The sequence below is a fragment of the Uloborus diversus genome, chromosome 9, assembly GCF_026930045.1.
Source record: "Uloborus diversus isolate 005 chromosome 9, Udiv.v.3.1, whole genome shotgun sequence".
NCBI lineage: Eukaryota > Metazoa > Arthropoda > Arachnida > Araneae > Uloboridae > Uloborus > Uloborus diversus.
Window position 1 is genome coordinate 6,552,829 of NC_072739.1, and position 72,089 is coordinate 6,624,917.

The 72,089-nt window shown below is 33.5% G+C and overlaps 1 protein-coding gene across 1 annotated transcript; it reads right to left on the reverse strand.

The window, feature by feature from the left end:
• Window positions 1-4,501: 4,501 nt before the first annotated feature.
• LOC129229480 (crustacean hyperglycemic hormone-like) lies at window positions 4,502-35,652 on the reverse strand. The gene is made up of 3 exons (XM_054863794.1): window positions 35,590-35,652; window positions 7,056-7,255; window positions 4,502-4,986 (listed from the first exon to the last, which is right to left on the reverse strand). Exons 1-3 carry the CDS (start codon window positions 35,590-35,592, stop codon window positions 4,872-4,874), a joined length of 318 nt encoding a protein of 105 aa, XP_054719769.1. The 5' UTR covers window positions 35,593-35,652; the 3' UTR covers window positions 4,502-4,871.
• Window positions 35,653-72,089: the final 36,437 nt, after the last annotated feature.

Below are 72,089 nucleotides of genomic sequence, written 5' to 3' on the forward strand. Positions count from 1 at the left end.
TAGTGTTCTGGTCCGGACCTCTAGCTAGAAGCTCAAAATGAATTCATTAGTTCCAGCAAAAAAAAAAAAAGTTCCCATAAAATTAACTGATATAATGAAAATTAAAGTTTTTCTCTTTTGTTTAAAAGATGTTTTTCCTCATCTAAATCAATTTTATGTACATGTATGTCTATATAAAATTTAAAACAAATTATGACTGCATCTATTTACATTTTCAAGTAGCCGAGTTGCACTTCTTGAATGAAATATTCACTGTCAGGAAAGGATTAAACATTTTAAGGTTGAATTCCTTCCACGTTTAAATCCTTTCTTGCAGCGAATATGCGTAAAAGTCGTTACAAATATTTGAATGACAAATTAGCTCAGCAAGCGAAGGAAAGAATAAATAATACTTGGTAATAAACCATGTTCAAATGGATTCAGTTTACCTAAAATCATTTTATGAATTTTTTCGTTCAGTCCTCAAACGGTATATAAGTGAATGCTTTTTATTGATTAACTTTTTTAAAAAATAACTAAAAAGTAGCGAAGTAGCGACTACTTTTTAAAAGTAGTTTGTAGTTGCTACATTTTGAAAAAAGTAGTTGTAGTTGTAGTAAACTACATTTATACTAAAGTAGTTGTAGTTGTAGTTCGCTACAAAAAAAATGTAGTTTTTCCGACCACTGAAACAACCACATTGCGAAAAACCTTTTAGAGGTTTTTAAGTAATATCTTCGTTAATTAATGTCATCCAAAGACGCAACTTAGCTAAGAACACTGTCGATCAACTCTCCTTTCGAACATTTTTTTTTTTTTTCAAAATCGGTCCATCCGTTCAGCGCTAGAATGCCACAGAAAGATATACATACACACAGATACGTCAAACTTAAAGCCTTCTTCCTTTGTGTGTCGGGGGTAAAAACAAAAACAGTAAATTTACCACTATTTTCCTCAAACGTCGGTACTTCTTTTGTTACAAAGGATCTATAAGTACTATAAAAATTATCTAGCAGAAAAATAAAATGTGTGTATGTTTAAATTTGTCTTTCATAAATTGTGAAATAATAGTTATTATCTTTTAGGTGGATCATTTACACAACCAATTGATTTTTTAATAAAACCAATAACATGAATTGAAATTTAATATACAACGTATGCAATTTGTATTAGAAGCTTTTAGTTTGAAGAAGCATACAAAAAATTCTATGAGACTACTAAAAGATATGTTAATCTTTTGTGTTTGATAACAGCTTTTTTTATTGTTAAAAAAACACATTAATGATTTTATAGAGATTTTATTCTCTCAACTAACCTTAAAAATAGCAATCAATTTTTTCAAGTTTATCCTACCTCAATTTCATTCCAATATCTGTTATCTTTCTATTTTTCTGCTTTAAAAAAACCTCACCTGTTGCATAATCGATTTATCCTTTTCGATTTTCGACCTCCCTGTTGTCGAAAAACATTCTGAGTCATTTTTATTCTTTTTTTTTTTTTTTTTTTTTTTTGTCAAAAATGCCTAGAAGAATGCAGACGACTGAGACTCTTGGGTCAAACAGGGATAGTTTTTAAGGAGTGGGTATTCTTTCATAGAATTTTTTTTCGAGCTGACTAAATTTTCATTTTCCTTTCTTATCTGTATATGTTGCGTAATATTTTAATGTGTCATATGCATACAGTTTAATTAAATTTACTATTTAAGAACTATTTGTGTCGATATTAAATCTTGAACGATTTAAAGTTTTAAATGGAAGATGTATCAGAGTACTTCATGTGAAAACCATTTACTTTCTCAATGGATTTAAAACAAATCTTAAATTTTTATTCATGGTAGAGCTATTATGAGATGTAAACAAACCGCCTTCACGGGCGACCATGTTGAATGAGCGCGCAGGCCTTGTGTTAAGATGGCTGTGACTCAATGCAGTTATGGCTGTAACTTAGGCATTTCAGGTCTAAATAATCACATGACGAAAATACAATAGGAGTTTTTTTTTTTTTTTTTTTTCAATTTAACTACTTTTTAAAATCTTATCACTAGAACTACGTACGTCATTTTTTTAAAATAAAAATAAACATCAACAAACTTTAACGAGCAAACGATAAACTAAGAATCAAATTATTTCACTCAAGATGTAGACAAATCTCAATTGAAAAAAAAAATAATGAAACTAATGTTGCTGACTAAATTACGAATGGTTTGCTTTGTTGTCTATTTTTCGACTTCATATGGTCAAAATATTTACTCCTTTACAAAACTTGTTTAAAAAAAATAAAACATAAATGTCGACAAAATGACACGTAAACAGGGGTGCCCCCCCCCCAAGTTCAAGGGCGCAAATTCCTCCACCCCTCCTCCCAATTTTTTTCAACCCTCTTTCGATTTTTACTTTTTAACTCTCTCTTTTTTAATTTTATTTAAAGACATTTTTTGTTTATTTATTTGTTTTTAATATTTATTATTAATCTTATTGTTTCGTTAGAAAAGTTCTGTCTTTTATTGACATACATACACACACACACTAACTAAATAATTAAATGAAATAAAATATAAACAAAGTAAAATAAAGTAAATAATTTAAATTGAAAATAAATCAATAAATAAATGTAAATAAAAAAATTAAAAAATCCCCCCCCCCCCATTTTGATGGCTCAACTTGCGCCATAATCCCCCCCTTTTGTGGGCACTCCAGCGCGTAAACATGGCACAGTCCTTTTTTCCTTCTGTACCTATTTTAAGGAATGAACTCGTTTTTTCAAATGACAAACACTTGCCATTTGTTTGAGGTCGGAGGACTACAGTGTCCGCCGCTTATAAGAATCACGTTTTTTCTAAACAGTTTTGATTCCATAAAGCGGTTGATTCAATAAAGCGGTTAATTCAATAAAGCTGTATTTTGTTCTGTTATAGGCAATTTGATTCAATAAAGCGGCTGATTCAATCAACCACTGATTCAATTAACCGGCGTCCACTGTATACCATTTGCAAACTAGTACTATTTAAAAAGCGTGAGCCAGCGCTATCACTTCACTTCTTTTACTTCATCTTCTTTACTCGGAGTGAAAGAGCTGAAAAAAATCGATGCTAGCGGTCGGCCGGCAACAAGGTTCAAGACAATTCTAGTCTTGCTTAGTGTTCATATCCCTAGGCAGGAATCAAATATTCATAAAGTAGGATTATTTATCCTATTCGTCATTCAACTATGCGGAAATCAAATCTTCATGAAAGTAGGATTATATTCTCCATTCAAGTAAATGGTATATTATAGTCGTTGCAAAAGCTGCAGAAAAAAGTATTATTTCTTTTTTTTTTGTGTGTTATTTTACTAGTTTTTTACCCAACCAAGACGCAGCATTATAAAAATTTGTATCAAAAGTGGTTTCTATTACAGGATGTTTCTAAATGAATGTCAGGGTTTTAAAGCTTTGTAGTTTTTATTGCGTAAAACTTAATTAAAGCGTAATCATAATTAATACATGACATGAAAGAGCAACTAAAACAATTACACGTACATGCTTACAAAAGTTCAATGTGAGCTCTTTTAGTCACACATTACACAATGGTTCGATATCCCAGTTCTTCCCAAACGTTGTTTAGTGCTTGTAGTGATTTGTTGGAGTTATTTGTTCTGCTTCTTAGGTCGGGTTGGTCAGCTGGTAGTGAACGTACATGCTCAAGATTCTTTATGAACTCCTACAGGTAGAAATCACATGAGATCACATGGAATCTTCGCAAAGCTCGGCGAGCGTGGCAGTCGTGCGAAGCAAACGCCCCGCTCACCGGATCTCACTCCATGTGATTTTTGCTTGTGGGGGTTCATAAATGGTTGTGCGTATGGGCCTTTACTCAAAGCTGACCTATTTGACCGAAGTGGCAGGATTGAGGCAACTGTTACAACGATTGCAGCACAAACACTAAATAACGTCTGGGAAAAACTGGGCTATCGATCTGATGCGTGCCGTGGGACGAAACGTGCTCACATTCAGCAGGGGTGTCCACCTAGGAGGGGTCATGGCGCAGACTGTGCCTTAGAAATTTTTAGGAGGAGGGTGGTTTTTTTTAAGGGGTATTTTAATTTTTTATTTTTTTTTGAGGGGGGGAGTCTTGCTGCACGATATTTAGGGGTGTGCCCTTGCTTTTAGGGGGGGGGGGGCACCCCTGCATTCAGTACTTGTAAGTTTGTACGTTTAACTGTTTGACCGTACATATAACTGCTGCTCTTTCAGTAGACCGATAACCTGATCATGACATTCAGAGACAGCAATTTCGTCTTTGTTATGAACTCCTCAATCTGGAATGATCAATGACAGAGCTGAACGCAGATGTTCTCTCATTGAAGCTGAGATTGCCAACAAATTGATCGAAAATGCTAAACTGTTTTAATATTTGAATTGATGAATCATTAAGAAGCCCTGTAAAATGATTTTTTGCGGATATGGCGAGATTTAATGAGATTACTTGGAATCTGTGTCACATGAGCTTTGTTTGTGAAGGAGCTCGAAAAGGTACGATGGAAACTTTCGCCATAATAAATTTATTCATTTGACAATAAAATCACAAATGTAAAGAAAATATGTTGTAAATTGTATATTTCTTCTCCGACTTAAAAGTCAAAAACAATAAATTTGAGGTTCAATAAATAACACAGATAAATGAATTCTCTGGCCAATGAACGTCACGGGACGAATGACGTCATAACATTTTGTGACGCTCCGCCGCCGCATCAACGCCGTCGTCATCGTGAAAATAAATAATCTCAACAAATAATGTAAAATAAAAACGAATGGATGAAAAAACAATGCGTCAATAATTTAAAGCGAGTTTAAGCTCTCCAATGTACATATTCCTGGCAAAAATATTCAAATGGTGTCATATTTTTTTTTCTTTTTCATTTCCTCCGCCCGTAGAGTTGCCGGACTGAGTTGTCGAGTTCTTCTTGTTCGCCTTGAAGCAACAGAGCATCAACGCACTTGGAGAAGACTTTATTTTTGAAGCAATTTGATCTGAAAAAAGAAGAAAATGAGATTTAGTATTTAATGACTAACTGGAATTTCCATAATCAACTAATTATAGGGATTCCTGTTACAGATAATGGTAGGTCTTTAAGGAGAAAGGCAAAAAGGGGTGAATAATGTTAAGCTACTAAATGCAAATTGAAGCTGTTCTAGAGCAATCAGAACTATTTCCTCCGCAAATCATTTTTTTCTTTTGTAATTTCGAGACACGGTTGCATTACTTTCTAAAATTGTTTTGCAATGGGGTCGTTTCCAAAATTTTAAAAGTATTTTTTTTTCTGAAAGAGCATGCTTAAAAACATAGGATCTGACCATTTTTTGATAAATTTGTTTACGTTTAATATTTTTAAAAAATTACTTAAATCGGAGCGCTATCATTGTTTACGGCTTCTGCCGATGACATCACAAATGATGAAATGCCATTCAGTGTTGCCATTCACAGTGCAAAATATTTAATTCGCATCTTTACTCACGTGTATTGGCAACGATATGGTTAATAACAAGCGTAGAGCGCAATTTTAGTTCGCTGCTTGATTATCATAACGTGGAAACGTAGTAGAAAGATGCGGCAAAGTGCATCATTTGTGACGTCATCAAGACCACGCCTTGTTTGAAAAATCGGACATTTTAAAAAATTAATTTAAAAAAAACTGTTGAGAAAATGAAAGTATTTTCTGGGTTCATGATATTTTTTTGCTCATTCTATCCATTTAAATAAGTACTTTTGACTGAATGAAACCACCCCATTATGATTATATAGTTAAAAAGCATGTTTAAATCTCTTGTGGAGATTTTTTTTTCGTCAAATTTCTGAAAAAAAATAAAGGTTTGTTTTGTTGCAGAAAAGTAATGCATGTGGTTTCCTAAATTCAAGACACTTTTGATATTGAGCAATTTTTTTTGCCGTATTTGACCACACGTAGGTCCATGGACCTGTGTGTGGTCAAATATGGGGTAACCCATCCACTGATCACCAGTTTTCCTTGCAATTCCAGTTTTCCGAGCAAATGATCACAACGTGGAATAGCAAATTACGAAATCATCATAACGTGGAACCGTTATAAGCCATGGGCGAGCCATTTAACATAGCCAATTGGCGAGAAATTCATCCTCCATTATTTGTTAATATGCAGGCGAACCAATGACCTTTTAATTTTCTACTACGGGCAAAGCCGTGCGGGTGCCACTAGTTCTAAATATTAAAGTTTACGAAATGAAATGGCACCTTAGTGCACTATTGCATCTAAAGTTTGTAAAGATGGGAAGAAAAAGAAAGTTTCTGGCAAAAAAAAAAAGTTTAAGATATTCGATACGCTTGAACAACTAAAAAGTACGCCGACGGTAGCACGACAATAAGTATAAGTGATGTACGTTCCATATAGTTTTATTTTATGTCTTTCCCTGCCATTGATCATTTATTTTGTGCATCTGAACAGTTTTTTACGTTGGATGAAGCAGCTTTTTTTATTTTTTAAGTACAGTGAAAGTACAGTTCTTAATTGTAAGAAACTTTAATGTATAGTTCAGGAATACTTTAAAGCAGTTTCAGAGGAGTTTATAAGTGTCTAAAAGAATTTGGTATGTTTCAAAAAAATTTATATACATTTCCTTTTCTACAACGCGAAATTCCGACTTACGCGAGGAGTCTCGGAACGCATCCCTCGCGTAAGTCGGGACTCGACTGTACTTCTTTAAAATAAATAAATAAAATGAAAATAAATAAATTATAAATAAAATGAAATAAATAAATAAATAAAAAGATAGAAAGAAAAATCACAATACAACTTTTGCTGTGTAAATACAGAGCAAAAGTTGTGTGCCTTTACACTTTAGAGAACCCCTTTGCATAGCACAGAAGTGAATGGAAGCCTGAAAATAGCCCAGTCTTTTATGATTCAGATCAGGAGCCGAGCAGCCTCTACATAGATGCTGATTCATTATGTTAACTTGGAGGACGTTTTAACTACGGCAGATTTAACGTGCACCAGTCACCATTAGCGCACACGGGGGTTATCTAACAAGCCGATATGAGTAAGAAGTGGAATATTGGTTCTCACCGGCACATGACGCTGACGTCTGGCTCTCTGTACAACTCGTAGCACTCTTCGCAGACTGCGTCTAGGCGGGCGAACTTGGAGCGATCGAACATTCCCATGCAGCCCAGCTGGACGAAGCTCCTCTTTTGCAGGACGTGCGCACACTCGCTAACGGTGACCGCCACGGCGAACAGGCACAGGAGGACTCGAAGAAGCGCCATCTATCGGAGAAAATACAAGCATCATTACTGTATTCGTTCGAGTGAAATTTAAAAAAGTAACATGTCTCGCGAAAAATTGCTGACCTATGCAGACACTTCGCTCCTTAATAAGAAAGCATTCATAGCTGAAAGAACAAAACACATCACCGTGTGAATAAAAGTCGTTTATCGGTTGGACCCCCCCGACCACACCCGACTTGCAGCACTGAAGAATCTCACAAAGAAGCTGAGTATATCTTTGCACTGTCCTATTCCTATTCAGAGTCACAACTGACTACAACTGTATTTATGTCGAGGACTGCATACTAAGTGCCTTGCCTCCATTATTTTATATACCGATAGATGGCAGCACCATCCAGAGTTTCTGCTACGGTCGCATTTTTCGCATAATGCGAAAGCACTATCTGAATTGCGAAAATAAAGCAATGCATTTTCGCTTTTTTGCTCAAATAAAAAATAAATAAATTTAAAAAAAAAAGAAGAAATGTATGATCCTAGATAGGAAGCATGCATGGCGATAATCAACTTAATCTTTTTTAAATCTTAGCTAAGATGTTTAAACTACAATTAAGTTCAATAACTATTAGTCTTATCCAGCATTATGTCCCCCAATAACTGCTTTATTAGGAGGATGGGACTGCAACGTTCTAAACACCAATCGTGTTTTCTTTTTTTATTTTATGTTTTAAAAAAATAACTGTTGTACTTATTTCTTCAAAGATGTCACAGATGAAATATGAATTGTATTTTCAACTGGAGATGAAACGCACTGAGGCATATATAAATATATGAGAATGTGTAACATTTTACCATTTTGCTAACATTTTCCCCTCAATTTTAGCTTTTATGCTAAAAAACTTTTGAACCCAACTTAAACCCTGGCACCATCACCGGATCGAGCAGTTAATGAGAATTTAGAACTAGTCCAGGAGCTAATAGCTACATGGTGCTAGCACCCCCAGAGGTATCGTTTCACTTGGAGGACATTGAGACCACGAGCATTTTTAACGTCGCCCAGTGTCTTTACACTGGTAGCTAAAAAAATTTTTTCCCAACAGTGGGAAGTCTGCTCTCATGCAACTCCCAGATTGTTGCTCGGAAATAACCGGTTACGTTTAGAAATTTTCTTACAGAGATGAAATTGACCATGGAAATTTGAGTTCTCTGTCCATAAAGCGCATTTTACCGTCTTTTAAAATCAATTAGAATTTTCGGTTAGTTATTCCAGATTACGAGTCAACAACGATACAAAAGATTTTTGCAATTTAAAAGATACGCCAGTAAACCTACTGAGAAAGTCAGGAGTAGTCTGTAACATACTTTTAAATATTTTTAAACAAATCATTCAGATTATGTAAAGTGGCAATGTCTCAAACCGAGAGTTTTGGATTTCATTTTTGATTTAACGCTGAAATGTTATAATACTCAATCAAAGTAAAAGGAAAATTCTAATTAAAAGTAACTATACATGTGATGCACAAAAGTAGTAGGGGCTGATATTCATTACTCCGTTGTACGAAGAAAAATTAACGACTAATTTCACACTAAAATTTCAGCCAAAATTTCTCTTTTAGTCACCTTTGAACAATTTTTGGCGATTTTTATGTGTCTATTTTTGTTTATTATTCTTCGTATTTTATTATTTGTTTATTATTAATTTTGTTTATACAGTCGACCCTCGTTTTACGCGGAGGTTACGTTCCACGGAAATGCCGCGTAAATTGAGACCTAATAATAGTGTTAAAATAGGGGTTTGGTTTCGTAGATAACAAAATACTTCATTCTAGTGATGACTAATTGTATAATAAGTTTAATGTGTACCTATATCGACTTTTATGCACAACATGCATAAAGAAAACGTAAATTAATTTCGTGTCCTGTTTATAAAGAGGAACTGGGCTATGATAGTCTTTTAGCAGTCATTAAGAATTTTTCTCTGTAGTTCTTTGCAGAGCATTAACGCATCCATGATCACTTGCATCATTTTTATGATAGAATCTTTCTTCACTAACAAATCAGAATGATCATTTGTATTGTCTGGGAATGGCTCAAAATTTTCATGGTGAACGTTTTTGGTTGTGTGTCACCGATGTCGGTATCCTCGTTGGTTTTGTCCTCCTTTGTCATTCTTAAAAACTCTTCTTCCAGCGAGCTCCGAACTGTGTAAGTTTAATAATTTTACTTCTGGATAGAGCTCTGGAACCAATCGCATAAAATGTCTCCAGTGTCCCAAGCTCGATTATTAGTGCACCAAATTGTAGTTGATTACGCGTAATCTGCAATCTTTGGGAGTTTGGATTTTGAAAGAGGGGAAAATTTTATCTGTTTGTATTGCCGCATCCGCGTAAAGCTGAAACTCATCCGCGTAAAATAAAATAAAGGTGTCAAATCTTAAACCGCGTATAATCGAAACCGCGTAAAATAAACCCGCGTAAAACTAGGGTCTACTGTATTTAATTTAAATGTGAATTTCTCAACAAAAAAAAAAACGATATATTCAATTAATTTTTATTTGATTTCCTTTTCATATTCCACTACCAAAGTTGTATACTTTCCCGTATTTTGTTTTTGAAGTATATTTCTATGCCCTCCACATAATATTTGATTAGAACCATATGCATTTGCATTAAAATTTGTTATGCATCATACTGTGAAAAACATTTTTTTTCGATGCAGTAATACTTGAAATAAAATAAGTCTTTACACATTAAAAATACCACTAGTTTTTAAGTAGTAAGTAATCACGTTTGAATGCTTTATAATGTAAATTAAATAATCATTGAAGAAGGAAAAAGGGGGAAAAAAAGGAAGAAGATGAGAAAAAAAAAAGATTTAAATTTTAAAAAATCAGATTGTTTTAGTTTAAAAAACAGTCTTTTCTTTTTTCTTAATAATTCTCAAAAAAAAAAAAAAAAAAAAATTGGGTTTATTGCTTCAACAATGATGAAGCATTGAAGGAGGCATTTACGATAATGATGATGGATCTTCTATATGACGCGTCAAATTTTTAAAATTATTTTGGAATATTATTGAGCTCTTGTGACGAACCCTTTGCATTTATTGTTGATATGCTCAGAGGGCTGAAAATGATAATAATAAGGCAATTAAAAAATGAAAAAGAGCAAAGTCATTTGCAATTTTTCCAAACAAATTCAGAACTCCCTCACTCTTTTCCAAAACTTAAAAATGTATCTACATAAAAAGTTAATACAAAAAAATAGTTTAAATTTTGATACCTTGAATTCTCAAATTATGTTTTTCACAATCCCAAATTGCGACAGGACCCTACTCGTTGGTTTTATGTTTCTACTAATGGGTTTTACCGCAACCATTATTTAAGTTCAAGACGTCAAAATTCAAGTGAATGTCAGAGGCTGGATGATGGATGTTAAGTGCAGGATACTGTTTTCGCTTTAAAATTATTGTGTAAAGTCGAGAAGATCGTTTATAAATTTTTTGATTCCAAGGCACATGAATGCCTACATTTTAACATAGAAAAATAAAAACCAAAAGCCGCGATTGTTATTCAACTGTCAAGTGAAAACAATAAGCAATTCATGATTGCTCAATTAAAAAAAAAAAGAAAAGAAACACTTTTATAGCAATTTTAAACAGACAGGTTCCTGAAAACATGAATTGTTTACTTTCATATTGTCACATGGTTATACTTCATTTATGAAATGTGATTTCAATATTTTTCATCCCTGCCTCCCCACACCAATCCTTCTTTTTTTTTTTTTTTTTTGTCTCCCTAGAATATTCTATTTATTACAAGAAATATGGCATAGCCTACTTTGAAAAGCACTCGACAGATAATTGCACGTGTAACAACCTAGTAATAGACTGAGAAAATATCGTCTGATAGTTGAAAGCAGTTTTATTAAAAAACAAATAAATAAATTGGCAATTCACAGACTATAGGAGAGGCTGCAGTCTTAGGCTGCTGAAAGATGTAAAACAAACAAATCCAGTAACTTATAATTTGCTCTTAAGCTTAGTGGATGAGAGTAATTTTTTTTCACGTTTATTAAATTTTTCATTTGAAATTTTCCGAAAGCACGATAGCATCTAAAATTGTCTGATGCCTAGTTTTATCTTAAAGGAGAACTGAAATGTTTTACCTCATACACGAACCACCCCAAGGGGGCGTATCCAAGCTCCTTCACTGCGAGTAAAATGACTCTATTGTTACATTTTTTATTTATCGTTCGTTAGGGGGGTGGGGAGAGGTTTTGCAGTTTCAAAAAAGTGATTTTTTTTCCCGCTTCGTCTTGTTGTTAAACATTTCAAAAATATATTCGCCACATTTCAAGTCGTTTCGAGCAAAGTTCTCAAAATTATCAAGCATTTAGTCTCCGCTTCTTCAAACTGTAGCTCCGACAGCTGCCGAAGAATGCAACTGTTCTGACAGCTGCGAACTCTCAGAATGTCAATGCTGCTTGCTTGGGGTTAGCTAAATATGATACAGTAAAACCTGTAAAGTTGAATAACCTTGTAAGTTGACCACCTGTCTAAGTTGACCGTTTTTTTCAGGCACGGAATTAGCCCTTATCATATAAATCTTCTGTAAGTTGATCACCTGTTTGAGTTGACCACTAAAATAGTGCACCGCAGGTGGTCAACTTACACAGGTTTCACTGTATAAATAAAAAATGAAAAAAGAAAGAGCTGAGGAAATCGAAGCTGCTACAGGCACCCTCTTCTATGGAGCTGAAATTGATGCCTTCCAGCTTCTTTAACTTTAAACTTGTTTTTCTCAAAACCACTTTTTCGAAGTCGGTGTTTACTCCCATTTTAAAACCAACTGACCGATCCATTTCAAATTTTGTACGCATATTCTGCATATAAAAAACCCTAGGTTGAGTTTTTTTTAAATGGTTTTTTTACTAACAAAATATCGTAATTTTTCGTAAAAAATAGCACTTTTAATTTCAAATAACCGCCAAAAATTTACAAGTCAAACAAAAAAAGATCTGAGAACGTAGGAGGGAGGATTAATTAATACTTTGACTGAATTCAAACAGAATCTGATTTCAGATAAATGTCAGCTGAGATACAGTAAACACCACAAAATATCTTTTTCCAAAGCTGCTCCGGGAAAAGCTCTGTCACCGGCTTGTCTGTGGATATTTTTTGATCAAAAATTTATAAAATATTCTTAAAACTATACATAATAATGCACAAAAAGTTTTAATAAATTTAATTAAACCGTTTTCTTAAAAAAAAAATCGTAAAAAAAGTGATCTTTTTGACGCTGAAAACCAACCCCCCCCCCCCTAAAATTAGCTTATGCTTAATTTTTCTGTCATTTTGTAGCTACGTATTGGCAGCAAAGCAATTCACCTTTTTATTTTCACGAAAAATAAATGAGGTTCTAAAAATTCGATGTTTGCAATTGTAAGTAAAACATTTTATTCGTATTTAATAATTAAAGAATCATTTTCATATCAAAATAATACCTTACGTATCCCTTATTACTGTGAAAAGTAGCTCAACACTCGTTTTGAAACGGCATCAAATGTAAAATGGGTAATGCCTCGAGGGAAAAAAAAACAAAAACAAAAACAAAAAAAAAAAAAAAAACAATGGCCGGGATTTCGCCCCACGAGCTTGATGCCCGCCAAACGGAAAATTTGTGGTTGACAAAAATTCAATCTCGACATATCTAGCGTAAAAAGGCACCCTGTTGGAGATTTCATATTAGGTTTTACCGGAAAACCGGCGTTGAAATGTGTAGTATAAGTGAGGTTTAAAAAATCATTTGGCAAGACGCGTTCCGTGACGCGAAGGAGCAATAAATATGCGCAAACTGAAACTCGGACTGAAAAGCTGCAATCGCAACGTTAAATAAACTCGACTCTTGTCATAAATTTTGAATTTCTGAACGGAATTTTATTAAACGAGAAGCAGTTAAGGGAAAGATTTGTGGGCGGGTTGCCAGTTGTATTGAGAGTGAATGCAAAAGAAATAAAATATGACTATTCCATGCTGACTTGGGATTGTATCGGAATTAGTTTTCCAAATGTGAGGAGGAAAAACTAAAACAATTCGCAGCTCCAGAGCTCGAATAAATAAATAAATAAATAAATCTTATATAATTTAAAACTGAGCGTATGTACCTATGTAACTATGTATTTTCAAGCTACTTCTCCCAAACGCCAATGAACTGACCATCGAACGAGGTATCAATGGATTCGTAATCTTCCCGTCTTCATTTTTGGCTATTTAACATAATCCTCCGATAATAATTAGCGGATATACCAATAAAAACTATTCACAACTCCAGAGTTCGAATACGCTACCTTGCGGTGATTAACAATACTAAAGATAAAGGTAAAACATTCCATTCAACGTGTTTTCTTTGGGATAAATTACAGGCTTCAGACAGTTTGTGGCGTAATGTAATTTCAGAAGAACAGAAAAAAGAAAGCTTCCCACAAACACGATGAAAAAGTACTGTCATTCACTAAGCGTCAAAGCAAGTTATAAGTTACGGCATTTGTTTGTTTTACCTTTTTCATCAGCCATTAGACAGTGGCTGTAGCGCCCCTATAGTTTATTGGAGTTGGGAATACATAGAATGTGTCAAGTTTTCCAAGTTTCAAATAAAATTAAATTGAACGATAGTTAAAATTATTGACTTAACGAATCACGTTGACGAAAACGGAAAAACTTCAATGAAAAAAAATATTTTTTTTGAAAAAATTGAATTGAGATTCTGCACTCCAGTTGTTTAATTTTACGGGAAAAAATAGTAATCGGAAAAAATGTGCTTTTAATTTTTTATGAAACGTTTTTTGATAATTTTATTAACACAAAAATTTCTACATTGGCATTTTTTTAAAAAAATGTCAGAAATAAGCTGTCCAGCTCGTCAAACTAAGAAAAGTTGAACGAACAATTCTCCAAACAAACGCTTTCAAAACGTAAATTTCTTTAGAAACATTCGTTCTGAAACCATTTTTTTTTTTTAATACTCGAGGATCGCACCTCATTTTAAGATCAATTGCGTGGATCAGAACATATTGTCGGCACCATGTAAACTAACGAATGTGAAAATTCGTGAGTCGTGTCTTTCAAACTCAGTAGTTTGCCGTACTACTCAAAAAGAGCTACTTACTGGTTATAATTACTTCAAACGATAGTTTTACGCTTAAAGTTACCTATAAAATTTAAAACATTGAAAATTACTAAACGATTTAGGTGGAAAAAAAATATTGTTTTGGTCCATTTGAAAAGTTCCAATTTTCACATTCGTTAGTTCAGCATGATGCCGACGATGTATAAAATTTAAATATATTTATTTTTTCTGGATAACATGAGAGAACACGGGAAAGGAATGAAAATGTCTGTTATCGTCACCACACGCTTATTTTATTGATAAGAAGTTTCTACAGTTGCTTTTGGAAATCAAGTTGCAACTCTTTGACTCCAAAAAACAACAATGATTCTTAAAACTGAATGAAAATGTTTCGTTTTTTTTGCGAATTTCTAGAACCTACGATTCGATTTGTAACATTGAGCTTAGCGGTGGGCCACATCGGTAAGCTTCGTGGGTCGCATATGGTCCTCGAGCTGCAAGTTGGACAGTTCTGTATTAAAACATTTCAAAAAGCAGGGGTGTACAATGTACATTAGGGTGGTTCGAAAAAAGTTTTTTTTTTTCAGCTAGAATCCAGGACACCTTCTATTTTTTTCAGACTTACTAATATAGTAATATGATCTAAAAGTTTTAGCTTCTTACTCAAAATTTAAGAGGGTGCCCAATGTCCCCTTAATTTAACATTAGCCGTACCATAGAACATGCTACAAGTTTAGAAACATTTAATTTCCCCAGCTGTTTTTTTTTTGTAAATAATTATTTTATTGCAATGTATATGCATATTACTAGTGTATATTGTAATGTGTAGCATTGTTTTTCCAGTTCAAAGTATTTTTAACCCCCCTCCCCATACTTATGAGGTTTCGGGGAGGGGGTTGAGCACCCTCTTTCAGTTGAAATAGGAAGCTAAAATTCTTTCAGTATATTACTATCCACAAGTCTAAAACTATTGAGTGGTGTCCTGTTATCTAGGAGAACCTTTTTTTTTACATGTATTTTTGAACCACCCTAGTGTACATCCCCCTAACAGCAATGCTCCCCCCCACACACATACCAAATACCACGAAGACACACCAAGAACGAGAGAACCTCTAAAGTAAAGAAAAAAAAGAAATGAAAATTTCAATGGCACCCCCCTCAAAATTTCAATGGCGCAATCTCCACCTCCCTAGTTCGGCACCCCTGTAAGAAGTAAATTGTTTTGGAAACACTGGCTCTACTATTTTGCCCTTGTTCCACCACGTGGAGAAAGGAAAACAGCGCTTTCGAAAACCAACCTCTTCAACCACCTGTGCACGTGACGGCGTCTAAAAATAGCCTCTGGAATTTCCTTTTCTAATTTTAGCAGAACGTGGACGTTAAAAAGTTCTTCACGCGGCAGTCATTCATAACGTTCACTTTTTCTGCGGCACGAGGTCACGTTCGGGGGTACTCGACTGCAGCCGATATCTGAGCCTGGAGATCACTTGCTCTGATGACTGTGGTTGGTTATGAATGTAGCGATAAGATTTAATATTCAGAGCTAGTCGTTTAGCGAGAACTATATTAGCGATTAAGGGAATGACTCGATTTATGATGTCGGCGATGGTATCTCGATCACAAAAAGCGTGGGAAGTACATTTTCTCTAATTTTACTCATAGCCAGGGATGCTTTTCATTGTAATGCTAAGTGTTTTTAAAAATAGTTGGTTTATTTGTCATTAAGATGCAATTGAACTTTCAGAACTATTGTTTGAAATGCATCGTTGACTAGTTTATCGGAAACAAATGCTATTCAGAGGCATGGCAATAGTTTTTTTTTTCTAAGGCGAGGTAAAAATCCTTAGCAGTTTTTAAAGGAGTGAAATTCATCTTTGAGATACTGAAGATGGGCTTCTAAAATCCAAGAGAGTTCCCCCTCCTTGCGGCCATATTTTTGTAGGGAACCTCGCAGAAGCATATTCTTCTGAATCATAAAACTGTTATGTTTAAAAAACAGGTGGGCACAAAAATTTGCTGAGGGATCTTGCTACTGATTTTCAACACATTTGGTCAGCAACTGAAGACTACGAAAGTTACAGCAAACCTTACGGTCAAACGTTGCTGCTGAATTCAAAATAATTAAACTGTATACATGGTGTTCCCGTTTAACCTGCAAGACCTTTTATTTTACAACCGTTGGTCCTAGATGCATACTTCTAATTGAAAAAATGATCAAAATAAGATGCACAGTTATCTAGTTGAAAGTTTCAAGCGGAAAAAAAAATGAGTCGAAAAATACAAAATTTAACTTTTTATATTGGCCCTAGGTCACCTAACTCATATTTAAGGAAACAATCTCCATTGGAAAATATTACTAACACGAAAAACTTGACATTTGTGTGACCAAAACTGAAGGAGATACTCGAGTTCAAAGTTTTAGGGGGACCATGCAAAAGAAGAGATTGGAACTTATCGAACTTTCAGAAGAGTGACAGGTTGTCGAAGTAAAAAAACATAGTAATTATATTTTTCATTGCTATTCAAAAATAAATGCAAATGGCATGCTATGATTCGCAAAAACAAACTACAAAAGCTCGCACAATTTAAAAAAAAACATACTCTATGCACATATATAATAAAACCATTGTTAACCACTATATTTCCCCTCAAAAGGTGTTATTGATGGCGAATGTAAAGGGGTGTGAATCACAATACGCTGCGTTTCATATCTCGGGAAATATGGATCGCACTAGCGTCAAACGTTTTGTGTTGGAATTATTTTTCAATGGAGATTATTTTCTTAAACATAAGTTAGGGGACCTGGAGGAGGGGGGGTGCGTATAAAAAGTTTAATTTTGAATTTTTCTCTTATTTTTTTTTTGTTTCCAACTTTCAATATCTTAAGTTTGCATCTGATTTTGAACATTTTGCATTGATAAGTATGCGTCTAGGGCTACTTGTTACGAAAATAGAGGTCCCTGTAGTTTAAATGGGAAGGACCTGTATATATATATATATATATATATATATATATATATATATATATATATATATATATATATATACATATATATAAAATAAATTATGCTCAAAAATACTTAATATTTAATCCAAATTAGATTTCAAATGTAGTACCAAGAATGCTTACAGTAAGATAACTGCTTTTCCAGACACGCATACATTTAAAAGCAGGAATACATTAGTAGACATTCTTACCTGATTCACTGGAGAAAAGGAATTAGGATTTACAGCTGCTCAAACGAGACACTAGTCAGTGTGCACATAAGACTCCTGAAATACTTCAACCGTTGAACATTTAGATTGAATTTGATGTTGACATATGGATAAAAATAATCACGTTTGTCTTTTACGAAATATTTCCGTAACTGGAAAAATTACGAATGAGTTTCGAAGACGTTAAAAGATTCTTCCTATTTGTGAGAAATCCTTCCGATTCATCCCGAGTGAACTTCGATAAAACGAATGTGGTAAAAAGGAGAAGGAAATAAAAGGCAATAATGTTTAACGTTATGGTATTTTCAGCATCATTCAATGTGAAAGTGAGAAAATTCAAATTTCATTTCCGGTAAATGAGGAAACAGTTTCATTTTCCGTACAGCCTTGATTTTGTGTGTGTGTGTGTGTGTGTGTAACTAACGCATTGAACCTTTTACGGCGGATATTTTGTAAGGAGTCAAAAATGTAAGAGATGGTTGGATTTTATCACATTGACAATAACATATCTCGTCGTAACAGTTCACTCAAAGTACCACGGAGTTCGAGATTTAAAATATTTACACTCGAATCTTCTGGTTTTTTCAATTTCACAATTAAAAAAAAAAAGATGTAACTTGTTCAATATTTGGCCTGCATTTTTATTTTTTCGAACTGAAACCATACACTTCTGAACAGAAATTAGAACTACTGGCATCTGATTTAATATTTTTTCCAACATATCAAATTAAATTTTATCATTTAGCTGACTTTTATAGGTTTGTTGATTTTCAAATTATTCTGCTGATGCAGTTTATTTCTTCATTATTTTTTATTGTTTATTTCTATCATCATTGTTTTTTTTTTTTTTTTTTTTTTGTTTTTTTAAATTTTCATATTTCCAGACAAGATTATTTATTTTTACTATCAACATTTTGACTCCAAAGAGATGTTTGGCCCTAAATGCTTATATTTCTCGTCAGAAAGTCAAAGCATGCAAAAAGGAAAAAAAAAACCTATAAATAAAAAAAAACACACGAAGTGGACCAAACCAATATTGTGGACGGAAAAATGAAACTCTTCAGCGCAGTCAATTTCCGATTTCCGAAGCTCATAAAAGGATGCGTAAAATTAAAAAGAAAATAAATGTAAGAAAACAACCTTTCTAGTGGAATTTTAAAGCTAAAATAAATTGATACAAAAGAGGTTTACAATGGGGTTGTTTCCTTCAGTCAAAAGTAGTACTTTTAGTCACTGAAATTGATAGAATTAAAAAAAAAAAAAAAAAAAAAAACATGGACCCAGAAAATTCTTTCATTTTCCCAACAGTTGTTTTTCAATTATTTTTTTAAGCGGTCCGATTTTTCAAACAAGGCGTGGTCTTGATGACATCAGAAATGATGCTCTTTGGCGCATCTTTGTACCGCGTTTCCACGTTACGATAATCAAGACGCGAATTAAAATTGCACTCTACGCTTGCTATCAACCATATCGTTGCCAATACACGTGAGTAAAGATGCGAATTAAATATTTTGCTATGTGAATGGCAACACAGACTGACATATAATCATTTGTGATGTCATCGGCAAGAAATGTAAACAATGAATGCGCACCGATTTAAGTAATTTTTTAAAAATGTTTAACTTAAACAAATTATTCAAAAAAAAATTAGATCGTTGTTTTTAAGCATGTTCTTTCAGAAAGAAAAAATACTTTTAAAATTTTGGAAACGACCCCATTATTTACAGTAGCTTTTAACTACGTGGATTAACCTAACGTGTTGCGTGCCCCCTCATATCAGGTAGATTCGTCTTAAACTATTCAAACCATTACGAAGTCATACACCATCATTAATTTTGAACTAATCTTTCAGTATCACTCAAAAGTGGCAGAAAGCAGAAACATTCATTGAAACTTTTCATGTGTAAATTCGCAACTCCAGCGCTCGAATACGCTACCTTGCGGTGATAAACAATACTAAAGAAAAAGGTACAACATTCCATGTGTTTTCTTAGGGGTAAATTACAAGCTTCAGACAGTTTGTGATGTAGTGTAATTTTATAGGAATAGAAAAGAAAGCTTCCCACAAACATGATGAAAAATTACTGTCATTCTCTAAGCGTCAAAGCAAGTCATAAGTTACGGCATGCGTTTGTTTTACCCTTTTCATCCCCCATTAAACAGTGGCTGCAGCGCCCCCTATAGTTTATTGGAGTTGCGAATACCAGCTAAAGCATAGACTAATAATAAGAGTAGACAGAGCTTTCCCGGATTTGCTGATGAAAAAATTGGTTCATGGATACATCATGTGACTGGTGGAAGGCTTGGCGAAAACTTTGGCAGCATGGTTGCTAGATGGCAGGATTATCTATAGTTTGGCACTCGACATGTATTTTAAGACGTAATAAGTTTTTATTATTTTTTTTCCAGGTGCAGAGATGATTGAACTGTTTTTCTTTTAGTTATGCATTATTTGGACATTAGTAATTAGTTTTTGATCACAGTTTTTAGTAACTTTTATTTCATTCGGAACTGCTACGTCAGCGTTGGCGTAAACGTAATGGCGTAAACGTTTTGCGTTAACGCAAAAATGTACTACTCGGTATCTTAAATTGAAATTGTAGGTAAAAATCTTACCGTTTGCCGATTCTTTTTGTGCGCTTGCATCTTTAATTGCTTAGAGAGTTATTGAAATTGAATAAAGAAAATGCATAATACTGTCTAAACGAAAAACTCGCTATATTAACAAAATATTTACAACTTAGAATAACAAATTTACAAATCGGACTTCATAAAAGATCATTCTTCCGTGTTCCAACAACTCTATTTATTTTATTTCTCGCGGGCGTTGATCGTCTGCTACGGTCAACGCCCGCTGTTGCTAGGATATCCACCAGTCACATGGTTTGGTTTATGAGCAGCAAAAGGGTTGCCATAGCTCGGTCTACTCTTATTATTAGTCTATGAGCTAAAGCGAAAATAAAAATGTTGAGCATTTAGCGAGAATTGAATTTCAGCGGCTTAAGTTAAGCCTTGCTTTGAAATGAATAAACGCCACGCAGACGATTTTTTATTATAGTCTGTTTCGTTCTTTTTAAATTTTATCAAGAACGCAATGAACTACAAAATAAACATGATGTGTTGAAAGATGTCTGTTATATATTTATTTATTTCATTAATAGGAAAATCTTCACTTGGAGTTGAACGTTTCCAGATTTAACAGTCCATTAGCGCAACGGTCGCACAAAAGGTATTGTAATATGTTACTATTATTATTAGTAGTAGTGGTAAAATAATCTTCCAAAATCTAACGTTTGTTGTCAAAGCATAACAGAAGATGCAGAATTTCGTTTAGCAAATATCCTTTTCAAAATACGCGTTCTTAACACGCATTGATCTTAATTACAAGTTGCAGAAGTTCCTTGCGAACTTTCCGGAAAATAAATGTCATCTTTTGACAGTGGTGGTCGAGTACAATTCGCTCGCTGGCTAAATTTTATTTATGAGAAAGATAGTCCATAGGCTAGAAATTTTCCAATCTGTTATGTTTCATAAGACGATGTAACAGAAGACATGAAAAAGTAAAAAAGTGAAAACGATTAAAGTTATGTAAAAAAGAACAAAATTAAAAAATGAGCCAATTTACCGAAGCTGCAAAAGAAGAAATACGTGTAAAATAATTTAAGAAAGGAAACACTGTTATTATCTAAAGTGGCGTATCATTCTCACAAGTTTGAAATTAATTCTCAGGGTACTTGTTTTGAACTGAAACATTGCTGTTTTTCGTTATGCGTGACTCTTTTTTCATTTTTTGTAATTATTCCTGCTTTTTACTTGTATTTTATTTGCTTATGGATTAGTTATCCATTACATCGTTCTATCTTTTCTTTACTAATAACAAAGCCGAACGTCTATGTCTCTGGATGTCTGTTACGCGCATAGTGCCTAGACCGTTCGGTCGATTTTCATGAAATTTGGCACAAAATTAGTTCGTAGCATAGGGGGGAGCACCTCGAAGCGATTTCTCGAAAATTCGATTTTGTTCTTTTTATATTCCAATTTTAAGAACATTTTACCGAGAAAATTACCATAACGTGGACGAACAAATTACCATAACGTGGACTAGCAAACTACCATAACATGGACGAGCAAACCTACCAGATGCGACCATGGGCGAGCAAATGAACATAGCAAATTGGCGAGAAATTCATCATCCATTATTTGTAAATATACAGGCGAACTAAATAAAATTTCAATTTTCTACTACGGGCAAAGCCGTGCGGGTACCACTAGTTTTACATAAGTACTGCATTTTGCATTAGTGGTTTCATAGCTTCCTTTTCATACATTGAACTCTTTTTGTCGCTTTTTTTTTGTATTGGAAATTTATTGGAAGCAGACCACAAGAGTCAGAACTTCGTCTTCACAAAGTTTTTCCGCTTTTAATAAAAAAAAAATACCTGTTGGTAAATGATTATATTAAGCACAAATTGCATTAGTTTTATTTATAACTAGTGGTACCCGCACGACTTTGCTCGCAATAGAAAAATTAAAAGGTCTTTTGGTTCGCCTGTAAATTTACAAATAATGTATGGTGAATTTTCTCGCTATTTGGCTTGTACCTATGTTATGATAATTTCGTATCTCGCCGATTGGCTTGTACCCATGTTACGGTTCCACGTTATGACAATTTCGCAATTTACTCGTCCATCTTATGATAATTTTGTTCTTAAAATTGGAATAGAAAAAGAACAAAATCGAATTTTCGAAAAATCGCTTCGAGATGCACACCCCCATGCTACAAACTAACTTTGTGCCAAATTTCATGAAAATCGACCGAACGGTCTAGGTGCTATGCGCGTCACAGAGATCCTGACAGACAGAGATCCGGACAGAGAAACTTTCAGCTTTATTATTAGTAAAGATAGTTTTTTGCCGAGATCATCCCATTTCATCCCATAACACAATAACGTACGGTATTGTGCTATGGGATGAAAAGTAGGATGGCGTGTTTCGTTTATTTAAAAAAAAAAATTAGTAAAAATAAGGCAGTATAGATTTATTATTAATAATGTTTTTTCACAAATAATTGACGTCATCAGTTTGACTATCTAAATAAACGTTATTGAGAAACAGGAATACTTTATTTGCGTGCAGGAAAAATAAGCGATGAAACCGATCTTATCAAGTGCAAGGTTATTTTATGCACGTGTTTCGTCGTTACAAAAAAAAACTCCTTTTTCACATTGAAGGATCTAGTTCCTCGTAACCCCGAAAAAAACGAGCTGATGTGTGCCTCACATGACTTCCTTTTACTCCATTTTAATGTCATTTTCCCATTATTGGCAGTTTTAATGTGATTCAATAGTTTAATCTCTAAATATTAAAAACGATGGCCAAATTAAAACCAGATAAAAAAAAATCGCCAAATTTTCCGCCAAGTTGGCGACAAAACTTGGCGACCAAAAGACTGGCGATATATCGCCAAGTGTCCGCCAAATTGTAACACCACTTAAGTTTGCATTGATATTAACAATGATTTCCCCCCAAAAAGGTGCAAAAGACCCCCTTAGGAACATCCGAAAGCAACCAAAAGGGGAGGTGCACAACTAGACCCCACTACGAGTCTATGTACCAAATTTCAACTTTCTAGGACATACCATTTTTGAGTTATGCGAGATACATACGCACATACGCACATACATACAGACGTCACGAGAAAAGTCGTTGTAATTACCTCGGTGATGGTCAAAATGGATATTTCGCGTGTCTATACATTCTTAGGCACTTTTCCGCATGTGGTCGAATCGAAAAAAAAACTCAACATTCATTTGGGGGTGAGCAAAATGGAAATTAAGGGCGATTTTTGAGTGAAAATTTTTTCGCGAATACAATACTTCCTTTTTTGTAAAAGGAAGTAAAAATACATGAGATAGTTTTGAACATTTGTGTTTTGTAACGTTGACTTCACCATGACATTCATTTTAGTTACATTTATTGGGTAAATTTGCACCGCTACATATTATTTTTCCCTCTTTGACTTTATAAGAACAGTACACTGAGAAAAATATTTCCTAAGTTTTCAAAAATGAGTAAAGTTGTGCTTCCAAATTTTCTTGAAACCATGTGTTTCAAATGTGAGTCCCCATGTTTTCAAACAGTGTGCTGTTTCTATGACCAAAAGAAACTAATATGAAAAACTGTTATGGAAAATAGTGTGTTGAATTATTTCTTACTCAAAATTGAGTACATGGTTAATACTAAATTTTAATATAATTACATGCTCAAAAATCAGCCCAATTACCTCAAAAATGAGTCCTTACTGAGTAAGTGCAAGGTTTCAAAAATGAGTATCTGATTGCCTCAAATTAGAAAAACACATCGTCTGAGCCATATCGACTCGGCGATATGCTCAAATTTGAGTACTTTTCCTTTGTTTTCGAAATTGTTTTTAGAGTGTAGATGGCCCTTGGCTGCACTCTGCGGGCAAGGTCATAAAATCCGTTTTCTACTCTTTATTTTACAAAATGAGTTGGCAACATTTTATCTTCCAATCATTTTGAAGTGACCGCTAAGAAGCTACTCTCGAATGCCGACGCGAAGTTTTAGAAATCTCTCGACGCACACTGAAATATTCTATGCAACATAATAAAAGATGGAAATCTTGTGATGCAAATGAATAAAAAATTAAACTCTCTAAACCATTAGGCATTTTAATTCTCTGCTTCAAAGTTTCATTACTTTTATAAAAATAGCATTTGCATCCCATTTCAGACATAACTTAAACTGTCTGAAATGGATGATTTGGAATCTGATCCATAATTCCTTTTAAGGTATCCGATTGCGTTCGAAGATATTTTTTATTTATTTATTTATTTATTTATTTTTTTGAAAAATAGCTTGGATATTTTTTTAATGATATTTTTAATTAAAAATGTTTCAAAACTTGTAAAAACAACATTTCAAATATTATTTTTTTTTTATTTTTAAACTGGACAAATTTGAAGAAAAATAGCGAAAAAACGTGTCTTACGCTAACAGCTATGGACAAAATTTGGTTCTAAGCACACATAAATCCTTGTAATAATACACTTGTATGACACTTATGTGTGTTTCTTGCTCTAAAAGATTTTTTTTTTTTTTTTCAAAATAGTTCTGAAATAATTTGAACCCAGTTCCTATAATGTTTTTTTTCTTCTTTTGAAAACAAATGCTTTTGTTTAAACTTACTTGAATAACTTTTAGAGATATCATTGTTACAGTAGACAGCTTTCTTCAAAAATATCATTCTTCAAAAAACGCATTTAAATGCAACTTCCGATCTGGAGTTTTAGTGTACCGCTCTGTAGTAATACAGCTATAACTCCAGTTGTAATTCACGTAGAGTAAAAACTAAGACAGTTTTGGAAAGCTAATAAATCAGAAAAAAAGACGAAATCATGAAAAAAATTCGAATATTTCATCGAAAGCGTCGATTTTAACGCAGTTAGATACCTTAAAACTCCGTAACTATTTTAATTTTGAGTAACTATACAAAAAGGCCGTAACCAAACTTTTGTTTCGAGCAGGGCCGTCCGTGTCTCCGGCAATTCACCCTCTCCAGCGTTTCGCCATCCAAATGATTGACAGGTGAAATCAGGTGAGGCATCATCACACTTCAGTGATATCCCTACAAAGTAGATAGGGAAAAGTCGTAGGGATTATTTATCCCTATCACTGAGCTTAAAGAGAGAAAATATTCCTAAAAGTTTTAAGATCCCTAGCCCCTTATCACCTCGTGGGTGTGCATTTGCACATGGATTGAAGAGAGGTACGCATTAGAAAAATGGCGGTCAATTTTGTACGATCTCAACGCGGAGGGAAACTAGCTTTGTTCTAAGAATATATGTATCGCATCGCTTACAGAAAAAACGGAAAATTATACTGGAAAACCTGCGGTGGCCATACAGTCCGATTTTTGATGCCATATTCCACATTTTTGGAAGTTATTAAATTAGTAATATTAAGAGACAGTAATATAGCCCAATTTTCCGGAAAAAACAACAACAAATCAGTTTTAGGGACCACGCCCCCTAACTTCTAAACTTATTTTGATCCCCCACTTTTTTGGTGCAAAAGCCGCCCTGCTTACATCTTCGGACATTTTCAGAAGCCAGATTTTTGTCACTTAGACGGAGACTGAAGGCTAGCACCCAGAAAAAATTTTAATACTACAACGAAGGACACACATCCGTTGGATAACCAATTCCATAGTTTGTAAGGTACACCGATCACGCAACATTTTTAAGGTTTTGGGGAATTCGCTTACGTAACGTACATAAAAAATGACAAAACGTACAACTTCAAATTTAGCATTTTTATTAAATGCTAATGTATTATATTGAAACCAAGTCTTAAGGTAAAAATTTTATAATAGCTGAAATTTCGACTAAATAGAACATACAAACGAAAACTGACTGCTAGAATATACAGCTCAAAAAAAAAAAAAAAAACTTTATCAACTTTCTTTACTAAGAACAAAACGCATTTTATCAGGGGAAAAAATCTGAGCTTTTCTATAGCAACAAAATTTGTCTGAGCAACGACCAAACAAAAGAAAAAATAAAACAAATGGAATTATTGCATTTATTTCATTGTATATTGTTTAGACTACCTATTTTATTTATTGTTTGCCAAATTTAGCTTATATTTAGTCCTAATATTATTTTCTTACAATGCATTTTGGAAACAAAACATTTTTTGTCTTTTTATTTTTGGAACACCAATGAGAAAATAAAATATTTAAAAGTTAGTGTTATAGGTGGCTTTAGAATTATTATCATACATTTTTTAACAGTATTATACAAAAATGAAATTCTATCTTTTGAAATTCGTGTTATATTGAAACCGTGTAGTATTAAATTAAAATTTTGTTTCGTGTAATATCGAAACCGTGTTGTAGAAGCAGCATGTGATATGAGGGATGCCTGTATACAGATACGCTAGTCTTCGCTCAATGAGATTAGGGGCCATTCATTCATTATGTAAGGGTCCCGAGGGGGAAGGGGTGTTGGAAAAATCTCTACATACCCTTACTTGGGGGGAGGGGAGGGGTCAAACCCATTCTTACGTAATATTTTTCCAAGTCGATATTTTATATTAGAAATCGCGCGGTCAAGTGGTTTGGCAGGGATCATATTTCATTTGCTTCTACAATGTTAAAAACGTATTAGGATGAGATATTTTTTACTTGTTTTCAAATAACTAATAGTGTAAAATATAATAAAAGAATCGCACTGTGTATGGAATGCCTTATTTTTAATTAGTATCGCATCATATTCAAAAAAGAATTTGTCGAAAAAACATTCAGTCACGATTTCTATTAGTAAATATTTCTTTGCACAAAAATATTTTTAAAAATATTAATAATAGTGAATTTAATAACGTTTCCAGTGATGTACGATTCGTTATTTTATTATTTTGAATAACGAAGTGGAATCTGACGTAAGATGAGGGGGGGGGGTTGAAAATCTTACTTTTTTTTTTTTGAAAAACCTTTCTTTGATTCTGACGCCCTATTATGAAAATTCAATAGAATCAAAGATGAGAACTAAATAGAAGAGCACAGAATACTTAAGACGAATCCGATTAACTTTTTACATGCTTTTTCTTAAGACTATGGATCGAGCAAATGTCAGGTATGGAAGTTTCTATATTTTACGCGACAACATGATCTTCATTCCCTATTTCCACATTCGAGTGCCAAACAGAAGCGCGGCACAATGAAATTTCTCCAAAACCAAAAATATAGCATGAAAACAACAAAACATATTTTTAATCCTGAATTTTAACGGCGAACTTTTCCAGTACTTAGCATTGATATTCAAAATGTTAACTCACGGATCACGTGGTTTCCCTTAACCTCAAACCCAAATCGTGAATAGACCCCTTTTTCCCTAAAATTGTCCCTGCCGTTAAGAACAATCCCTACGATTCAGTTATGGTTCATTGATTTGCAATGTTTCCCCCTCTCCTGCAGAGCAGACACGTCTTCTTTGTGAGCGCCGTGGATGGCGAATATGCGGAGAGGGCGAATTTGGGGTAGAATCGGGCCGTCCGAAGAGGGGGGTGAGCGGGCGATCGCCCCGGCTTTCAATATATAAAGGGGCTCCATAAACTAAGCTTTTACTAATTTCCAATTCTTTTTAGCATTATTCTTTTTTAAAAAATAGTTCTTAAAATCTAACACATTGGATTTCAGATTACACGCTTAATTTATTATAATTGATATAAAAATGTTCAATACTTTTCTAAAAAAACACCCACCATTCTGTGTGTGGGAACGGTGCGTCAGAACATATTTGCACCGGGCGCCGTCCTCTCTCGGGATGGTTTTGAGAAAGGTTTTACCAAACACATTTCTCGCGACATCTGTTTGATAAATAAAATTTGATTTCATTTGTATGTTGTATTGATTTTTGTTACAAAATGTCAACATTTTAATGAATGGGTGCTGCATTAAGAACATTAACAGGAGTAAATGTAAAAAATAACGTATCTATTAAATGAAGAGAAAAAAATCTGATATGTACACTTCATAATTTCACCACTATTAAACATGGGATATCTTTTTTTAACAACTCAAAAGAATAGACGCGTATTCTCTCATACGTGCATTCAAAGAAAAAAAGTTAATTCTTACTTTTGAGTGATAAGTTATGCTGTATAAAAAGCTCGGCACTTTCATATTTAAAGAATGTTAATGTTTTTATTTGCGTCAGGTATTCAAAATTTGAAGGAAAACCCAAAATTGTTTTGTAAGAAAGGATATTCGCAAAAACTTCAATAAAAATTAACACTGAGGATAAAATAATGAATTTTTACAATTCTCCAATAACAGTAATTTCATTTTTCAAGTGAAATTGAAAAATGATTAAAATGCAAAATAGTAAGCGCAATTTTCCCCTCAGAAAAATTTAAGCAGTTTTTGGAATAGTTTCGTAAATGTTCGAAAGAGGTTTGAAGCCTAAAAACCCATTCCTTAAATACAGCCCCTGCTATGCAAACTTCAGGAAATTTCGTTCTTTGAGTTTTACGCCAACAGATGCGATTATTCTATTTAAATTTAGGCAGGGCAGTTGAAAATATTGGAAAATTGTTGATCAAAGTTAACCCGAATAACTACTTTTTTCAACCCATGGATTCTGTAATGAAATTGATCGGCACAGGCACATTTGGGAGTTGACAACATTCTTTCTATATTTTTCATTTATCACGCTCTTGATCGATCTATTAATATACATGCGCTATGAAATTAATAACGTTATGTAATTATGTGTTTCCGTGCTTAAAACACGCATGGCGACCGAAGATGCATTCATCAATCACAGAGCGAATTCCTACTGAACAGGAAAATAGGACGGGCAATTACTCAAGCATTAATAAAGTTTCAAAGCTCTCAGTGTTATTATTAATTACTAAGAAGCGTCGAAATACGCACTCATTCCCTTTGTGATAAATAATGCCATATTCGAACAGAGCAAGGAACTTGGGAACGATGGGAATTTTTAAGAGGATATGTCAAGTGGTTTGTCGGATGTGCAAATCCAAATTGTTTTGATTGATAGGAGAGTGCGACTAGAGAGAAGCAGCGAGTGCGATCCTCAGTGACTCAGCAAGGGGGGGGGGGGGTTAAAGCACCCCCAGAGACATTGGTTTACATAAATGCGTATTCTAATACATTAGTTTAACCATATGAAAGGACTGTTTTGATCAAGAAACCCCACTCCGGACGGTATTTCTGATTCAAAAAAAAAAAAGCCTCCAGAAGGTATTTTTGATCAAAACACCCTCTTCAGAAGGATTTTTTGATCAAAAAAACCCCTCCAGAAGGCTTTTTTTTTTTTGGCTGCGCAAGTGGCGTTCCTCAACTGTGTTTTCTCTCGAAAAGTAAGAAGGTGGGAGGGATTGTTTTTTAACCACGGCGAACGAAGGAAGAGACGAGGTGGCTTCATTCTCAGCTGTAATTTAGTTATTTTTTATTTGTTTCAGCTAACTGACAGAGTGGCTTCAACGATTGGCTGAAAGAAAATAAAAAAATAATTGATTGCCTCCAACGAAGTCATTGTGCCTCCAGGGGTTGACGAAACACATTTTTCTTATGAGGAAAAACGAAATAACGAAACGAAATTTTCGTTGTTGAGATGAGTTCAAGAGCTCGGGGCAAGAATGTGATATGCCACATAATTTGAAATTTCAGTATACCAATTTCCAATTTATAAAAAATTCCCGTAGAATTTTTCAAAGGTGTTATACATTCTATATTTTGCAATACTAAAATCAGATATGTTTTCTCCTTATGAAATAATCCATTGTCATGTTTATTTCAATTTTAGTTATGAGAAACAAAAGTTTTTATTGAAAAGTCACTCATTGTGGCTTGTCACACTTTTGCCCCGAGTACTTCAGTTCTTTGATGTCAAGCAAAACACATTAATTTTCATCAAAATATAGTCATAAAAGGAATACTATAATAAAGATTTTTTTTTGTCTGTTATGTTATTCAATACACCCCCCTCGCTCTCTCCCTTTACCTTTCCATCTCTCATGGTCACAAAGTCAAGCAATTGAGCTCTGTACCTCAGAGCCAGACTAGATAAGTTCAAAAATGGCGATTTTCTGTTTATTAGTGCATTGTATGTAAAATCCTATTCCGCGTCGAGCCATGTGAACGTAATGGGGTTGTTTCCTTCAGTCAAAAGTAGTACTTTCAGTCACTGAAATTGATAGAATAAGCAAAAAAAAAAAAAAAAAAAGGACCCAGAAAGTACTTTTATTTTCCCAACAGTTTTTTTTTAATTATTTTTTTTAAATGTCCAATTTTTCAGACAAGGCGTGGTCAAGATGACGTCACAAATGATGCTATTTGGCGCATCTTTTTTCCGCGTTCCCACGTTATGATAATCAAGAAGCGAATTAAAATTGCGCTCTACGCTTGCTGTCGTTGTCAATACACGTGAGTAAAAATGCGAATTAAATATTTTGCTCTGTGAATGGCAACGTTGAATGGCATTTCATCATTTGTGATGTCATCGGCAGAAGCGTAAACAATGAAAGCGCACCGATTTAAGTAATTTTTTTAAAAATATTAAACTTAAACAAATTATTTAAAAAAATGATCAGAGCCTATGTTTTGAAGCATGCTCTTTCAGAAAAAAAATACTTTTAAAAATTTGGAAACGACCCCAATCTAAAAAAAAATCCTTTTTTACCAGTGTTAAAAGAGCGCGCTTCCCATCCTTTGCTTGCGCCAGACCAACGTTTTCCCCCCTCACCAGTAAAGTAGTGTGTTCTGGTTTTGAGGGACAGAATTTTCTGTGTCGTTAAGTGTTTAGAAAATATTTACCAAACATGCGGAAGTTATGACTAGGATAAACTGCATAAGTGGCACTAAATCAGCATCTTTCAGCTTTTTTTTTTTTGACCCATCGGCAGGTAAAAATTTGTGAGCAACTTTGCAGACCGGTAAAAATTTCTTTTCGTCTCTTTTTTTTCCCCCCATTAAAAAAATGAGGAGAAAACCTAAAGGGTATATCAAAGAACTATTAAGTTATTCGTAAAATTTTCTTTATTTCGATTTCATGTTTTCCTTGCAACACTATTTAAAAGTCAGAACAAGTAATTATAGTTATAATCACGGGCCGAAAAGAATTGTTAAGTCATGCATAAAGAAAAAATTATAAGCACTACGTAAATTATTTCTCAAAGTTTTCGAACATTTTCAGCATAACAGATTTCACCGCATGTATTTATTAACCTGCAACTAAGTTACTTGAACTGCTGAAACATAGTGAATAACAACAATAATAATAATAATGGGTAATTTACATTTAAGATTGCTTAATATAAAGGAATAAGTACCCCATACATAAATATTTGGAATACAAAACATTGAAACTTCGATATAAAATAATAGGAATAATTTCGCAAAATTAATTTAAAAGCTCAATATATGTTATTTAAATATTTATGCGAATCAATTGCAGAAATTCGTAATATTTTCATACTAGGTAACAATATAAAAAAACACAAGAATAAATAGTTGTTAAAGAATTTATTTATTTCTTACGAAATATTATAAGGAATAGAGGTAAAAATTGCAGTAACATGCGAGATAGATTAGAAGATATTTGTGGCAATTTGAAATGTGTACTACTAACAATTTGGTACATATTCAAAGTAAAAGTATATTTTAAGTACTCTAATCACGACTAATTTAGAGTAAAATCTTTACTAATAATAAAGCGGAAAGTCTGTCTGGATGTCTGTAGGATGTCTGTGACGCGCAAAGCGTCTAAACCGTTCGGCCGATTTTCATGAAATTTGGCACAAAGTTAGTTTGTAGCATGGGGGTGTGCACCTCGAAGTGATTTTTCAAAAATTTGATTTTGTTCTTTTTCTATTTCAATTTTAAGAACATTTTCCGGAGCAAAATTATCATAAGATGGACGAGTAAATTACGAAATTATCATGACGTGGAATGGGAGAGCGAATGAACATAGCCAATTGGCGAGAAATTCGTCATCCATTATTTGTAAATATACAGGCGAACCTCTTAATTTTCAACTACGGGCAAAGCCGTGCGGGTACCACTAGTATAATATAAACTCATATACATACTAGCGGGAATACTTTAGTAACCCTCAAATATTCAAGTTAACAAACAGTGTGCTGGAAAATCTTTTAAAACTTTTCTTCTATAAAAGTCTACTCCTTTATTAGGCAACAAACTATATAGAATTTTTTTTTCTAATAATGCTGTGAAAGTCTGTCCACTAACGAATGATGTATCTTTTCTCAAAATTATGCTTTCATAAGAAAATCTGTTATTGTTATCATTAATACATATACATATTTTGATTGTATTTTCCGTGCAATTATAAAACATCGATATTAAGAAATGCATCGACTCGGGGGAAAAAACGATGTTTTACCAAAATTTCGACATCCCCTGTAAGAATGACTGTAAATCTGAGTTTTGCGAAGTTCAATGTTCAAACATAATTCATTTGTCTTAAAAATCCTCAAGAACATTTAAGAAAGATCAAATTGTCAAGTTTCAGACTCATTTCTTTTATAATTTCACAACTAAGTATACAGAAAATGAGAAGCGTAATAGTATTCGGTTTAAATTTCAATGAAAAGGTAAAATAAATCCCGATTCTTTGTCGACTAAAGTTCTGTTTACATAGTAATACCACAAAATCCTTAAAGTATGAATTTTTATGAAGCTATAAATCTGTCAATAACAAGAATAATAAAATAAAAACTGTAAGCAATAATTTACTGTAATAGTTCTATTAGAACTAAAATGCGAGATAATAGAGATAAAATGTGCTTAATGTATACAAATAATAATATCGCCATCTACAATGAACTATAAAACAACGACAAGATTTTGAGAAAAAATTCACTCCATTTCGGTCATTGTCTATTTTGCAAAAAGTCTGTTTCCGCGACGATGGAGATTTGCTAATGAAGTGTTGCCACAGTCTTGAATTTTACGTTCAAATTTCTCAAAACAACATATTGAGCTGCGAACATACAGCGATGAAAAGAAATAAAATGAATCAGATTACCTAAAATATGCCTGTAAGTTATTAAATTTCAAACACGCTCGATTCCAATTTTTAAAAAGCGCTTCAAATACCTATGTGATGGAGAAACTGCAGAAATTACGTCTGCATCGAGGTTCATCCCTTTTATTTGAGTGGATTGGTGTTTCCAATTTGATTTCGCGTTTTCGTGAAGCAGTATCTTGAGTTCTTTTGCTCTATTTCATATTTTTACACATTCTAAGGAATAATTCGTTTTTTAGCCGGAATTCAACCTAGCTGAATTTTTATTTTGCTCTGATTCTAATTTTCATATCAAAAAAGATATTCCAGTAAACTCTATTTGAGATTTTTGAAAATTTAAATAATTTCCTATTCGAGATTTCTTTTATGTCTGAGTCTTAAACATATGCAAAATGTAGATAACTTTACAATCGAAACTCTTGTTTAATCCTTACATTTTTTAAAGGGAAACATGGCTCATTGAAATAAATATTTGACCAAAAAGACAATTCGTTTCTTAATTGGTCAGTTGGATAGATATGTTTGGTTTTTTTCTCATATGATACTTGAAAACAGATTGTCTTGAAATTTAGTCTTTCAAAACAAACCTGACATGGCTAGAAAGACTTGAACATGAACATGCTCATAATAATTTTCAAAGATTGGTAGTTATATGATATTTCGCAACAGATCATCCTGCAGGCAGTTAACTAATTATTAATAATTTCCTTTTTGAAAGTACCATGTAAAGAAACATTTAATAACTTAATTAAGGAAAGCAAATTTGTATTAATTAACGATCATTATTTCACTATAGCTTAATGTAGAGCTTTACACAATAGGTCCTAAGTATTAGTAAATTAATTACCGAGTTTAACAAAAACGAACGAAATGATGCATCTTTTTCTTCAAAACTATTTTTCCCCCCAATTTTCCCCTGTATTTATAACACAGGTGGTTTCAAAATTCTTTTCCAATTTCAAATTGTTATTTTAAAACTTTTTCTCGCGGTACATATTTTGAAAATTCTTTCACGCTAATATACAATATAATTGCGTATTAGTGTGAAAAATATTGTAGTTGATATCTTGAACATTTAAAATTGATAAACGTAACATATTCAAACTTTTAAATACAGGTGCACCTCGAACTTAAATATTTGATAGGGCAGAAATTCTCAATTTGCCGAATGGAACTCCAAATTTTGTCGAATGACAAAATACACATAAGTATACCTCTTAAAAAAGGACTTTCGGGTGTTTTAAAACTGAAATTTTGTCCCAAATTTTCCGAATCGTGAGGCAAAATTTGCCAAATGAGGAAACTTTTGGCAGATCACAGTGACCTCGCATCGAAGCGCCCCTGTCTAAATGTCTAAACTCCCCAAAATGCTCTCTCATATATAAGCATCATTCTTCATGTTTTTTTTTTTTTTTTCAAGTACAAGATGTGACAACCAAAAATAATAATAATAACACGGGGAAAGAGGCAAGCATGAAATAGTTTTAAAAGGGAGAAACGGGGAAAAGGAGTTTAGCTAGGAATGACAGCTAGGCAAATTGCATTAAAATGCAAATAATTTTTCTCCTCAGTTAATCGAGTTCTTAAAGAGAAACTTGAACTCATTCGTACTGGAGGTTTTTATTACATGTTTCGGTGATACATGGAGATCTTTTAATAGTGTGGAATTAAATGAGGTTTATTATTAACTTCTCTTTTTCCGAAATATGCATTTTTTTCTTAGATTACATTTTGCTCACTGTAGGAGAAGTTCTGTGCAAGCTCGAAACTTCGCATTTTCATTGTTGACGGATATTTTGTTGTTCAAGTAATTCTTTATCACAATTGACGCAAACAGGGGTGCCCCAATGGGAGGTCACTCCTATTCGTAAATTTTCTTCGACTGCTTGGAAAGTTTGGTGACACACTTACAATATGGCATTTTTCAAACACCTAAATGCCCCTTTTCACTATATGTACTTATGTGTGCATACCTATATTTTATCATTCGGCAAACTTAAAATTTCTGCCTTCCCAAAAATTTTAAGTTGAGAAAACCTCTGAAAGCAATTTTTTTTTTTTTTTTTTAAAGATTAGCTAAAGAGCGGTTTTGAAGATAGTTGGTCATATGGAATTTTTTTGTTAGGTTTGGTTAAATTGTAAATTTTAGTCATCAAAAATGAGTTACTCCCTTTATAATGGGTGAATTGTTGATGCATGATGTTGAATTCGTAGTAACGAGTTTCTCTCGCAAAGAGCGGTTCTCGTTGCAATGCAACCCCAAAATATCGATGAAGATTTAGAAATTTCCAGAAAGGAGTCCTCGATAACAGAATTTGAAACCTAACCTGTTTCAAGAACTGCGAAATGCCGTCCGCTTATTTTACGCGTCAAATTTTTCATCCGGCGCAAAGTGAAAAGAAGGAAGTGACAAGAAAAGGGGAAACAAAACAGAGACTCACCATTGACTGTTGAGTTCTTTGGTGGAAAGTGGACAACTCGGGTTTTGCTTTTGCGAATGACAATGCTCGCTCGTCTCTTTATACATTTCACGGCCCCCGGCCTTACGCGCGCCTATTGGGATGCGGGCTTCCGATTGGCTCTGGGAAGACGAGCCCCTCGTGACGTAGAATCGCGTGTTCCGAGAGAGTTGCGTCACCACCTCCCCTTTCAAACAAAAAAAATCGCGTTATTTTTCTCCGTTTCTGGGGGATACGAGCTGGGGGGAAACCCTTCTCGTCATTCTTAACTACTTGCAGGTCGTGACTTCATCTGTTGCCATCTTTGATGAAATGAACTATAGTAGTAGTGTGTTGAACGAGCAAGAACTGAGCAATATTTCAGAAGGATGAAGCGTTAAAACGGGAAATCTCCATCAATAAGTTTCGGAGAAACATTTCTCCTTTGTACCTTTTTTTCACAAATTTCTTGAAGCTATGCATTCACCATGAACTCCACTGAAGCCTTCTCCTGCTTTCCAGAAATTGTTTTTAATCACGTTCGAAAGTAATTTCGTGTTTTGCGGTGTCAATTAATTTCAACCTACCATTATTCCAGGGCCGATCCTAGCAGGTGTGCAGAGTGTGCACCGCACAAGGGCGGCCAAAGCAAGGGGCGGCCGCAGGCCGCATCATATAGTTCTTTTAATGAAGCAAAATTCCTCATGAATTTCTCACAAGGTAACACAAAGTCACAAGATAAGTCAAATAAATAAGCTGAATTTTAAATGTTCAATTATCAAAGTAAGTGCCGATTTCCCGACAGCATAGCATAGCTTAAGAAAAATAGATTGTTAGGGAACATTGTTGGTTCATTGTCCATTAATATCTACCCTTGACACACAATGCTTCATTTGGTTGCAAAATTTGTGACAGAACCGGTAACATGGCATGGATACAGGGGAGGGGAGATGAGGGAAATGGCCCCCTCCTGAAGCATGAAAGGGTGCCTTCTAAAAGGAGCACTCAAAGCCCAGGGCGGCCACTAATGCAGAGCCTGATTACCGCAGGGGCATGAGGGGGAGAGACCCCTCCTTTCAGATTTCAGGGGGGCCCAAAATCCCCTTAATTTATCATAATTAAAAATAAATAATGATTTCACTCAGAATCTAGAGTACAATGATATCATTGATATTTGTGGATTTGTGTAAATGCTAAGAGAAGCAAAAAATCTCTTATTTGTTGATAAAATTTCCCTTAAAAACTTGATCTCTTTGCAAATTCCAAAACCACTCCAAGTTTAGTCTGTATTTACTATTTAAAGTTATATCATAGATAACTTTGATATTTACGGCTTAATGCAACGGTCAAAGTTTAACCACTATCGTATACAATATCTCTTCTACTTTTTAAATGTATAATACTGTATTGTGATATGAAGTACCTCCAAATTTAGCATGGCATCGAAATATTTTATAGCTTCACTATATAGAATAAGCAGAAATAGGGGGGGGGGACAAAATGAACTTCATGCCTAGTGTCTTCAAAAATCTTAGTCGGGCCCTAGGGGGCCCTGAAATAGAACTGTGCCCCGTGTCCAACATCAGAATGATCGGGCTCTGCACTAGTGTTTACCCCCCAAGCTTTTATAGACCTAAACAATGAAGACATATTTTATATATTATATTTAAAAAAAGCTATGCTGATTAGATACTCTCGCAAGCATTTCAAACAACAAATTATGATTTCAAATATCGCGGATGCGTGGAGAGACAGTGGAAAATTGCGACCCCCCCTGAGAATCAAACATATATGAATGACGAACTAAAATTTTGTAATTTTCCCCTTTTGCAGCATTTTTTTCGAATTAAAATCACGAATGAACTGCCCGGTTTCAGATCAGGGCTCTTGCCTCGAGTATTAAATTTAAACGTAGCTCCAAAACGAAGATCCAAAAGGATGCCATGACCTCCTTGACGAGACTAAAGAAGGCTTAAAATTGCGTTTTTAGGACTTTAATTTCGGAAAATTTTGCTGTTTTAACCACCTATCTTAAGGACTCAATTAAATCTCTGATTCATCCCTTCCACCTTAACTTAATCAAACATAGCCTGAAAATGTTGGCTTTAAAATCCAAAATGTGCTTTTAGAGGACAGCCCTTCTTAATCTCATCAAAATTTGCTTAATGACATTTTTCTTATTTCGTTTTCGAAATTTTTGCGATGGAGGGACCCGTAATCCATTCCCAAACATTACTACCAAAGATTGTCTCAATTAGCATCTTTAGAGAAGCCCCTAATCCCACCCCCTCAGTTTGAAATTGACTTCAGTTTCAAAAAACAGTTCGTGAGGACACACTGAACCCCCCCCCCCCCCCCCGCCCGCTGTTTGTCCCATCGTTATCAAACAATGCGTAAAATACGATTTTCTCTCTGAACTCTGAAAACTCTGGATGAGAACTGCCTGGCTTATGAAACTTTTTACGGCGCTAGGGCATATACCCATCAATTGTCGAAGTGAGATGGACAAAAGTCTATAGTTGTGCTTTTTCAGATTATCGAAAAATATCCGAAAGATCCGCCGAAGCTTCCCAGTTTTGTTAACGTTACCACAAATAGCATAAAATTGCGCTTTTAGAAACATCTACTTGGGAGCCCCAAAATCCTTCCTTCCCAAAAATAACCTAAAATGGATTTTTGTTCCGAAAAATATTTCGGTTTGGAATATTTTCACGTTTTCCCTATCGTTTTCAAATATAGACAAAAATGGGCTTTTAAAACAATAGTGGCGAGAAATTACCGGAGAAAAGCTGCCAGATCCCCTAACGTCACCAAAGACAGCCTAAATTTGCGTTTTAAACTTCAATTTCGAAAACTGTCGATAGGAGATGATTGAATCTCCCTCCCTCTAGCAACGTCAACAAAGATAACCTAAAACTGCTTGTTTAAAACTTCAGTTTCGGAAAATTTTTGGGAAGAGCGTCAATCTTTCTTAAGCTACGGTCACAAAAAATAGCTTCAAATTGATTTCAATTTTGAAAGAATTTTAGGAAACTCCAACATTACTTTTCATATCGAGTCTCGAAAAAGTTCGTAAAATTGAGATTTTTGATGTCAATTTCGAAAATTTCTCCATGCACCTTGAATATACCCGACTCTTTTCTCCTTGCAACCAAACACAACCAAAGAGTACTAAAGCTATTTTTCGTACGCCAATTTCGATAATTTTCTGGGAGCAATTCCCCCCTCCCCTGATTCCCCCTCCTCCGTGTTTTCTCTGATGTCATCGAAGACAGACTATAAAAGGCGTTTTTACGACTAGTAAATTTTGGTATCTATTACTTTCTTCAAAGATATAAATTGTACCTAAGGAGTTTCTTACTATAAAACTTTTCTCCCTTTTTATAAGTTCATCACTCTTGTTTTTTTTTTTTTTTTGTTTTTTTCCTTTTTTAATTCGAACTTGATATAGAAATTTGAAGAAATATTTATATGGACGTCAAAGGTTAGTCAAAATATGCAAATTACTCTTGAAGGGCGGCACATTAGATCTTTGCACACGGGCGGCCGACACCCTAGGATCGGCCCTGCATTATTCCTTCCTGAGAATGGAAAAATAAATATGAATTGCATTGCATTGCCTATCTTTTATAAAATTCCTAGTTAGTGCGGTTTTAACTGATGGGCATCAAATATTTGTTATCATTCCTTGCAATGTGCTGTGTAAGCTTTTATCAACTCACTGTGTTTAACCACAAAAAGTGACTTTCCAAGAACTTTTTTTCAAGGTGTAAAAATACTCCTTCACTTTTTTTGGATGAGGGAAATTCATTTTGTAGACATAAAATATTCGAAAAAAATATTGCAATATAATATATTGCAATATAAAATATTGCAATAGATTCCACAAACTTATTCTTTAAGGATGAAATGGAATTTGGCCGAGAAAAAAGATGCGTACTACAGTAGTACCTCGATTAACCGCACATCGATTAACAGAGGTTTCTGTTAACCGAGCAGATAAGGAAATTTTTTTTAATTAATGTAAATTTAATAAAATGATGAATTTTCAATTTGAAACTGAAAACATTTTCTAGAAATTTGTGTTTTTTTTTTTTTTTTTTTTTTTTTTTTTTTTTAATTCATCTTCAGTATAAAACTTGGTTTGTTAAAAAAAAAAAAAAAAAAATCGACTTTTTAAAACTTACTACAAGACTACAAGTTATTTCCCATTTTTGTTTTTTAATTAAAACAATACTTTTTATATGTTCATCTCTTAAAAATATTTTATTGTATTTTTAATTAATAGATTTTAAAACTAACGATCTTAACAAGTTTTTACACTATGTTTCTATAAACCAAGATTTCCGACATCCGAGGCACTAGCGGTCCCAGTTAGGGTGCGACTGTCGAGGTTCTACTGTATTTTGATTTTTGACAATCAGAATGACTAGCACATTTTATTTAAAAAAAAAATAAAACATTCAAGTTTATCGTTTCTAAATTTTAAATATTTTCTCCATTTCTCCCTCACCTCTCCCCATTTTCCAAGATGCTACTTTTTTTAAAAAATAAAAATATGCTTGGGTAAATTTTTAAGGAGTATTTCAGATTTTCAATGTTTGAAGTGCACTTGTACCGGCGTTAAACATATCTCTCACCAAGACTAATGCTAAAATTTGTCACTTTCAAAATACAAAAACAAATAAATTAATATAAATATGTATATCGCTCATTTGGAAGAAGAGTGACACAATACGAAAAAATGAAATTTTACAGGAGAAGCGTCTGAAGTTGAACTCTTCAGGCTATTTGCTTTAAGAAAAGTAAGTTTACTGTGCTCTCCCGTGGTTAATATTAAAACAAAAAATCTGTTATTGTTTTCCAAAGAAGATAACGTCATTTGAAAACCTTTAAGCAAAAAAAAAAAAAAAAAATTAAAATTAATTTGAATTTTGACATCTTGAATTCAAATTATGTTTTTCGCAATCACGAGTGTGTGTATGTAGGCGTGTGTGTTTGTGTGTGGGGGTATGTGTGTTTGTGTGTAGGGGTATGTGTATGTGTGTAGGCATATGTGTTTGTGTCGGTGTGCAGGCATGAATGTGTGGGCAGTTGTGTGTATGTTTTTGTTTGTGTGTATGTTTGTGTGTGTGTATGCGTGTGTGTGTGTGTGTAGTTGTGTATGTATGCGCGTGTGTGTAGGATATGGACGCAACCTGGAGACGGCTTTCGCTATAGGAGCAGCATCGTGAGGAGCCGGTCGACGGTGATGGTGCGGAGGGTGGCGGTGGGAAAATAAAATGATAGGACGCCAAAAACAGTCAAATGAAAGCAATAAGCAATCGTGATTGCTCAATAAAAAAAAATCGTATTGTGCCACTTTTTTTCCAAACGAGCGTTATATGGATGCCTCACTTGCCAAATCGATTAACTCCATAAAACAAAAAGTCGAGAAAAGTGATGAAGAAGATAGTGTTATCCAATAGGAGTGAATGGGCCCTCGTGTTACATTTTCTGCCATCGCAGGATCAGAAATGTACTGAACCAAAAGTTTAATGTAAATTCACATTCTAAGCATTGATTAAGCACTATTAAAGCAGAAATGAGCATTTTTTTAAAAAGTGGAGTTAATCGATTTGGCAACTGAGGCATCCATATGTTTTTAATTTTATCTATTGAAAACACACGCTGTAAAAGAAGTGCGATTAGAGTTAAAAATTGAAAAAATGTTCCAGAATTATTCTAATTACATTCTGATGTCGATTTTTTTTTCAATTGAATATGAACGTGCATAGGAAGAAGGAGATGAAGACAAAGAAGTGAAGGAAAATAACTCTCACAAAAGTGCCGTCAAAAGAAACTTAAACAAGTGTTTAATGTAATTGAGGAACATATCACGCTAGAAATTCACCAGACTTACAAACCGATGTTTCCGAAACTTTAAAACTATTTTTTTCTGAAAAGCATGCTTAAAAACATAAGATTAAACCAATTTTTAAATAATTTGATTAAGTTTAGTATTTGTTAACAATTTTATTTTTGGTGAGCAGATTCAATTTATTTTTTTACGCTTCTGCACATGACATCACAAGTAATAAACTGCCATTTGCTGATGCCATTAACGCGGAGCGCAATATTTAATTCGCTTCTTTAGTCACATGTACTGTCAAAGATATGGTTGATAGCTAGCGTAGAGCGCAATATTTAAATCGCTTCTCAACTATCATCGTCTGGAAACACTCTAGACAGCAAGCGTAAGCATTCAGCATGCCAGTGGAGTAGCACGCCAAAGTACATCACTTGTGACGTCATAAAGACCAAGCCTTGTTTTGAAGAAATAATTAAAACTTAAACGTTGCGAAAATGAAAGTTTTTTCTCGCTCCACGGTATTTTATTTATTTATTTATTTATTGCTTATTCAGTTAAGATGAATTTCAGTGACTAAAAGAAGTACTTTTGACTGAAGGAAACAACCCCGGTGCAGTCAATCTAAAATAAAAATGTGAGATCAGAAATAATAAACTTACCTTTTTAAGGGACAAAAACTAATGATTAAACAGGTCTTTATGAATTTCCTATTTTTTGTGAAGAACCAATTCATTTTATCAATCACCATCCACATAAAATTAATTGAATAACTGAAGGAATTACTCGGTTATAAAGTGTTAGAGCAGGGTTTACTCACGGGGAAAGTGAAAAGTCCACGAAACTACTTGAATAACTGAATGAAATAAATTACCTAGTCATACATTGTGCGTGAGCAGACCCTTCACATGGAGAAAAGAGGATATGACCTCAAACTAACCGAATGAATTATTTGGTTAGCTCAATGCTCATAAATAAACATGAAGAAGGATAAACCCTTATCCAATACTTAACAATCATGAGCACCCTTCAAAGCTGTTGCAAGCTGACAACATTAATACAAAGTAATCTTGGTGTCCGATATCCTTCGAAGTTTTTTTACAAGTGGTGTGGTGTGAACAGTCGTCACCTTTGTGATCCATGAATTTATATTGCTTAGCATTTTAAGCTACTTTGATCCCTAAGCAAATTTTCACGATCCTTTAAAAGGGAAGAAAGCAAATAATGATTTAGAGTAGCTCATTATCCGTAACAGACTACAGTAGAGATTTGATTATCCGAAATTCATCAACGTACAATTAACAAGTGACAAAAAGAAAACTGTACAGGCAAAGTTAACAAATCGATTAGGATCTACCCATTGACTATACTAAAGTTGGCCGAAATATATAATTTCTGCATTAAAAAGATATGCATGGTTTCTACCATTTTTCATACAGTCAGAAGCATCAATAAAGTTGTTTGTCCAATTATTTGGACTTTTGTCTATTGCACCAGGGCCGGATGACGCGAGTAATTACACGTGGAGTCTTTAGTGTACAAAAGTTACATGAATTCTTATTTCTCTCTCGAAAGTCACTCACGAAAGCTCTCCACAAGTTCACGAGATGATGGCGAATCACGAAGTATTTCATGAGAAGTTCATGCAATGCCCTTTAAGTTACTTTTACTTTACAGTTGATCTAGTGCCCACTTCCTTCGCCCATCAGATTGCCTTCAATTAGTTGTCATTTTTTTTTCGCTTTCAACTCGTCTATTTCAATACGAAGCGATCGTCTTCTTCTTTTGTGAGCGAAACTTTCATCCTTTCCCTGAATTCAAGTTTTTAGTGACGTGCGCTTATATATATACGTAAAAGTGGCATTTTCCCCACAACGCAGCGGTTTCTTACCGATCGAAGTCGAAATAATAATGAGAAAGGAACCAAAATGTAACTAGTATGTTGTGGCCATCACGCGAAACTTTCTTCTATATTTTTCTTCTTTTTTTTTCTGATCCCTTCCCATGCTTGACGAGGAAGCAATATTCCCAACAAAAACAAAATTACACATGCAAAAACTTGACGACTATCCCAATGTCTGAATTATTACAAAAGCAAAGCAAAGAGCGAAAATTGAAAGTTATTTTAAAAGCCTTGCTTGAATTAATTCGCAACTCCAACGAACTATAGGGGGCACTGCAGTCACTGTCTAATGGCGGAATTAAAAACTTAAACAAACGCATGTGGTAACGAAGAAAATGCTAAAAGTGTTGTGATTTTTGTTCGTATGTATGATATTTTTCGCTTTATTCTTTTTAAATTAATTTTCAAAATCTTGTGGATATTCTGACCCATATAGAAAGAGATTAGAAACCAAAAAGTATTACGAAAGTAAACAATTAATGCAGAACACACAGTAAGTTGTTCTGAAGCAGCCATTTTCACGATGTTGAATTCGGAATTCATAAATTTTTGGTTCGCTTCGAACGGCATTTTCATTTTGTACCGTTTTTTCTATACATTAGTACATATTAAGTTCAGTTTCGTGACATTTCCGGCATTTGTTGACACTTTTGTCACATAGTGCACATACGTGGCAGACTGTCAAGAGTAACGTTTAACACTAGATAATTTATTTCTATGACTATATGATTGGATATCTAAAGAAATCATGCATTTAATTCATTCGTCATGGAAATGATTTACCTGATATGCGAAATCTTGTCAAGATACATTATTCTTTCACACAATTTTAAAACCATAACCTTATAAACAGATTTTTGGCGAACTTTTATTTTTTATTGTTCAATTTCTTAACGTTCTTTCTGGATTTTTCAATCTGTTCTGCGATAAATATTTTCAAGAAAATTTATTTGCATATTTCAGTAGGATACTGTAGTAACAAAGGTTATTTAAATCATTTATGTGGAATTAGGTTAAGGAAAAATGTCCAGTCAATGTTGTTAAGTTCGTTTTTTCTTCTTCATCGAATTGAAAAACTGATATTTATTCAAATTCACTCAGAACAAAATAAATAAAATGTGTACTCACAGTTTATATATGGTGGTAGTTTTCTTTTCAGTTGATTGACCATTATTTCTTTTTACTTATCGAATTCTGTAATCTTACTATCATTTGATTCCACTCATGATAAAAATTAAAAATGGTTTAACTAAAAACGCGAAATCTCGCCAAGGCTACTTTGCTCGCACAATTCCAAAACTATAACCCTAAACAAATTTGGCGAAACCTTTCAGCTGAGAATAAAAGGAATAAAGTAAATTCTTTCTCGGTTAAACATTTTTCATTTTGTTCTACGATAATAAATTCAAGAAAATATTTTGCATACTGTCCATTCCAACTAAATGCTGCTGTAAAATATGATTAGTTAAATTAGTTTAAGATTAAAAAAAACTCATACTCTTACAAATTCATACAAAACAATAAAAATTTTTACCTGGTATAACGTTATCCAATTTTGTTAATCCAGAGTTTTCTTGTTTACGCTTCCACCATTTAATACTTTCTTGAAAGAAATAAGGAAAACTAACATTATTTTGAGAAGCTCGAGAATACTACTAAGGGACGAATTAATTTCTGTTGTTGAAGGCGTTCTTAGACATGTTGAATGCGTTACTCAGAACAAACTGACCGCGTTTACGTCAACAGATACATGTGGAGCGCAACGTGGCAATGTTTTAGTTGCATACGCAGTTTTATAAATCACCGCAAGGTAGCGTATTCGAGCGCTGGAGTTCCGAATTATAAATATTTTATTTGTTAACAAACATAAGATGGCAACAGTTAAAAATTTTAAATCATAGAGATAATATTTCCGATCATTTCCATACAATTAAAATCACGAGAAATACGCAGACGACAATCTATTACGATTTATCTTTCTTAGTGTTAGCATTAATAAAGCTATTTTTATTCGCAAAAAAAAAAAAAAAAAAAAAAAAAAATCAACACCTCTTCGAGCGGTTGGAGTCAAAATTGAACCAAAACCTGTTTACATATGGATTCACATATATTCCAAATTTCAACCAGAACCTAGCATTATTTCTTGAGATAGGACACTCACAATGGAAAAAAAGAACTTGCGATTTCGCTACCCCCTTTTTAGCTGTTGACACCAAAATAAAATCAGCCCTTATACCCACTAAGGGCTACTTGCCGATAAATTTTTCTTTCATTCTGTTCATTATTTCTTGAGATACAGCAGTCACAATTGACGACGAAAAACGTTCTATAGCTCAACGCCCGTTGGAGTTATTGACACCAAAATTGAATCAGCACCTGTTCCTGTTAATGGCAACATATGGACCAAATTTTGTTTGATTCCGCCAGTTATTTCCTGAGGAATAGCAAGCACGCGTAACTCAAAAAACGTCCCATTGCTCCACCCCCCTTGGAGGAATTCGCGCCAAAAACAAATGGGCACAAGTTCACATAGGGGCACATATGTGTACCGAATTTCGTTCGATTTCATGCGGTAGTTTTTGCTGTAGAGTGGCCACAAAAACTGGTGACACATACACACACACACAGACATACACATAGACAGACAGACATTTTCCAAAAATAGTCGAAATGGACTCAGCACACCTCAAAACGTTCGAATCCGTCAAAAATCGAAATTCGAAAATTTGCACGAATCCAATAATTTCTTCTATGTATTAGATATAGAAGAAAGTAAAAACATAAATAACCAAGAGATACTAATGTCAAGAGCGTTATGCAGTAAGCCCTTACTGCATACAAACAATGCACTGGTTGCAGATTCTCATATTTCATTAGGTAACCAATTTCATTACGTAATTCATTGAGCAACGTAATGTGACATTTCTCAACAGAACGAACCCTCAACACTAAGTTAGTCTCAAATCGAACTCCTTCCCGGCAACTAAGACTAATACAGTAATAGTATAAATAATAAAATAAATATAACCATTGCTATAATTTTTGTTTCGAAATGAAAACACAACTTTGAAGCATAAACAAAATTGAAGAAATTTCAAAATACGATATAGAACATGATCTTGTAAAGCTTTTTTGGACAAATGGTGCACCTTTTATGAGACTTATCTTAATGACGGTTTAGGAAACTAAATTATTTTCTTCCTACAACATTTTTCTTTGCCTGTTTTATGAACTACTTTTACAACCCCGAGAACGCAGTTTTAGGCTGTCTTTGTTGGCATCAGAGAAAAGACGAAGATACTTCTCGTACTTCTCGAAGTATTTCGATTTTGAAGTCAAAAACGCAATTATAGTCAATCTTTTGTGGGGTTAGATGAAGACGGTTGAAGATGAAATGAATGCTTCAACTGCCAAATCGATTAACTCCACTTTTTAAAAAAATCCTCATTTCTGCTTTAATAGTGCTTGAGATTAAAAACAAGAAGTTCCGTCTAGAACTAAACGAGCCTACTTGCCCATATACCAATACATCGGCTTTATAGTATCTGATCAATAATCTCAAAATTAACTAAAATCGCAAAATATTTCAAACATAATTTTTAAATATTTTAAGCTGATTTCTAAGCCTCGCTCATCTAAAGAATTAGATGCGCAAAAAATAAGTAAACGAACAAAGTAGCAGCACCTTTTAAACAAAGCAGCTAATTCATTTTTTTCCATTAAAAAATATTAAACCTCTTTTAAAAAGAAAAAAAAAGAATTAAAATTAAAAGTTCATTAAAATAAATACATCATATAAAAAAATCGTTTGTTTTTCCCCTGTTGCCAAAAAATAATTATGAAAATGAATAAATATACTTTCAAAAATAAATAAAAACAATAAAATGTCTAAACGGAAAATCTTAGGCTCAACTTAATTCAAGCCCCGAGCTAAAGAGCAAAATATATATTACTAGAGACCACGAATATGAAAGCGACTTTTCAAACGTACAAAACTGCAGTTTTGCAATGCTCAGGAGCCCCTTAACCCTTACGGCTCTGCAAGTTGGTACAAGTTATTTTGAAACCCGGCGAAAGGGTGTTTTTTGTTCCAAAGGGAACTAAATGCGTTTTTAATCTGCTGTAATGTGTTTTTAATCTGTGATGCGTTTTTAATAATCGTAATAAGTTTTTAATCTGTTTCTTTTTAATTGACGATTTAAATCTTTGCGAAGCAATCTTCGAGGGTTGGTGAGCGTCAGCGAGCAAGGGACAGAGCCCCCTAGTTAACGGAAAAAAATTCTTGTTTAATCATCTTTTAGCTTAGCGCCTTTTTTTTTTTTTTTTTTTTTTTTGGCGTCATTTCCGGATACTCAAAAAATTATAACACTCCAATCGTTCCATCGAGTTCCAACAGGCGATATCCCATTCCACGAATTCTTCATCTTCCTATTCCATAACCGATTCTCACAACCCTCCCCTTTTGAGGAAAATAACTCGTGAACCCCTCAGGGTGGGGGGCAGCTTCCTTTTTCTTTCGGCAGGGTCACAGGTAATGATTGTTCTTCCGTTCCTCTTCCTCCTCCTCTTCCCTCTGAAAAGAGAGGGTATTGGGCTCGGTTCTTGGAAATCCATGAGTCATGATTCAAGTCTGAACTTGATTGCCGGTTAGAATCGAGGCCAGTGTCCTTTTCAGTTTCTGAGCGAAATGTAAAGGCGATTTCTTAGAATTTTGGAAACATAGATTTTTTTTAATTATTATTTCATCCTTCTCTTTTGAAGGTAAAGGGCAGTTTTTTTCTCCTGATTCAAGCGAATTGCCACGAATACCTGGAAGATGAAAGCAAATTGCCCCGAATACGTGGAAGATGAAAAGTTTTCCGCAAATGAGGCTGCGAGAAGCAAAAGGGACACTTGAAACATTTGAAATTTGCAGACATTTAAAAGCGTAGAGTAAAACGCGTTTAAATTTCAGATCCTAGGTAGGCTTTCATTGAACTTTTTCCTAAAGCAGTACATACCAAGAGTACTTGTAGGGAAATGTGGGGCAAAGTGAAATAGCGGTGCAAAAAGTGAAATGGTGAAATATTTTTTCTGCTTTTAGTTTTCTCTGATTAAAATTACCCCTGAAAACCAAAGAATATGATGCAGGGGTCTCCAACCTTTTTCACTCACGGGCCACATCGTAAATTTTTGGAGACAAGGCGGGCCGGTTCAACAATATTTTAACCCAAATGGTCCATTTAGCGCTAGGCCCTCCCCCCCGTCCTCCACCCATACATCGCGAATCTATCTATCTATCTATCTATCTATCTATCTATCTATCTATCTATCTATCTATCTATCTATCTATCTATCTATCTATCTATCTATCTATCTATCTATCTATCTATCTATCTATCTATCTATCTATCTATCTATCTATCTATCTATCTATCTATCTATCTATCTATCTATCTATCTATCTATCTATCTATCTATCTATCTATCTATCTATCTATCTATCTATCTATCTATCTATCTATCTATCTATCTATCTATCTATCTATCTATCTATCTATCTATCTATCTATCTATCTATCTATCTATCTATCTATCTATCTATCTATCTATCTATCTATCTATCTATCTATCTATCTATCTATCTATCTATCTATCGAAAAATGTCAAAAAAAGGGAGGGGGGGGGGGGGGGAGCGGGAGAAAATCGACTGTTCAATAGATATTTTGGTTAAAAAATTTTCATTCAAGTCATTTCGTCAAATGATTTTTTAAATTTTTGAGCTCAAGAAGCGAGAAATTGTAAGGATGACCTGCAAAGTTAACCATTTTTCGGATTTTTTTTAACTTACTTTATTTCTCTTTAACTCATAGGTACAAATTACAAATTAAATGAATAAAAAAATATATTGCCACTGAAATTCTCGGTCAAATAAAAAATTGATAGTAAATGGATACTTGCAATCAGGGCTTTCTGATATATCGATAGTAATATTATTTTTGTGGAAGCATTCTTTGCAGAAATACAAAAAAAAAATGTCTGGGAGAAAAAACGTAAACTGCTGACCCGTGAAAGTTTGGATATTTTGTAAAATTTTTATTGTGGGGGCCCCTTTGTTGTGGAGGCCCCGGGGCAGTAGCCCCGCCTGCCCTCCCCTAAATCCGGCCCTGAATCTACACATCTACACCAGGGTTGACATATAAAAATTTAGAAAAAAAAGAGCCAAACCGCTTCGTTATATTAGCAAAAAAAAAAAGTCAACGTAAGCGAAAACCGTCCTCTCTTCTAGATAGAATTTTTAAGGAGTTGGAAATCCACTTTCCCACATTTCTAAGCTAAATAAAAAGTCACGCGTGCACGAAGGAACAAAATAATGAAAATGAAAAACGAAGAGATAAACTTGCAATGGTTGATGTTCTGCTTTAAACGCTATTTGTGGGAGACTTTCGGTTTCTGTTATCAAGTTTTTTCACAAAATTCAAAATCTAGCATTAGAGTGCGGCAATAAACATTTAAATCTGGTGTCGGCTTAGCACATGTTCTCGCTGGAGCCAGGAAATGCCCAATGCCAGGGGACTAGCCGGGAGAATGTAGCGCAAAGAAAAGAGATTTGTTCTCGGAAAGAGCAAAAAGTGATATGGGTGCTGCACTCGCAGTTAACGATAAAAAAAATGATTAAAAAACGATAAAAATTAACGGTAAAAAGATTTTAAAATAATAATTTGTAATTAAAACTAACGCCTCAATTATATTTTCAACGAGATTGTCTCTGTTCCGAAAAATAGAAAAAAAGTTTGTAAGCTTCCCGCGGGCCGTAGGTTGGAGAGCCCTGAGTGCAAGCAATTTTTAAAAATAGATACGCGTATTGTAATATTTCGTTGTAAGTCAAAAATATTTTTGGTGTTTTTAAAGGATAAAGTTCTTGTGATTAACATTTGAAACATTAATCGAGACTCACTAATGTTCAGTGCAATATTTATTTGCTTAATATTAAACTTATTTGTATTGTAAATGATTTGTACAATTAGGCATATCCGTGCGGGGCAAAGTGAAACAGTTCATTTCATTGATTTATTCAGTCTCTCGTCAAATCACTTGCATATAATTAGCTCATTTACATTCCTTCATTTAATGTTTTCCTTATTTATTCTTTCACTCACTTATTTAATTATTAATTCACTAATTTATTCACTCATTTATTTATTTACCCATTTATTTGATAAAAAATATCTTTATTGATCGAATATAAAACATTTCATTAGAAAAAATATTTTATTTTTCATTTTGCCCCACGAAAAAAAAAAGGTAAAAAATTTCCACTTTTTTTTTTTTTTTTTTTTTTTTTTTTTTTTTTTTTTTTTTTTGAGGTACTAACTTAGGGTACACCGGGGCGCGTTGACGCAAATTTTTTTCAATGAATTTTATTTTTTTTTTATGTTTTAAGTTAGAAAATTTTAGACATTACGGTTTTATGAAGCAGTTAATGAAGTCTATGTTTTTAACAGTTAAAAAAAAAATATTTTCGAGTCCAAGTCTGTTGCGTAAACGAACATTTATTTTGACACCCAGCGTGGTTCTGTTAGTGTTTTCTAATATAATGTCTTACCATCGTTAAATTAAAGCAAATTTATTACAGACTGAATAGTGTATAAAGTAAAAGCTGAACGGGCATGAAGACAGCACTACATGATAGTAAGCTGTAAGATACGAATTTGTTACTCAATTAAAAATTAAATAATGACTTTCAAAGCTAAATAGCCTAAAAATATTAAAAAGTTTTGAGACAGTTCGCAGCGAAAAAAAGTGTCAGGTCACGTTTAGAAGTAAGACACGGTAAGAATGTGCGTAAAGGTGCTCTGACGTCAACGCGTAAACTTGCCCGTCACCAATTTTGGGTTTATTTTTAACGTGCAAAGAATTTGATAATATTTCGGTTCATACAAATACAGTTATCAAAAAAGGATTAAATTCTGCTAATTTTTATATACTTGTTCTTTCTTAACTAAGTATTATTTATTCACAATTAGCTTCAAAACGTTCAACTCAAAATTTACTCGACTTGGTAAAAAACAGATTATTCTTTCTGCATGCTAGACCGAAGCTCGACAGATGCTCAAAAAATTGTGAGGATATTTGCTAGGGAGCAGTTATTAATATGTTATGACTGTTGGCTCTATATATTTACTGTTGGCTCTATAATTATAATTCGTTTTGAAAAAACGGCACTGCGTATACGTGCCCCGGCCTGCCCTACTGCTAAAAATAAAAAATATGTTTCAATGCAAATTTTACACTAAAATATATTGTTTTTACTTTATGCACCGTAATTTTCAGAACAAATTTTCAATTTGTTCATTTTGAAAAAAGTAAGCTATCTTAACTATTTCACTTTGCCCTATATTCCCCCACTATCTCCTGTCCCACTGCAGAAGATAGGATCTCCTACCATTTGCACTGATTATCTCCATTTATTTTTATTTCAGCACTTACATCCCTTTGCCTCTCACTTATTCTTCTTATTTTTATTCTTCGAGTAAACTCATAACATACTCTTATGTTGAGAAGTAAATTAGTCTAACCAATATCGTCTGTGCGAAATATTTTTAGCTTTTTATAAACTCTACGTTAATAATCAAATTCATTATCGCATGCGTGAATGATTTTCAGTTCTTTATAAACTCTTATGGTTAGAATCAAATCTGTCCAATAATTATCGTCTGCGAGAAAATTTCTTAGCCAGTGGCGCATGGAAAAGGGTGATGCACGGGATTTCAGCTCTTTATAAAGTGTTATGCTGATTGCTGCGCAATAAATTTCTTTGATAATTATGGTCTGTGCAAGAAAGTTCAGAACTGCATTGAAGACTACATCTCGTGACTTCTAAAAGGTATAAATATAGAGCTTATCTAGGACTGTAAGAATTCGTCTTCAAATTATTATATCTTTATATGGAACTCTGCCTGATGATAATGGTTCTTGACGGAATTATTTTTAAAATTAAATGTTTTTACGTTTTGTTGCGTTTGTTTCTGCAAAACTTTTAGTAAAATAAAATGTTAAGAAAGAACTTGATTCAATACTTACGAATGATCAATCGCAGTCTAAAGGGCGAATCAGCAAATAATAAAATAAATAAACAAACATTTAAAAAAATAGTGACAAAACTTGTGGGATAATTTTTCATTTCGCCAACAAATACGAGGGTCAGTAAGAAAGTTAGTTGCACTGCTCAAGAAAACAAAATCAGGATTGAAATTTTACAATAACTTTATAGTTATCTTAAAGTTCCATTCAAAATCTACCTTTTAACATAACCATCTTCGTTATTTAAGAGTGGTACAAGTTTTCTATGCCTTCTGCAAAGAAATCCCGTCCAATGTCCAATAACCATTGTTGGGTTGCAGCTTTCACTTCGTCATCCGAATGGTGTCGTCACTTTCAAAGTTCTTGTTTCATGGGACCAAAAACATCAAAATCAGGAGGTGAAAAGTTTAAGCGGCTAGGGAAGGTGATCCCACACTTCCCACATGAACTTGGTCTCCCCTCGCGCTCAACGTTGTCAATATCTGTACGTCCATTCTCAAACATATTGCAACATTTCACGATAGTTTGACATGACATTGCATTTTCACCATCTTCATGCTACTGTCCATAAATTTCTCTTTCTCAATGTAGTTGCACCTTTTTTCCCAGAAAAAGAAAAACACTGCACGCGTTTCCAATTTGGACGCTACTTGCAGCTGTCGAGACATGTTTGCGACTGATTATCAGAAAAACTAAACTTGACTTGTGGAAGCCGCTACCTCACACGATAAAGGTACATGTCTGAAGTGTTGCCGCAGAGTTTCATCAAAATTGTCTTAGACGGAACGAAATAGTGCAACTAACTTTCTGACTGACCTACGTAAGTAAGCTGCACTAAGGGATGCTGCACTAAATGATGCCACACTTCTTTTCAAAATGTTGACCCCTCTTTTCCCTTTTGTCACAATGTGTCACACTTCACTTTATCCCCTGCCCTCCCCTTGTAATCAGGCTGATTTTCATAAGCTTATTCTCATTAATACTATATAATTACTGTCTCCAACCCCTTGGTAGCAAACTGTCACCCTTTCACGAACCCCCTTCTCCTCAAAGGGTGACATCAGAACAGTCCCTAAGAAGCATTTAGAACAATAATACCACAAAAAGTTCGAAAAAATTTTTAACGCATATTTTCAAAACTGTAAAAGGTCATTCCACCGTTAAGTGCGGGACAACCGGACTCTAAAATTTCACCAGAATGTTTGTGAGAGATTCTCAAAATAGAGACTGTTTTAGAAAATAAAATCATGAAATATTATTGTTGTAAAATTTAGTACCACTAGTATTAAATATGTTAAGAAAATTACTATCCATTCTAATGACACAGTGAATTGATGTATTCATCTAATGTTTAACTTTTGTACCCAAAATGCTGAAATGCCTCTATATTTGAACACAAATCTAAAATGGCTAACTGTTTCCAAGGAAAAACTTGTGTTTTTAGACTGCTTGTTAAAAAGAAAGATGGATTATTAACCAGCTGTTCAAGCATCTTAATTGCTTATAAAATGAAATATGGAGGAGAACCCTTAGTTCTTTTGTTAAACATTATTTATATATTTTTTAAATACATTTTTTGGATTAAAAAAAAAAAACACTTCAATTTTATTTAGGCACAGAATGACACATTTTGGGCAAAAATACATGATTGTAGTATTTCAAAAATGTAGACATAATACAAACACACAGCTGCAAGGAACATCCGTGCTAATGAAAAGAGTAATTTTTCAGTTCAAATAAAAAATAACAAATCAAACATGTCTGAAGTTTGAAAGATTTACCAAGTTATTTTGAACGTTTAAAGGCGAAAATTCTTCCCTATTTTGAGAATTACCCCTAAATATAGGGCTAAAAATTTTAGTTAAACAGAAGTATAAGCACATATTTTAATCTTTACATTTAATGCAAAGTTACTCTTGACACAGTTATTTTCTATCAAAAAAAAAAATTGCTATTTATAATTAAATTACTTGCTTCGTCAAGTGCGGGACAAAGTCAACCTTGTAATTTACTGGATGAATTAGTTATTACTTTTGCTTTATTAAAGTAGCAATGACGAAGCAATTTGTAGTTTCATAACGCTAAGGTGCCAATGAAAAGGTAGTATATCTTATCTATTGAGAAATAATACTTTAAAACCGGTGAAAGAAATTACGTATGTTTGCCATTCCACCATAATAAAGCCAATTTGTCCCGCCCGTGACATTTCTTATATTTTATTACTAGTGGTACCCGCACGGCTTTGCCCGTAATAGAAAAATTAAAAGGTCTTTTGGTTCGCCTGTATATTTACAAATAATGTATGGTGAATTTTCTCGCCAACTGGCTTGTACCCATGTTACGGTTCCATGTTATGATAATTTCTTATCTCGCCAATTGGTTTGTGCCCATGTTACGGTTCCACGTTATGCTAATTTCGTAATTTACTCGTCCATCTTATGATAGTTTTGTTCTTAGAATTGGAATAGAAAAAGAACCACATCGAATTTTCGAAAAATCGCATCGAGGTGCACACCCCCATGCTACAATCTAACTTTGCCAAATTTCATGAAAAGCGGCCGAACGGTCTAGGTCCTCACAGAGATCCAGACATCCTACAGGTTATCCAGACATCCTCCGGACATCCAGACAGAGAGACCTTCAGCTTTATTATTAGTAAAGATAAAGAAAAGTAACTTTGGAATGTGGGGCAAAGTGAAATAGTAAAGATAACTTTCTTCTTTCAAAATGAACAAGTTGGAAATGTGTTCTGAAAATTACGGTTCATAAAGAAACAACAATATAATATATTTAATAATGAAACTTACATTGAAACATTATTTTTTGTTTTGGCAGTAAATTTGTACCTCTAATTAAATTGGAAATTTTCGACTTAATTTTTTCATGGGGCATAGTGAAAAATATAATATTTTTCTATTGAAATATTTTCTATTCAAATATTAAAGATAATTTTAATCAAATCAAAAAGTAAATAAAATAATGAACAAATAAATGAAAAGCAAATGAAACAACAAACGAATAAATACATAAATAAGTTAATAAACTAGGAAAAATAAATCAGTTAGTAAAATAGTAAATTAATAAGAAAATAAATAAATGAGTGAATAAATAAGGAAATTTTTAAATGAAGGAATGTAAATGAAGCAATTAATAAACGAATACGTAAGTGGTTTGATAAAAGATTGAATATATAAACGAAATAAACTGTTCCACTTTGCCTCGCATGCACTTAACTGCATTGTTCGAACTTAAAAAAAAAAAAGCTAATATTAAATAAATAATTACTACACTGAACATTAGTAGGTCTTAAATAATGCTTAAAATATTAGTAACAAGAACTTTATCATTTTTTAATGAAAAAAAATAATTTTTAACTTTCAAGAAAATATTACAAAAAAAGTATCAATTTTTAAAATTTGCTTGTATTATCATATTCTTCGATTTTCAGAGGTAATTTTTTCTTCACTGGAACTCTTCTGGACTACATGCGTTACTACTTAGTTAAAACATTACTAGATAAGTGGCCCAAAAATCAGAGTAAATATTTTACCATTTCACTTTGCCCCGCTATTCAACTATGCTCCACATTCCTCTAATTTGGAAATCTAAGGAACAATTTGTTTGCATAAGAAATTACACATACGTTTGTGATTTCTTAACAATATTTTATTCCTTTTCCCCTTTTATGTTATTACTTCTAATGAAAGATATTCGTTGTCACTTGCGGGACAAAATGACTATTTCTATTGGAATGGCCCTAAAGAGTTACACAAAGTCTGAAATTTGCTTATAAAGATAAGGGAATGAAATAAATTAAAGCGCATCTACGTGAGCAGCTGCGCAAACCTAGAAGAAAAGTTGGGAAAAAGGAATTGTAAACTCTAGAAAAAGTATAGGAAATGCTCATTTATTTTTGATGTATTTTAATAGCATGAACATGAAAATTCTTAAAATTTTCCTCACATTTGTAAGGATTTCCTCTTTTAAACGTTTTTTATTTTATTTTATTCCTTGTACACACAGGAAAAATTGATGCGTTATTTACATTTAACTGGGGACCAAATTTGATTTTGTGGATAGTTTGTGTTAAAATAAGTAAACATGCATTGAGAAACCTGACCCGTTTTTATTTTTTATTTACTTTGTTATAAACCAAGAAGATTAATGTGGGGCAAAGGGAAATAGTTAAGATAACTTACCTTTTTCAAAATGAAAAAACTGGAAGTTTGTTTTGAAAATTGCAGTACAAAAAGCAAGAACAATGTGTTTTATAATGAAACTTGCAGTGAAATATTTTCATCTTTCCGGAAATAAATTTCGTACTTAAAAAAAAAAATGAGTGGAAGATTTTAATTTTTTTAATTATGGAAGCGGAGTAAAAAATAAAATATTTTTCTTATTATATTCTTTCTATTTGATTATAAAAAGTATTTTTCATCTAATGAATGAATAAATAAACAAATAAAGAAATAAATCAATAAATTATGAACAACAAACAAATAAATCAATTAATATATGAGAGGGGAAAAGAGTGAATAAAATAGTGAATGAATAAGAAAATAAATGAATGAAGGAATAAATATGTAGGTGAATCAATAAATGAAGGAATGGCAAATGAATTAGTAGTATTAAACTTTCACAATCAAAGTATAACTGATATTAACTAAATATAAATACTGCACTGGACATTGGTGGAACTTAATTAATGCTTAAAATTTTAATTCCAAAGAAATATCATTTTATGATAGCAAACATTAGTCTTGATAAGCCAGAAAGTATTACAGAATGTGTATCAAACTTTGAAAATCGACTTAAATAATTATTTTCTTTGATCTTTACAGTTCTGTATTTTTTAACAGGAATCAACTATATGTTTAAGAAATTAGTTAAAATATTGTTTGATAGGTGGATCTGCTAACTGAAAATATTTTTTTATTTCACGTTGTCTCATATTCCCCTACTTCTGCATAGAAAAAGTGATTTCTTTCTTTTTCTTTTCTTTCTTTCTTTTTTTTTTTTTTTTTTTCCAAGCAGCTCAATTATTTTCGTCAAAAAATGATTACTTCATACATCTTGTTTTCAAACACGATGATCAAATTCCCTAAGTAAAATTTAATTTCCTGACAGTTTACAAAAGTTTCTAAAGATTACCCTTTTTGTTAAAAAAATCTGATTTTAAGACAACTTTTACAGCTTGTTGTGACCGTCCTCAGATCGGTAATGTGTGATTATCTGCTTGGCAAAAACTTCAGAAAACAAACGTGACGTCATTAAGTAAAATCTGTAAAGGTGCAAATCTTCTTGTGCACTTTTCCCGTAACTTTGTTCAATGAGCTATTTGTTAAAAAATTTAGCACGGCAAGAAATAATTTTATGTATAAAATGTGTTGTTAGATTTTTTAGAAAGTTCGGTTATATCTTGTAATGATCTGAATTTCATCGTTGCTTCACCCGACGTGTGTCACGTGACTTGCGCTGAAACAATTTGGAGAATACGAATCAGGGGAAAATGAGGTAAATCTATGACCTAAGATTCAAAGTTACTTCGGAAGCTCAGCTATGTGATCTAGAGATTTTCAAATTCAATTAAACATTCATTTTTTAGCTGCGCATCAAATCTTAACAAAGTTTAAACAAGTTACGTGTAGAGCTAAACAAGCCTACTTTTCCGAATACCATTACTGGTTTTCTAGCATCTGATCAATATTCTCTTAATTTTAGCTGAGATTGAAAATTATGTCATGTACACCTTTTCAGAATTCATTGCTGGTTTCTAAAAACCAATGATGCCTATCACATAAAAAAGCAATGAAATAAAAAAATTTTGAAAAAAAAAATAGAACCGACTTCAAAATTGCTCTAAAAAGTGAAAAATAATTTTATTCTTTAAACACCATCGATAATACTTTTAAACATAATTTTTGAAGTTGGCGTAAAATAAAAAGTAAAATCCATTGTAACCATGCTTCGTTCATATTTTTATCAAAAAATCATCCAAAGTTAGGAACGAAACATTTATATTGTTACTCAAATATGCTGTCATCAATGCGTAATGCATGTGGTAGTGAAGAAACTGGACCTGGTTAAATTTATACTTGTAGTTGAGTTATAGCTGTGAATGATTTTATCTATCGTTTTTGCGCCAACTTCAAAAATTATGTTTAAAAGTATTATCGATGGTGTTTAAAGAATAAAATTATTTTTCACTTTTTAGAGCAATTTTGAAGTCGGTTCTATTTTTTTTTTTCAAAATTTTTTTATTTCATTCTTTTTAGTGTAAATGCAGATATTTCAGTAAGAGTAAGAAGTTACCTAGTAAGAAGTTCGGCTCTATATCACTGTATTGCTTTAGAAAAGCATTTATTCAAAATTATCATTACAATTACTATTAATGTTACCTACTGTTATATGGCACCAAACTTTTATAACAATGAGTTTCATATTGTCGCGTAGATGAAGATAGCGAAGACAATGTGAAAGCCAAATGAAGCGAACACTCGTTAGTCTCAACTCGAGATCTTTATTCAGAACCACGAATGAACGTATATACAACTTGAGAAAGTGCTGGAACTTTCCAGACTTGGAAAGAAATTAATAGAACATTCGAGAAAATACGGGAAACAGTAGAAACGAAATTTAAGTAAAATTCACTTTGTCCTAGTCGGGATTTGAACCCGGGTCGCCCGTGTGGGAGGCGAGAATTCTACCACTGAGCCACCGTTATCCACGGATAAAAAGTGCGAACTTCGCTACAATATCATTTTAATCATTTAATAGGGAAATTTACTGTTTTTTGCCCATAACCTTTTTTCTAAAGAACAAATATGGTCAAACAAAGTAATGGGACCTAAGTTGAGCCATCCCCTATCCATTAAAAAAAGAATTATCAAAATCGGTTCACTAGGTGAGACGCTATAAGTGGACAAAGAAAAAAAAAACATACATACGGTATGAATTGATAACCGCCCTCCTTTTTGAAGTCGGTTAAAAATAGAAAAAGGTGTAAATATGGGCACCCTATTTTGTTTTTGATTTTAAGATGCTTTCAGTTCGAAATAATCTAGATTTTTGTCTGTTATTAACAATTATGACACGTATCCTAAATGCGAGAAGGCAAAACAATGGTTAATTTCAATGATTTCATTTCAAAAACGACGATACAGAAAGCTTTGAAAAAAGCAAAAAAAAAAAGTAAATATGGGACCTCTTCAAAAAAGTCACTATAGTTTCATCCAGTTTAAAACAGAATAAAACTATACGGAGAGAATAGTAGAGAATTTATTTCTAAAAGGAGAAAAAATATATTTTCAGAAATCGTAAAGATAACTGGCAATTTCAGCCACATATGTGTTTTGTGCCAAAGTGTGTCCAGTCCGCATTTAGTACATCACACATTTCACCCATACCTCTCCCTGAGTGTCTTCAGAGAACTTTCCATCGCGAAAGATGCAAGTTGCATCACTTGAGAAATATGTTTTGTTGTTTTAAAAAAAGAGGTGGTATAGTTATGTGCGCACCCTTTAAATGGGGGTCCATATTTACGCCAACTTTACCTAAGAAAAATGGTCATTATGACATGTAATATAAAAGCGTGCGTGACTAAAGGTGTGCTTCAAAAAGTAGCTTATGATATCCATTTTTGGGATATCACTGTGAAATTGCTTTTAACTAAACATAAAAACATGAAAAGAAAACGATTTCACATGCCTCTTAAAAGTTTGCAGTCCAGAAAAACACCAATTTGCACTATAACTCACGCTGTATCCACACTACTTGAAAGAATTTTTCCAACTGTGCTCTGCTATCTTGCATTAGTAAATGACACCATCTACAGTCCTCGCCGGAAGTCCTCAGTACCTCCAACCATATTTACCGCTGTGCTCATTTTCACACCTTTTCCTCTACATAACAGATTTATAAACAAACAAGCAAAGTATTAGGACATTTAAACAATGCAAGAACAGCAAATATCTTTCCACAAAAAAATTCTTTAATTGTTTAAAATGAAAAAATAAGTATTAAAAATAAAAAGCATTAGAATATATACATTTTATCAAAAAAATCTTTTGCAGCTCTTTTTTTGAGCAAAAATAAAGCGCCTCAGATTTTTTTTTCTTCTGTTTCCAAAAACCAAAGGTACCTTTTTCTCCTCTTCTACGTAAGCCGATTTCTTCATTCTTTTTTTTTTTCTTTTGTTTAGTAGCTATTGTTGAGTTTTAGTGTCATCAATAAAGTTTTTTGAAATCAGACGCTAATTAATGGATATATTGATTAAAAAACGCATTTTCTTCCTAAGTGGCTATTTTTACGCGAATGGATGGCCTAATTGTTTTCAATATAATATGGATGGAAAGGTCTTCAAAAATATATATATATAAAATTAAAATTTTTCTCAAGGTGCCCAAGATTCAATGACCAAAATTCACTAGAAAAATGTTTTTAAACGTTTTTTAGTTAGCGAAACTCATAATTAGGTGGACACTCTCCCCACGAAAGTACCGTTGCCCATTAAAGCAGAAGAAGATAGCTTACTAAGACAGCAGAAAAAGATCACTTTCTTCTTTGTCAAGTACTTACTGTCTAAAGTCTTCCGTACTAAATTGAAGGGCCGAGAGCAAGCGGAAAATCAAACTAACCTCAAAACTTTCTGAAAAAAGAAAAGAAAAAAAAAAAACTGTTTTCATTGAACAATCAACCGAGAGCTCACATTTTCTCACTTTTCGTGTTTAAATTTTAGGAAAGAAAATTTCTTTCACCTTGCGTGTTATTTGTTTGCTTCGTTTTTTCTAAATCCGGAGAGTGTCTTAGACATTTCTACTGTGTTCTAAATTTATTTTTATTGAAAATTATTGAATAATTTTAGCAAGCGAATCGTCTAGAAAACAAAGAGGATTTGATTTTTTCAGACAAAGCTGTTGAGGTCGCCGAATTTGTCTTTGACAGCTTGTGAGCAATCCAAAGTTTTCCATTTACACATCATGAACACGTTATCATCATCAACAACAACAAGCAAATCAAACTGACGTTTCTCAAATAAATTTTTTAAAAATATGAGCTTTTATTGTATTTTATGTCGATCTACAGAGGTGTATACAGAAACAAATTTTGAAGGGATCCATCAAAGTATTATTGGACGAATCGTGATAGTTTGTAGCATCTTTGAATCCTAAACCGGTGAATTAAGCTGAACTTTCACACTGACCTGTGACTCCAATGTTACTACTGCTATAGGAAACAAAAGTGATTTTATTCAAATATGTTTTTTTTTTAATAATAAATTTACAGAATTTGATTTGTTCAATCTTCTTTACTAATAGTAAAGCTGAAAGTATGTCTGGATCTTTGAATCTCTGGATCTCTGTTTGTTACGCGCATAGCGCCTAGACCGTTCTGCCAATTTTCATGAAATTTGGCAAAGAATTAGTTCGTAGCATAGGGAGAGCACCACGAAGCGATTTTTCGAAAATTCGATTTTGTTCGTTTTCTGCTCCAATTTTAAGAACATTTTACCGAGCAAATTATCATAACGTAGACGAACAAATTACCACAACGTGGACTAGCCAATTACCATAACGTGGACGAGTAAATTACGATATGCGACAATGGGCGCGAGCAAATGAACAAAGCAAATTGGCCAGAAATTCAACATCCATTATTTGTAAATATACTGGCGAACCAAATGACCTTCTAATTTTCCACTACGGGCCAAGCCGTGCGGCTACCACTAGTTAGAAATAAATTAGAGAATGCTTAATGAAACAGTTAAATTAACTTTATGCCTTTGGGAGGAGCATGGAAACCTCCTGTGCCCCCCCCCCTCTGAAATCCTCTACTGGTGTTTGGTTTCATAAAAACTAAAAAAAATATATTTCAAAAAACTGAATAAGTTTTTAACAAATACTGATCCTAATTTTCGCACCCAGCAAGAAAGAGAGAAAAGTTTACAAAAGCAAAAAAAAAAAAAAAAAACTTCCATGGAACAATAAAAATACGCACAAATGATTTTAATTCTAATCCAGCTGTATAAGCGGCACAACAACAGTTCTAAAATAAATGAAACAAAATTTCTCCAAGTAGCTTTCATTTTTAACGAGACATACCGCATCAGGTGATGGATGACTTTTTTTAACTACAATTATAATTCTTAGCTTATTGAGAGTTGTATGATAATGAGAAAAACTTAAGAAAATTATGAATTTGTTGCCGACAAATTCAAATCACATTAATAATGCTACCATATGATTTTACCTGGGCTTCAACTAATTGTACTTGAAGCAAAAGAGGTAAATAATTCCTTCAAATGAAATAAAATAAATAACATAAGACTAAGAAGAACAGTCCTAAAAATCTCGCAGGAGAACATGCAACAAAAAGGCGACATTTGGCGACAAAAAGAACCGCAAATTTAATTTACTTACAAATATTTAAAAACTAGAAAATCGCCCTTCAAGATATGACGGGAGAAAATTGCTTCCACATTTGAACGAAGTCATTGCCTGTTTGGTGGTATTTTGACAGTTGAAATGGTAACCCTAACTCCAGTGGATGAATCCTAAACTCCAGTAGGTAGCGTTCATTGTTGACCAGTTTTTCGTTTCTTCATTCCCCTGAAATCTTACCATTAACTTGCCGGATCGAGATCAGCCTTGTTACACTAAAGCCTTTCCCTGCATGTTAAACATTACCAAACCATATTATCAAATTATCATGCCGTGGCGCGAGTTTCATTGTTTATGACGTCACGTCAGGAGCGTTACTCGACCATAGGCTATTATATACATGAAGATTACTTTTTTTTCTGGTTCAATATGGTACTATTTTCAACCAAATAATTTATCTTTCATCCCATTCCTCACCCCGGGTAGTAGAAACAGCGCGACGCTGCGACGCCCATCGCAGATTTTTGAGGAGGTCTGCAGACTATTTCTGTATTGGATTATTTCCTTCACTTTCTGCCCGAATTTCTTAAATTTAAATCAGAATAATATACTTCAAAGGGAAATAGAAAATGAGTAAAAACAAAAATTCACATCTAATTACGCGCAGGAGTCCGCAGTGACTAAGAGGTCAAAAGTGCTTGTAAAATATTTCAGTATAAGTTTTACTCGATGCTTCTTAATTTAGCATTTTATTTCCAATCACTCCTTTTTGCTGATTTATAGTAAGTGTTACGATTACAGTGCCCCCCCCCCCACAAGTTCATTGGCGCAAATCCCCCCCCCCCCCCAAATTTGCGCCATTTTTTCTCAACCCTCTTTTTCTATTTTATTTTATTTTTATTTTTTAGCTCTTTTTTTTAAATATTTTATTTATTTATTCATTTTTAATTATTATTGTTACTTCATTAAAAAAGTTCTATGCTATGTCAATGACACACACACACAAGCTAAATAAATAAATGAAATGAAATATAAGCAAAAAAATAAAATAAAGTAAAATAAAATGAATAGTTTAAAATAAAAAAAAAAACTTAAAATAAAAATAAATCAATAAATAATTTAAATAAATAACGAAATAAAATTTAAAAAATCCCCCCCCTTAAATTTTGATTGCATAATTTGCGCCATAATCCCCCCCTCCCCCATTGGGCACCCCTGTTACAATTAATCTAATTCCGGTCTATCTTGCATTCTACTTTTGGAGATTTTAATCTCTGTCGTAGACTGCTGCCAACTTGTGGGTTCCTCACTACAAGGTTCAAAATAATCTAAAACGGCAGGATCTCTTAAAACCAGGTTTACCACCATTTAAATGGTTTTAATAATTAATATTTTTTAATGGATAACTATACCATATTTTAAAACTTTTTCCTCAGTTTGATGCCAATATATTCAATGTCATTATTAATATATGAGTGGGTCAGATCATCAAAACATAGAAAATTGTGGATCAAAGTTTTCCCTGAATGAATCGTGAGATATTTATTGCTCACTCAAACTTACTCGAAACTTGCTATTTAAACTGTGAGCGAACTTGATGTGAAAGTTATATGGAAAGCGTTTTAATGCTCATTACTCTTTAATTTATACACAAGTGTGCAACTATACTTAAAATAAAGCGACTTAAAAGCTCGGAATTCTGCTCTGAAAGCGGAGTTTCTTTTTGAGCTGTTAGGCGGTTGTAGCAAATGAAAACATACCGCTTAAACCGTATACCAGTTCATTTGTCATGAATTATTTAGTATAAATGAATACTTTAATATGGAATATAGCTCTCATAGATAAGATCAGGTGAGGTTTAAGTTTTTCAAACAATAGATTTCATTTGTTTTTTTTTTTCTAAACTCCTATTCAGGTGTTTTGGGCCCAGTTCATGCAATCTTTCAAAGGTGTTTTTTTTTTCGTAATTTAAAACGAACTGATGTGTGCATCACATGACTTCCTTTTACTCTAATTTAATGTCATTTCTCCATTACTGGCAATTTTAATGTGATTCAATAGTTTATTCTCCAAATATCACCAACAGTGGCGAATTTAAAACCAAATAAAAAAAAATTTGCCAAATTTGTCAAACTTGGTGACCAAAAAGCTGGCGATATATCGCCAAATGTCCGACAAATTATAAAACCACTTGAGTTTACATCGAAATTAACAAGGTTCCCCCCCCCCCCAAAAAAAAGGGTAAAAGACCCCTTTAGAAACACCCGAATGCAACCAAAAGAGGAAATGCACAACTAGACCCCACTAGGAGCTTACGTACCAAATTTCAACTTTCTAGGACATACCGTTCTTGAGTTATGCGAGATACATGCGCACGTACGCACATACATACGTACATACAGACGTCACGAGAAAACTGGTTGTAATTGACTCTGAAATTGTTAAAATAGATATTTCGCGTGTCTATGCGTTCTTAGCCACTTATCCACGTGTGGTCGAGTCGAAAAAACACTTAAAATTTATTCAGGGGTGAGCAAAATGAAAATTAAGGTCGATTTTTGAGTGAAAATTTTTTCGCGAATACAATACTTCCTTTTTGTAAAAGACAGTAAAAAATACTTATCCCAAAGAAACACGATAGAAAAATTACTTTTATCTCTTCTTTTTAACATCCTGAGTTGTCACTTTACCCAACTGTCACTTCAACTGTCACGTTTTCTCTCGCCACTCTCTTGTTCTTTCTGCGCCTGACTTAGGCATATTAACAACACGGTTGTCGATTTTAATGAAGAAAATTGACTATAAACAATGAGAAAACTAAAAATCTTGAAATCCGCTTTTGAATTTGTGGCCAAAAACAATGTAAAACAACAGTAATTATAAAGTTTATTTTTGTTAGTAATAGTTAACAAGGTAATTTCAAGGCTGAAACTAGGCAATGTGGTTTACGGTTTTTACTGATGACTTGACTTGAATTCTATGCTTGCTTAATTTCAGCCTTGAAATTAATTTCTTTAATTTACTAAAAAAAACTAACTTTATAATTACTATTATTTTTCATTGTTTTTGGCTACATTTAAAAAACAGTTAAGTTATTCCCGTCACTCAAAAAGTTTGCAGATCAGAATTTAAAAGATCTCCGTCGCATGAGATGTTTCACTTTGAAAAGTTTGTTTTGTTTAGGTATGTTGTATGATTGTGTCAGAATAGAAAATAATTTTGATAAATGTAATTGTATTTTCAGGAAATTAACTCAATTTTTTATTTTAATATACTTTTAACATTATAAGCTTCTATAAAAATGTTTGTCAAAAAACTACATTCACAATACAGTTTTTCTCGGATTTTTATAATTAATTATTAATTTTATTAAACTTGTAGAGTGAGTGACAGCGGGGTTGTTTCCTTCAGTCAAAAGTACTATTTTTAGTCACTGAAATTGGTAGAATAAGCAAAATAAATAAATAAATAAATAACATGGAGTCCCAATTTTTTTCCCAACAGTTATTTTTGTTCAATTTTTTTAAATGTCCGATTTTGGAAATATGGCGTGGTCTTTATGACGTCTCAAGTGATGTACTTTGGCACGTTACTCCATGGCCGGTGCTAAACTATTACGCTTTGCTGTCAAGCGCGTTGCCAGGTTATGATAATTTGCGCTGTGCGCTAATGGCATGCCGTCACTTGTGATGTCATGTGCAGAAACGTAGAAAATGAATCTCAATCTGCGCACCGATTAAAATAAGTGTTAAAAAGTATTACACTCTGTCAAAATGTAAAAAAAGGTTAAATCCTATGTTTTTATGCACGCTCTTTCAGAAAAAAATTTACTTTTAAAGTTTCGAAAACAACCCCATTCCGTTTTTTCAGTTGTTACACACGTTACAAAGTTTATAAAATTAATTGTGAAAAACTGAATAATTGTATTGTGCATGTAATTGTTTCATAAGATGCTGTAAAATAAGATAATATCAACTGAAGCACGATTTTTTTTATGCTCAGCTGGTGAAAAAGAACTTTAAATAGGAAAAAAAAGAGTAAAAATGCCACACACGTTACGGTATGATCGCCCATGAGAAAAAAAGAACAGAACGTGGTGTCTAAATAAACATATCCATCATGAATAATGAATGCAATGTTATCATGAGATCTACTAGCTGTAATTTTACTTTCCCTCCATTACTCATTTCCTTTACGTCAAAATGAAGTGTAACAGCTTTTTAAGAATCCAATACATATCTTCGCCATTAAAAACTTGCAAAAGGGTTATTAGCGCTAAGGTGCTACTCGACTTGATGGTTAAATTAATAATCTATTTTTTTCTTTTTGGTGATTGCACAACTTGATTAAACAGTATTGCGACTTGTAAAAAAACTATCTACCAAATCTGGTTTATTTTAAGCGCCTATCTTTCTATCTTCAAACGAAATAAAGCATCATTAACAAAATCACGACATTTCTGTCGTATGAATGAATCTTCAAATCTCTGTGTCTCTCATAGTAGGCACATTCAGAGCTATTCCCCTCTCGAATGATTTACAGCATTTCGAACGCTATCAGAACACTAATGACTTATTAGGAGTTATTTTTAGAACGCGTGCGTTATTTTCGGCACCAGAAAAAAAATCAAAGGAGACAAATTTGGGACTAGAATCACGTCCGTATATCCGTCGATTTGTATCGTGCCTGTAATTTCATCAATTCCGGCCTTCTTGAAATTCTCACAGACGATTATTAATAAAACAAACATCGGAACCACGGCTCATCTTGGTGACCTTGAAGTAAAAATAGTGAGGGATTAGACGTGAATAGCTTGAGAAGATAATTTTTTTTTTTTTTTTTGAACTACCGTGAAATGGGGTGAATAGAAACAGTGGGTGAATAGTAACAAAACTTCCAAAATAGTTTTATGTCACATTTCAGGGGGTAAAAGTAGTGGTAAAAGGGTAAATTTCTTGTTGCAAGTTGACAACACTCTAAATTTGAAGGGAAAAATAAGTTTATGTGGTTGGCAGCATTGAGAGTCAGATTTATTGCAAGAATAACTTGTTTTGTTTTTAGCAGATATTTCGTCATCTTCTAAACTTTACATGTAAGTATTATATCCTATCATGTTATGTTCTTGAATTGTACTATTTCTTTAGTGTTATCTTAATATATAAAAATCTTCTGTGCGGACCTTTGTCACCATAAGGCTTTTAAATGGCTGGACCGATTTTGATCAAATTTTTTGTGTGTAATTAAGTTGTGGCAAGCATGGTTTTGAAGCGCGATGGATCGAATCGGAAACGTTTTTGTTAATTAATTAATTAATGTAAACATTGGATGGTTACATCCCCCAAATGATTAATATTTATTTTAGCCTATTGTTGAGCGAGAATTTGAAATAAATATTTAAACCGTTGCCAAAGGACAATAAGAAAGTCAGCTCTGCTTTTTGTAATGAAATTTCCTACTGTGATATGTCATTGAGGATAGATAAAACGTAGAGAGAGAGAGTGAAGCCTTTTCATTTCTTGAAAGCAACTATTTTAAATCCCGTGATATATTTTAAAGTAAAATTACTGGAAGGTTCACGTAAAACGTGTGTTCTGTTCTGCCGGCGTAGTTGAACTATGTGACCGGATCGGTGCTTTAAGTTTTCCTAACCAAATGATTAAGAAAGTATCGTACCTAGCAACAACATTTGTTTATTGGCTCAAATCCATCTGAGTTTGGCACCAATGTCAAGAAGACTTTAAAGGTTATCAAAGTAATCAGTACATTATTAAAGGAAAAGATGGGAAGATTTCGATATGGTAGACTCTTGGCGACTTTTTAAACTGTCGCCAATTTTTTTCCGCCAAAGCCTAGAAGCTATTGCCGCTGAAAAATTGTTTATCGCCAAAATTCGGCGACGTCGCCAAGAGTCTATCGAATCGAAATATCCCCCACAAAAGATCAGTGCACTCGAAGATCTTTATCTTTGGTGGAAAGAACAAATTATGCAATATATGAAGTTTTAAAAGTTTTCGTTCAAAACATCGGACTGCTAATCGGTCGGAGTTGGCTTCGCTCACTGATCGGCTGGATTACAGTAATGTGGAGGCTTGGCGACTTTGGCTATAAACAATACAGTTGCGTGATCATTTGTTTACATTTTAAAGCTACTGTTAATGTAATTTATTGTATTTTTTCTTTCTTTGGAGAAATATTTCAAATTGCAAAGAATTGTTTTTCGTTTTTAAAGAGTTTACAGTCATTTTAGTTGAGGAATATGTTTATTTTACATCGAGAGGGGGGGAGAGTGATTTTCGCTTATTCAGAGAACTGTTTTTACCTTTATCATTTTTCTAAACGATATCCTTTTGATTGTTTTATTCTTTTTCATGTGGGGGATGTTGCAGCGGGATTTCCCGTTTGTTCTAGATGGGTAGTTAGATTTTTACACTTAATATCTCAGGACGCTTTTCGTCCTTTGTGTATGGCTGAAAGAACAAATCATACAATCTATGAAGATCTCTCAAGTACGCAAGAAAAAAATAGTTAATAAAACAACTGCTCAGTGGGCATTAGATAAATCAAGTTGTAATAAATATACGCATTCCGACACCGTAGCAGCTTAAAACGTTTTTTTACTTATTTTTTTTTTCAACAGAACGGTTCAAACGCTTGATAGTTTATTGAAATTTTATAACTTTTCAATTTACAAAGTTTGAACAGAACAACGTCTGTCGAGTCCTCTAGTATACATATAAAAAGGATAACATACTTTAAGAATGTATAAATAACACACTTTTCTACTTTGAGAATATTATTTTAGGCTATGTCACATATTTAGGATGTTTGGGGTGAATAGAAACACAGTGGACAGCTGTTTCTATTCTTTCTATTCTTTCTAGTACAAGCACTCTGACAATGGGAGTTCTAGTAAGTCTAAAAATAAAATAACAAGCAGGTCAATAAAAAATATGGAAAGGTAAGAAAAAATAAAAATGTTAATTTCTCATCATCTGAAGAAGAGTCAGAGTACTCTCTCCAAGATAGTGATGCAGAACTTATTCTATCTGACTCCGGAGAATCTGATATGGCAAACTATGCTCAAGAACTTGACAGTAACCTCCAAGGTTGATGACTTTGCAATTGTGAAAGTATATGGGAAAACTAAAAATGTGTTTCAAATGTATGTAAGCAAAATCTCTCGCCTTGAAGACAATGGTTATGTTGGAATTTTTTACAAGAAATCAATTTCTAACAACACATTTTTACAAACTGAAGAAGAGTTATTTTTCCTGAAGGACGATGTAATGAAGAAACTCATGCCGCCAGTTGAAGCATCTAAGTCTTCCTCTCGTAGCATTAGTTTCCTTGATGATCTCAGTAACTTTACCATCTATTAATTAGATTAACTTGACTAGCAATGATTCATTTTGTCATTTGTAATTTGATATTTGGTCATTTATAATTTGTCATTTTTCATTACATAAATTTTTTTTATCAAAACAAGTGTTGTTTCTTTCCACCCCATGACAGTGCTGACTGTTTCTATGAGCCCCACAGGTTCTGCAGTTGAAATATACTTGGAAAACAGTGTCTGTTTCTATTCACCCCACTCAATGGGGTGAACAGAAACAGCATATTTTAATTTTTTAAATTTTTTTTTTCTTGTACTTAAAAGAAAAAACAATGGTGTAGGTTTGTAGAGGACTGCAAGGCCCATAAACCAAGGTAGGTTTCACTTCCTTATATCTCATAATAAAGGGTGTCCCAAAATTAACGCAAGATTTGAATTTTCCGCCGTTTTTGCAGTAATTGGTTGGCAACCCTGAAATATGAACAATTTGACAGTTGAAAGTTTAGGGTTATTAAAAATGGAGCGTTATACGATACAATAACGCGTTTTCATTATTGAAATAACATTTCAAAAATAATGAAAGTTGAGGCTGGTCAAGCAGTTACTGTTATTGGCGCTCGGTATATCAACACGGTAATGCACGGGTGGTTGTGGGCTTGTTGACATAGACCTTTGAATTCAAATAACCACCCCATAAGAAGAAATTTAATAATGTTAAATCACACGATCTAGGGTGCCAATTCTGATCACCGAAATGAGAGAGTATACGCGACCAGGAAATGCCTCATGCAGTAATTGAAATGTTTCACTCTCTCTAGCTGTATAGTACAATAACACCCCATTTTTACTAACCCTAAACTCTCAACTGTCAAATTGTTCTTTTTTCATGGCTGCCAACAATTTATGGAAAAAATGGTGGCAAATTCAAATCTTGCGTTAATTTTGGGACACCCTTTACTTTACGATATTTATGTTCAAAGTTGAAAACTGTTTCTATTCACCCCATTTTACGGTATTAATGTGAATTTTCGAAAGGTTATTTCGATATTCATCTTTGATTGTTAGTTTTTCCTACTGCATATAATTTAGACTTACTAGTGAATGAGCACAAGAGCAGAATGGGGTTGTTTCCACACTAAAAAAATTCCGAATCGTTACTGGTTATTTCCGTGGAACGTCTCGGGATTTCACACGTTTTCACCTATTTCCCCGTAAAAACAAGTATTTTCACAAAAAAGTTTCCTGAATCGCTACAAGTTGCACGCGTGCAGACTTTTCACAGTTGTGGAAAATATTTTTAGCAACCAGTTTAAAGATTGAATGAGCGTGTTTATAAAGTGTGTCGGCCTAAGGTTGCTTACGGCCTGTCCAGATTGACTAAGCTCCCAATGAGAGCTGAAACGTCAATGGATAGCTAGAGCTTTGCAAGGCAGGACTTGCAGCCAAGAGATATGCTTGGTTCCTCCTTGCATAGCTTTGACCATGGTCGTTCTGATTTTTAAGGAGCCTTCTTGGCAAATCAGGAAGGTTCTAATCAATTACACTAAACCTACTTAATTTTTCTAGAAGGTTCTAGAGACATGACTGGCTTCAACAGGGGAGATTTCGCACTTCTTCAGAAAGTTTCAAGGTTAATTTCAGAAAGGTTACCGACTTTTAGCGGAAAATGCTCCTGATTTTTCCAAGATATGTTACTGGAAGAAATTGGGCACATCAGCTGCCTATCATTTTCCAGGAACGTTTCTGAATCGTTTTTACAGTGCATCAGTCAAAAGCACTACTTTCAGTCACTGAAGTTGGTAGAATGAGCAAAAATAATAACATGAAGCGCAGAAAATGCTTTCATTTTCCCAGCGATTAATTTTTTTATTAGTTTTTTAAAATATGCTATTTTGGAAACAAGGCGTGTTCTTTATGACGTCACAAATGATGTACTTAGGTGCGCAATCCACTGGTGCACTTAATGCTGACGCTTGC

Coding starts and splice junctions, on each gene's coding strand:
- LOC129229480 (XM_054863794.1), bottom strand. Junction 4,987..7,055: donor GACGTCAGCGTCATGTGCCG/GTGAGAACCAAT, acceptor TTCTTTTTTCAG/ATCAAATTGCTTCAAAAATA.